The 72,089-nt window shown below is 43.6% G+C and overlaps 1 protein-coding gene and 1 long non-coding RNA gene across 4 annotated transcripts; both read left to right on the top strand.

Annotated features, from left to right (window-relative positions):
* Positions 1–7,617: 7,617 nt before the first annotated feature.
* LOC128327977 (uncharacterized) lies at positions 7,618–27,627 on the top strand. The gene is made up of 4 exons (XR_008308930.1): positions 7,618–7,716; positions 15,880–15,964; positions 23,248–23,369; positions 27,113–27,627. It is a non-coding gene; the product is annotated as an uncharacterized LOC128327977 (long non-coding RNA).
* Positions 27,628–34,606: 6,979 nt separating this feature from the next.
* Positions 34,607–68,692, top strand: SETD7 (SET domain containing 7, histone lysine methyltransferase). Of its 3 annotated transcripts, none has more exons than XM_053257805.1 (8): positions 34,607–34,940; positions 44,039–44,168; positions 45,133–45,334; positions 48,086–48,275; positions 52,125–52,206; positions 53,446–53,563; positions 54,321–54,478; positions 57,591–68,692. In XM_053257805.1, the coding sequence occupies exons 1-8, from the start codon at positions 34,901–34,903 to the stop codon at positions 57,751–57,753; spliced, it is 1,083 nt and encodes a 360-aa protein (XP_053113780.1). In that variant the 5' UTR covers positions 34,607–34,900; the 3' UTR covers positions 57,754–68,692. The 3 variants fall into 3 exon arrangements, with proteins under 3 accessions (XP_053113780.1, XP_053113779.1, XP_053113781.1); XM_053257804.1 differs by having other exon boundaries at positions 56,589–57,693; XM_053257806.1 differs by lacking the exons at positions 53,446–53,563; positions 54,321–54,478; positions 57,591–68,692 and adding an exon at positions 52,294–52,444.
* The last annotated feature ends 3,397 nt before the right edge of the window (positions 68,693–72,089 follow it).

Raw genomic sequence — 72,089 nt, 5'->3', positions numbered from 1 at the left:
CAGGCTCCTGTCTGTTCGTTATACAGTTCTGCTCTGTCCCCTTCTGTTTTATCTGAATCCTTTGCACCCTCGCACTATAAAGGATGGCTTTTGCCAAATGGGATACTGTCCAGCTCCCATCGGCTGTTTCCTAGGAATCATTTTAAAAGCTGCCCTGCAACCTTTTTGATTTTAAGTGCCAGCAGTCTGGTTCCATCTTGGTTCAAGTGCAGCCCATCCCTTTTGTACAGGCCTTGCTTGCCCCAAAATGTATCCTAGTGCCTAACAAATCTAAACCCTTCCTCCCGGCAGCAACATCTCATCCATGCATTGAAACCCCTCAGCTCTGCCTGTCTCACTGTACCTGAGCGTGGAACAGGTAGCATTTCTGAGAATGCTACCTTGGGGGTCCTGGACTTCAATACACTACCTATCAGCCTAAATTTGGCTTCCAGGACCTCCTGACTACATTTCCCCACATCGTTGGTGCCAACGTGCATCACGACAGCTGTCTCCTACCCTGCACTGCCTAAGAGCCTATCTAGATGCTGTGTGATGTCCGCAACCTTTAAACCAAGCAGACAAGTCACCATGCGGTCAACACGTGGGTCACAAACCAATCTCTCTATACCTCTAATGATCAAATCACCCCTACAAGGAGGCCCCCACCCCCCAAGGTGAGGATGAAGAATAATTAAAATGAAAATGTATTTAAATGCTCAAAGTAAAGGAGTGTGGATATATAGCCCTATTCACACATTAAGGCTATTCACACACTCCCTGCTGGGGTCCCTGCTTAGCAAAGTGGGCAAGTCCTGTTTGCTACCACAAGACCAGCTGTCCTCCTGTGTCTGTGTCGAATGGCGGACAGACCACCCAATGGAGTGCTGGCAGCTGGAGCCCCTGGGGACAGGTAAGTCCTGTGCTGATTTCCAGCAGGCAACATGTCATGGAGCGCTTACCCCACAGAGCTCTGCTGCCTTGCACACAGGGGCATAGGCAGGGCCCCAGCTGCCTGCATTCTCTTGCGCAGAATGTCAGCCACTGTACGCTTGCACATATCTGTACACACATGCAGTTATTCACACTTTCCGTTCCATACACATGTAGGAGAACATTTCCTGTCTGGGCTTTTGCATCCGAGTGGGCCTGTCCCCAGGTTCATTTTTAAAACAAGCTCAAGTGCGGTCAGTCACAAGCATGCCCATGTGTACAAACTCCTGCACAGGGCTGTCCTTAGGGCACGGCAAGCAAGGTGACCACCCCGGGCCCCGCTCTTTTAACCCCCATTAGAATTCACTGGAAGGGGGCCCCGCACTGCCTGATGTGCCCGGGGCTCTGCTCCCCACCAGGACTCTCTAAGGACAGCCCCTTGCAGAGTACATGCAGGTACGATGTATTATCAGAACTGGTCTAGGAATGCTGACTCATCTGCCATGCAACGTAACCTGGGCGGCTGGAGCACCTCCCACACTGCTGTGTGTGCGCAAACACTGTCAGTGGAGTTGTGCACCAAGGAAGCTTTGCTCTGGCATAACGTTGTGCAGACACAGTGGCACAACACAACACCCGTTGGAAATATTGGGAGTAAATTTGTGCAACTGTGTTTGCAAAACTATACACAGGAGTGGAGCTGCCATGGTGTGCAACTCCTTAAATGGTGGTATGTATGTACGTATGTATGTATGTATGTATGTATGTATTTCAGGTGGCTGAAAAGCCACCTAATGGTGCAGCAGGGAAATGACTTGATTAGCAAGCCAGCGGTTGCCAGTTTGAATCCCCATCAAGCAGCAGCGATAGAGGAAGATGCTGAAAGGCAGCATCACTTCATACTGTGCAGAAGATGGCAATGGTAAACCCCTCCTGTATTCTACTAGGGGTATGCATGGAACCGGCTGGCCTGGTTCGGTTCAAGTCTGGACCAGACTACAACCTGACCAGATCAGTTCGGTCCGGCCCCCATCGAACCCCTCTGCCCAGTTCAGTTTGGTCCGGGGGGGATTTGCGATTAAAAATTATTATTTTTAAAAATTACCTCTAGCTCCTTGGGGGGGCTTCCTAAAGGCTGCGGGGGGGGGGGGTACGCAAAGGTTCCCCCTCCCCCTGCCGACCTCTTAAGTCACCACTGAGGCCCATAAAATGGTATTGTTTGGCCCGTTCGGGCCTCTGTAATTGCGCACAGTAGCCATTTTGCCTGTGAGGCCTGGTAAGGCCCAGGGCCTCGCAGAGGTCATTTCCACATGTGCGGTGTCCATTTTAAAAAAAATGGGGGGGGGGAATGGCCACCACACATGCACAAATGACCTCTGCGAGGCCCTGGGCCTAGCCAGGCCTCACAGAGGCCATTTGCACATGTGCGGCGGCAGGCAAAATGGCCACCACACGGAATTACAGAGGCCCAATCAGGACAAAAAACACCATTTTACGGGCCACGGCGGTGACTTAAGAGGCTGGCGGGGGGAGGAAACCTTCACACACACACACACACACACACACACACACACACACACACACACACACACGGCTTTTAGGAAGCCTCCTGAAGGGGCTAGAGGTAATTAAAAAAAAGTTTTAAAAAATATTTTTAAAAAATTTTCAGGCTGCTGCGGGGGTTCAGTTCCAGTCCGGATGGAACCGGGGGTGGGGGGAGCGGTGGTTCAACCCTGAACTCCCGAACCCCTGAACCGAACCGCTGAACCCCCGAACCAGTTCGCACATCCCTATATTCTACCAAAGAGAACTACAAGGCTCTGTGGTCGCCAGGAGTCGACACCGACTCGATGGCACACTTTACCTTTACCTGTGTATGTACTGTATGTATGTACTTACATACAATATTTATATCTTACCCCTCCAGTACAATACTGCTTAAGGCAGCTGACAACAGTAAAACAATGAAAGTAATATAGAATTCAACACAATGTAGAATAAAATAAATTAAAACAAACCCAATTAACATTTTAAAAAACCCATCTGGCTGAAGTAAGACATTAAAAAGCCTCTCTAAACCAGTAGGTTTTAAGTTGTTGTTTTGAGTTTTTAAAAAACCCTAACAGAGGGAGCATGGCAAAGCTCTTCTGGGAAGGCATTTCAGAGCTGAGGGGCCACAATCGAAAAGGCCCTGTCTCTTTTCCCTGCCCTTGTCTCTTGTTCCCCCATGCCTCTGTGTGTTTACACACACATAGCAGCATGAGTGGCACTTCATTCATCCATGTTGCATTGTGTGGTATGTAAGCCACTATCAATAATTACCAGGCCCAAATCAGAGAGAATTTTGCAACCTTCCTACCAAATACAAAACTGACCTAGAAGCAAGTGTTGTGGCTTAATAGTCTATGAGACCAGCACATCAGTAATGTGTACCCTTATCCCCTTTGCCTCCGATAAACCATTATTACTTCCGTCTGTTCTGGATTCATTTTCAAGTATCTGATCCACATGCAATCCCTAATCATCATCAGAGCTTGCATAAGAATGGAGGCTTCAGGCCCTGCATAATTTCATGTCTTCATGCATTAATTAATCACAGGGAACTGACTCTGGATATTTTACCTTAATTGGCTAAGCCCCCATATGAACTACATTTCTTTCTTCCCTAATGGGTGAAGAACTAGTTTCTAAATACATATAATTATTGGAACAAGAAAGAGAAACAATGTTCAAACTTCAGAACCATTTCCCTTCTCTAGGGCCCTGTGCCGAAAGGTTCTGTCTGTGTTTCATTCATGGCAGATTTGAAGTCAAAACTGTCACAGGTAACATCCTCTTGGGGCATTTATTTTTAGGTAAGTAAAATTTGTTCCTTCCATTAACAGCTGTTCCTCTTCCTCATAAGAAGCTCTATAAATACTTTCAGTGAGATTCTGTGCTTGTGACATGGATACTTAGATCAGCTTCCTGCTGTTCCTATCTATAGCCATATCCCCATTACTATTTTCAAGGCTAAGTAAATCTGAAATAATCTGCACACCCAGATACTGTACATAATACCAATAGTTTATAATTAAAACAGGAGACTGATTACGGTGTCGACTCTTAGCGACCACATAGATTCTCTCCAGGATGATCTGTCTTCAACTTGGCCTTTAAGATCTCTTGGTGGTGCATTCATTGCTGTCATAATCAAGTCCATCCACCTTGCTGCTGGTCATCCTCTTCCCTTTCCTTCAACTTGTCAAATGCCAAAGATGAAGGAACTGCAAAATTATAATTTTTTTTGCAAAATAACTGTTCTCAATTATTAGCCATCCTAATAGAGATGGGAAAGCGGAGGTCTTCTTAGCAGTCCACAAAAATTGTGAATCAACTAGATACAACATCTGCCATGCTGAAATAAAATACTGATTGAAAATTGTTCTAAGGCTGTAATCCGCATGCACATTTAAATATATTGCAGGCTCCCATAGCAGAAGCAGCCCCCAGATCTCAAACTGCTCTTTAAGTCTCCCTTTCAGAAGTGAATAGTTAATTTTGAATGTCAATAGTAGTTTGAAGCTCCTTGAGGCAGGAAGGAGTACACTACTACTACTATTACTACTACAACAAATATCTTTATACCATTTTCGACAAAAGTTCATAAAGCAGTTTACATAGAGAAATAAACAAATAATGAAATAAGATGGCTCCCTGTCCCCAAAGGGCTCACTATCTAAAAAGAAACATAATGTAGACACCAGCTACAGCCACTAGAGGGATGCTGTGCTGGGGTTAGAGAGCTCTCTCCCTGCTAAATATAAGAGAATCACCACTTGAAAAGGTGACTTTTAGCAGAGGTCAGCTCAATTCTAACACTTTCCCCACCCTGACACCCAGGGTGTTATCTGCTATTTCAATTGCATCTTGCACAGGGGCGTAACTATAATAGGGCAAAGGGAGACAGTTGTCTGGGGGCCCACTGCCTTGGGGGGGGGCAGAGGCAAGTCACATGACTGACTTCCCCAGCCACACACCCGCGCAGGCTTCCTTCCGTTGTGTTCATCCTCCAAAATTGATGTGAGTGTTAAGACCTGGAGCTACCACAAAAGCATGTCTTTCTCTAGTACCATTAAATGACTTGTATCATCCACAATTTACAAAACCTTAAAAAAAAAAATTAGGATGATGTTCTATTGTGGCACATAGGTTTTTTATAGATAGATAGATAGATAGATAGATAGATAGATAGATAGATAGATAGATACACACACATACACATATATTTAAAAAAATTACTATACCTTTTGTTACCACTATTCAGTGTCATTTAAGATTTCTTTACTTCATGAGCTGAGCTTCAGTGAGGGGGGCACATTTTAAAATCTTGTCTCTGGGCCCACTCCAACCTTGTTACACCCCTGATCTTGCAATGAGAGGGGGAAGACCCCAAATCAAAAAGAAAATATTGTAGTGGATGGCCAAAGATCTGTTAGGAAACCAGGTGTTCCCTATTTGAGCAAAAACTTTCCTTTGGTGGTGCTGTGGGAGGAGGCTAACGAGAATAACCATTGCAAAAAGCTCTGCGATCTTCTAAAAATATTCTTCTTACTCTCAAAGAAACTGTGCCTATCGCCTAAAGCTGAGCTGTTACTTAAATTGCGGTGTCTAGTTACTTAAATTATGAAGTAATCTAAGTAAAGAGCTGGTCTTGTAGTAGCAAGCATGACTTGTCCCCTTTGCTAAGCAGGGTCTGCCCTGGTTGCATATGAAAGAGCACTGGAAGAGATTCCCCTTAGTGGGTGGGGCCACTCTCTGAAGAGCATCTAAATTCCAAGTTTCCTCCCTGGCATCTCCAGATAGGGCTGAGAGAGAGTCCGGCCTGCAACCTTGGAGAAGCCGCTGCCAGTCTGTGAAGACAATACTGAGCTAGATAGACCAACGGTCTGACTCAGTACATGGCAGCTTCCCATGTTCCGAAATTGCACTGTGCATTGGCCTCCCCCCAACCCCACAAAGAGAAGCTCAGTCAGGGGCGGAGCCACCATTGGGCCAATGGGTTCAAAGAACCTGGGCTGTGCTCAATCAGGGGCCACGCCTCACAAACCCCGACACTCCCCCCATGTCTGACGTCAGACACGGGGGTGCTGGTTTAGCTCCCGAGCGGGGGCCACGCAGCCCCCGTTCGAGTGTTAAATGGCCACTGCATTCGTGGTGTGGCCAGGAGCGGCTCTTCCCTGCCTTTAAGGGAAGAGCCAGCCTTCATTTCGCTCCCTAAGGGTCCGCGCGGTTAGACTCAATCTGCTGCCACACGGAGCCTTGTGGCTCCATTCGAGAGCCAGACCACGCCCCCTGCATCTGATGTCAGATGCAGGGGCATGGCTAACCCCACATCTGACATCGGACATGGGTGGTGGGATGAGCGGGGCTGCCTCCGCCGCTGTACATGGGCTTCTGGTGGTCACACTCCACCACTGAGCTCAGTTCAAAATATATTGTGCACTACAGCTGAGGCGCCCTATTTTGGGACTCCAGATGATGTTGGACTACAACTCTCATCATCCCCAGTCACAATGGACTTTGGCTACTATGGCTGGGGATGATGGGGGTTGTAGTCATCTGGGGACCCACAGCTGAGAACCCCCTCACTATAGAGTTCAGACTTTCATGCCAACTACTGGCTGTATCAGCTACGTGAGCTGTGCTCTGGCAAAAACACTCAGCAGCATTTCAGATTATTTTGTTACACAGAGAGGCAGATACATGTACAGTAAATTATACCCTTTGAAGCAGCTCTTGGATGAGAGTGCTCAGTGAAGTCAAGGTGTCATCATGGCAATGAAGAAGTAAGCTCAGTTCAAAATGGGAAAGTGTATTTTATGAGAGTTGCCACTAGATGGAGCCGTTATACACAGTTTTTCACTGAAGTTGTAATATTTGCAGGTGCAAGCTTTAAAGACCGAGGCCATACTGTGCAATTCTTACTACAATTTCTGGTCTCAAAACAACTGATGCCTGGACTTCAGTTCTCCGCTGGTGTTCCGCAGAACTGTTTTCTTCCATACACCCATACACAGAACACTTTGGTTCCTACAGCAAGAAATGAGAAGTTGACCCAGTAGCAGTGAGGAGTTCCCGGGTGCAGCAGTATTTGGGTTCTAGCTTCGTTTGGAAGAGAGATCACTCGAAGCTTATGTTATGATACCTTTGTAATAGGTGGCTTATTTACAAATATACAACTTGGGCTTTGGGTGGAGCTGGAACAGAAGAGCAGTTTTACAAGTCAGCAACAGGCTGCATCAGTTACCAAACAAGCAGCCCTGCGCCCCCAAATCTTTCACTTCCCTGCCCAGTTCGTCTGTTTCAGCCTCTCCAAAACTCAGTCTGTGCCTCTCCCACACCGAGCCTGGAACTGCTGTTTCTTTACATTAATCACTCCTACCTGGCTGGTGGAGGAGGGCGGGGAGAAAGGTTTATTCACCTTACGCTCTCATGCAGTCCCTCCCATCAGGTGAAGGATACCTGCCCTCTTACAAGACACTTGATGGCTTCCACCTCTAGGGTGATCTCTCAACTTAGTTCACCTTGAGAAACATCAACTGAACTCCAGCATGATAAGCCAATATGGAAGGCCAAGGCATTCATTATCATCACCTCAAATTCACTACATTCTCCGTCAGAGTGCAGCTGCCTCACCTCCCCATCTTCCCCCCCTAGGTAAATGGAGCCATTTTGGAAGAAAATGGGGCAGTCTAGACACACTGTTTAATTTGACCGGGGAAAGAAGAAAGCCACTCCAAGCCACTGCACACTCCCGCCCAGGTAAGCCTCCCTCAGACCCTTGTGGGCACTTCTCTTAGCAGCAGCAATGACCTGCGTTTCGTTGAGTAGGGGTAGGCACACCATCTTTGGCACACCAGCTGTTGTTGAACTACAACTCCCATCATCCCCAGCCACAATAAGTTGTGACTGGGATGACTGGAGTTGCATATCATAGGTTTCCTAACCCTGACCTGGAGTGTTCTTTGGCAGCCATCTTGCTAGCACCTTCCCGTTTTGTTTACCTATAATGCAATGTGCTCATCCTCCATGGTGGGTCACTAGATGCAGTGATGGGAATCAGTGCTTTGCCTTATTGGTAAACACAAGATGGCGGGCCCCATCTTTGGCCACAATTACATTTGGCCAAGGACTCACATGGACCTGGTGCTGAACTGAGTGCTCCTGTCAGTGGTGGCTGTACAATCAGGGTTGAAGGGAAAGGATTTGGCCCAGCTGCACTGTTGATCCCAACTGCATTGTTGATCCCTCATAGGCATGAAGAGCACCCATTCCCTTACACAGGAAAATGTCAAAGAGGCTATTCTCACAATCGGCTAAAATTGGGCTGGGGGAGCCTAGCCCGATTCTAGCAGAACATGAGAACCACCGGGCTTGCAGGCAAACCCAGGATGCCTCAAAGCACACAACCTGCTTGCGAAGCCCTCCCCTTAGCCCAGGTTAGTGGAGCGAGTGCTCTGCTAACCAGGGTTTCTGTATCATATGTTGCCGCTGTGTGACTCCGTGCTGTGGCAACTCACGAGGAGACCCCCAACTGGTAGGCTAAAAAGCAGCCTTCCGGCTCGGGGGTCTTTCCAGCATGCTCTGCGCACTCGTGCAGAGCATGCTGGAACTTCCGGGGGCCATGTGGCCCCCGAACTCCCAAGCCTCAGCTGGCTCCGTGACGGAGCCGGAAGTTGTGTGGGCAGCCGATCCAGCCTCCCAGGTCTTCCCCTCAGGTCATCTGCAGGGAGAGGGGGCTAAGCCCGGTCTCCCCACAAACCCACTCTTGGCGAGACTCACCGCAAAGAGTGACTTGTGGACAGCACTGGGACGAGGGCTATAATCATTCTCTGATCCTGATGATGCCAGGTATTAATAATCAGGGATGCTCATAACCTGAAAACCTCCAGCCTGAATTCTGTTTCCATTGACATTGATGCAAAACTGGAAACTGCCTTTTATAGAGAGAGACAGAGATATTAATGAAATAATATCACAGTGCAGAAGGCCTCTGTCATGTCCTGCTGGGCTGTGCAGTGCTGGGACAGTCCTAGCAGCAAGGACACATCGAGGGGGTGAGACATTAATCAGAGTCATCAAGCCAAAGCCAGAATCCAGATGGTCAGGTCAATATGAGAGTGAGGTAACTCAGGTCCAAGTCACAGTCCAAGGTCAGATCACATTCACACAGGAGCAAGAAAGCAGGTCAGGTAACAAGCCAAGGTCAAGGCGGGAGATCAGTCCTTTGAGGGAGCAAGGAAACACACATGGGTCAAGCTAAGAGCTAGGCAACAACCTACCCTAGTATCCCAATCTCAGGCTCCTCCCTCTGTTTCCAGAGGCAGCTGTTCTCAAAGAGGCCACGGCTTAAGAACATAAGAACAGCCCTGCTGGATCAGGCCCAAGGCCCATCTAGTCCAGCATCCTGTTTCACACAGTGGCCCACCAGATGCCGCTGGAAGCCCACAGGCAGGAGTTGAGGGCATCCCCTCTCTCCTGCTGTTACTCCTGCAACTGGTGGTACTCAGAGGCATCCCGCCTTTGAGGCTGGAGGTGGCCTATAGCCCTCTGACTAGTAGCCTTTGATAGACGGACCTCTCCTCCATGAAGTTATCCAAACCCCTCTTAAAGCCTTCCAGTTGGCTGTTACCGCACCTCATGGCAGAGAATCCCACAAGTTGATTATGCGTTGTGTGAAAAAAAACACTTCCTTATTTATTAAACCACTGGTGGAGTTAGATGATATGGGCAGAGAGGTGACTCCTGGGCATGGTGGAGGTGGTGGCTTTTCCTGCATGTCTGTCTCTTATGGTACCAGCTCCCCAGAATCCTCTTCCTCACACCTTGATACTGGTGGTTCTGTGTTTGAATCCATTATCAGTTCCTCGGAACTGGGAGCTGCTGGCACCACAAGAGGGTCTGAACCCAGTCTGGATCCTCATCTTCTGAGCTTTCTCTGCTTGTGTCTAATGGGTGGGGCATCAGGCTCAGGTTCATGACAGTAAAAGTGTGCATGAACCGAGATTTGAGCACAGGTTCAATGCCGCGGGGGAGGGGAGTGGCAAGAGGGAGCTTTAAGAAAAAGGAGAGCTCTCTGCTGCCCTGTGCAGCTTCCTGCTGGGGTGATGTGCATCCCAAATACCCGTGCATGGTGCCAGCACACATGGCATCCATGCATGTGTGAGCACCATTTGTGTAGTCAGCAACACCATAGGAACACAGGAACATGGGAAGCTGCCATATATTGAGTCAGACCATAGGTCTAGCTCGCTCAGTATTGTCTACACAGACGGGCAGCGGCTTCTCCAAGATTGCAGGCAGGAATCTCTCTTAGCCCTATCTTGGAGAAGTCGGGGAGGGAACTTGAAACCTTCTGCTCTTCCCAGAGCAGTTTCAGTTTCATCCCCTGAGGGGAATATCTTACAGTGCTCACACATCAAGTCTCCCATTCATATGCAACCAGGGCAGACGCTGCTTAGCTATGGGGACAAGTCATGCTTGCTACCACAAGACCAGCTCTCCTCTCCTAAGAGGTCACCATGCTGACCATACAAATGGTGCCTGCGCATGCGCATATGCTGTGTGTGTGCTGGTGCCCTGCATGGGTACTTGGGACAAGTGCCGCCCCAGCAGGAAGCTGCATGGGGTGGAAGAGAGCAGATAAGGACCTGCTCTCCTCTTTCTTAAAGCTTCCACTGCCCACTCCCCACTCCCCTCCCCATGGCGCCAAACCAGTTCAGACCTTGTCCAAATGCATTCAGCGCTGAACCTGTACTCAAACCTCAGTTTGCGCACATCCTTACCTGACAGTCTTGGATTCCAACTTTTCATGGAATCGCATCCATAGTTCAAAGAGTTCCCCACCACCACCACCACTGAGCACTGCTTTTTAAAGACCCCATTTCATTTGCTGTTGCTTTCTCCCTGGATTTGTTAGGTAATTCAGAACTTTCTTATAACCCTCTTCACTATTTGTTTATTAGTTCCATCAAATAAGTCGATATGTCGGTGATGCAATGCACATATTAACTCCAAATTCTCAACAAAAAGAATTTTTTATTATGCACACAAAGAAAAACTAAAAGTTGGTAAACATTAAAAAAATAAGACTTTTCGGTGTGACACACCATCCTCAGTTAAGTAAAACAAATGAGCACAGATGAAAACCTCAGTTGCCCAGCTGTTAAATTCCTTAGATGTGATAACACACAGTTCCCTGACTGGCAGAGAAATAATGAGTTTGGGGGAGAAGGGGGAAACACCTTATTCTTCTCAGAGGCTAATAAACTTCATAGCATTGGCCAGTGCCACCTGAGCATTAGTGTCAGGTCTCAGTTTCTCCATAGATAATGCTTCCTTGACTTTCCTTCTTTGTAGGAAAGTCAATCCCTAAAATAGATATTTTAGTGGACACCATTTGGCCTTCATGCTTAATCCTCATATGCAATGATCAGGGTTTCATTCTCTCTGCACAATGCCTCATATCAGCTAGATATTCTTTATGTCTTTCAATGACCTGCCAGATTCCCCAGTATAGATTGAAGTGCAACCTAAGCATTGGATTTTATATACTGTACCTTTCTTTCCACAGTTTCCTTCCCCCTGTTCACAAATTGCACAATCTTGTACATCACATCTCCTATCATACAATCTAGAGTTAACTAACAATTGTTTTAATGGTGCCGTGCAAACCACATTCACCTTAATTTACTGTCTTTCCAAGATTCTCTGGGTTTGCTATGTAAATCTATCAGTAATGAATGGTATTTTAAATACCAGGGCACTTTCCAGATTAGACCCTGCAATGGGATCACGACGAATTTCTGAAGGGTGCTGCCGCATTCCTGTGTTGTGACACTGCAGTCCCTACGCTGACAGCAGGGTGCCATTCATATTTCCAATGCCTTGTTTTGAATTTAATCGCTGCGATATAGTGCTATAACATTGTATATCCGGCACCCTGCTGGGTGCTTTGCTATTTATGTTTTGAATGCGATTTGCTTGAACGGAAGCATTTTGCCGCTGTTGAGCAGCTAATTTGGAAAGTGCTCAGCAAACCCTTAATGTATCTAGATCTTTTCTAACTCTTTAAAACAGGCAATTCATACCCATTCTTCCTAATCAGGTTTTCAGCTTTCTCTCTAGATTCCTTTTGATGTTCAGCTGTGGAACCATCCTCTGCCCTCTTTAACATATTTTTCATAGTTTGTATTTTCACTATTTGGGGGTGTACTGATTGATTCTTTAATAACATGTCCTCTTTGGCTGATTTTCTATACCATTTGGTCTCTAAATGATTGTTTCTTAATTTAATTTCCATATCTAGGAAAGAAAGCCAGCCTTCCTCACTTGGTTTTCCCCTCGTGAGTCTTATACTCCCTCCCATATTCTTCAATATATATAAAATCCAATGCTTAGATTGCACTTCATTCTATGTTGGGGGAATCTGGCAGGTCATTAAAATACAGATATAAAGAACATCTAGCAGATATGAGGCATTGTGCAAAGTGAACAAAACCCTGGTCATTGTATATGAGGATTAAGCATGAAGGCCAAAGGCTGTTCACTAAAATATCTATTTTAGGGATTGAAAGGAACCTACAAAGAAGGAAAACCAAGGAAGCATTATTTATAGAGAAAATGAGACCTGACATTACTGCTCGGGAGGTACTGGCCGATACTATGAAGTTTATTCACCTCTGAGAAGAATCAGGTGTTTCCCCCTTCTCTTCCCCCCCTCGCTCAGTCAGGGAATTGTGTGTTATCAGGTCTAAAGAATTTAACAGCTGGGGAATCGAGGTTTTCATCTGTGCTCATTTGTTTTACTTAACTGAGGATCATGTGTCATGCCAAGACGTCTTATATTTTTATGTTTACCAACTTTTAGTTCTTTGTGTGTGCAATAAAAAGGTCTTTTTGTTGAGAGTTCCATCATGCAAAAATGTTGCCACTCCATTAGCTCTTCATTCACTTTCTAGATCACTAATAAATATTTCAAATAAACTCATCCCTTGCTCGGATCAAAAGGGATATATCTTCAGTTTCTGTCATTTTGTGTGAAAAATTGGTTAGTTTGTTTTCTGTTTACTTTTTAATGAATGTGGTGCATTTTCAAGACAAATCAATTTCTCCCATATTCCATGTCTGCTACATTTCCTTCCAAGCTTCTTGTGTGTAACATTGACATCAAAGACTTTTTGAAATGTGATATCTTTATCATTGTTATCCACTTTTTAAAAAATATATGCTCAAACAACTGTAAGGAACTGGGATTCACAGAGTAGCTCAGTGCTAGAGCACACAGAGAGAATCGAAGGTCCAGTTCCGGACAAGTGTTCATTAGTATGTGATATTTTATTCTGAAGGCCAAAAGCAGCTATGGAGGAAAGGTGGTTTGGATTGGGATAATTGTGCAAGTAAAGGGGGATAAGCATTCCCACCCCCACAAGATACCAATTTCACGATGCAGATCTCACATACACCCTGGATCCAAAGCAAAGGTTGAGTGCCTTACTTATTCATTATAAGTGCATTCACTACAAAATAAAATAAAATGTCAGAAATCTTAAACAGGAATCTTAATGTTCTGTACATTCAAATTTAATTCATAAATCAAATCACAATTAATCTTGTAATTATTTAAGGTTGAGAGGCAATTCCATTGAACTTACTGGGACTCTAAGGGCTCTTCCAGTGATATACTCCAATGTCAGTGGAAATTACAATAATACATAAATCAAGAAATTCACACTATGTTAAAGGTTTCATATTAACAACTGAGACTTCATGCCAGGACTTCAACATTAATTGATTTAGCTTTTCTTTTCTTTTTTTTTAAGGGCTTATAAGGAACTGAGATATTGTCCCCATTTTTTACATAGGGAAATTGTAATTGTGAACTCAGGCTGTGCTCACATGAAGATCAGCATCACCTACTTCTGTAGATGATATTTGAGCTGAAGTGGGAATATATCAGTGCCTGGAAGAGCCCAGAATTGACAATGCATACAAGGGGACATTCCTATCCCTCCTAACCAGTGTGCCCTCTAAGGCATGTGCGTGTGCCCACGTGCAGGCGCTCACATGTTTTTTTATATCCGCTCAGTTTATTTTGGATCTCACTCAGGCTGAATCAGGAAAGCCCCGTTCTGAATGCAGATGCGCACACACTGCCTTGATACTGCCCCCCGAAGAAAACTCATTCCACGTACAGTTGAAAAAAATTAGAGAGAACTCTGCTCCTAACCCATCTCTCCCTAATTCATTTCATGCACGCACAACACTTCCAAGTATTGGAATATAGACATTTCCTTGCCTTACTCAAAATATCTCCATCAGTCACCAAAAGATACTGATACTGTTCGCTTCCTCTCCCACAATATAGCTCCCCAGGGCAGACAATTACTTACAATACAACAGAACCCAGGCTCAGCAGTATCCAAGTCTTTTTAAGGACAATTCTGTTTCTTTCCATACTGAGGCACAACTGCAAATTCTGATGCTAAGGGGACGGGTCCTACTTAATTGTTATCAGTCATGGAAGTCTCCAGTGTTATTTAAGTCCCCATGAAAGGAATCACCCAAAGTGAACCATCTATCAGTGTGATGGGAAGGCTGGAGTCTTATTAGCTCTCCAACCAGTAATGAGAGTTAATCTCTTGGAAGTGACTCTCTGTCCATAAACAACAATTACAGCTGGTCACAGTCTTTCCAGGAATGCTTGATGAATGACTCAGTAAACAGACTGAGCCACGGTCCTCACGCTGCCAGATGCCCCTGTTAAGTAGCTGCAGTGTCCGGATTTGGATCTCAAGTTCTCCCAACTGTATCTGAGGTTATTTGGACAAAAGATTCTGGACAATTGGGCTTATAATAAATAAGGACTATGTGAACAACAAGAACTGAATTAGAACTGATCTGTAGCTGCTGTAAGAAGAGCTTAAAGGTAAAGTTGTGCTGTAGAGTCAGTGTCAACTCCTGGCACCCACAGAGCCCTGTGGTTGTCTTTGGTAGAATACAGGAGGGGTTTACCTTTGCCTCCTCCTGCACAGTATGAGATGATTCCTTTCAGCATCGTCCTATATCACTGCTGCCTGATATAGGTGTTTCCCATAGTCTGGGAAACATACCCGCGGGAATTCGAACCGGCAACCTCTTAATTAACTGTAAAAGGAAGATCTCTCAACCTGCTTTTCTCAGCACTTCCTATTTATATTTGGGATCAAAGCCATAGTTCCACATGTTTCATATTAACAACTGAGACTTTGTGCCAGGACTTCAACATTAATTGGTTTCGCTTCTTTTTTTTAAAAAAGGGCTTATAAGGAATTAGACATTGTCTCCATTCTTTAAAGAGGGACATTGTAATTATGAACTCAGGCTGTGCTCACACGAAGACAAGCATCACCTACTTCTGTAGATGATATCCAGTTCCTTGGTTCTGTGCTTGTCCACACACATTCAAAGGACAAGGGCATATAACTGTAGTACATACCACTGTTCCCTGGAACAGGGATTCCCAGATACAACTCTCATCATCTGCAGACTACAACTCCCATCATCCGCAGCTGCAGTGGCCTTGGGCTGGGAATGATGGAAGTTGTCATCATCAACATCTGGCAATCCCCATTACAGGGAACATTGCCCCTTCCCCACGCCTCTACCATAGTTAAAGAGCCCCTGGTGGCGCAGTGGTAAAACTGCCGCCCTGTAACCAGAAGGTTACAAGTTCGATCCTGACCAGGGGCTCAGGGTTGACTCAGCCTTCCATCCTTCCGAGGTCGGTAAAATGAGTACCCAGAATGTTGGGGGCAATATGCTAAATCATTGTAAACCGCTTAGAGAGCTCTGGCTATAGAGCGGTATATAAATGTAAGTGCTATTGCTATTGCTATTGCTAATAGTCATGCTATTCTCTTATGTACACTGCACTCTTCTCTCTAGATTTGTGTGAAGCCAGTAAACAACAGAGACCCATATCAGTGGGCTGTGGTGAGCTCCTAGAATGTTAGCACAGCCTCCTATCCAGGTGGGTACTAAAGCTATACTGGCTGACATATTGTGCAACAGCCCGTCTACCTTGCAATGGAATGTGCACATAGTTGCATAAGAGTGTTCTTGTGCAAATTCAGGAAATTGTGAAAAAGCCATTGCAGGATCAACAACCATTGGAAAGAATGACAATTGATTACACAAATGAATTTGTGCAATTTGTCACATTTGCACAATAGCACGCTTAAACAACTGTGTGCACATTCCATTACAAGGAAGGTAGAATTGGCACAGTATGTTGGCCACTGGTTTTTTTGCTGCAAACAGTGCATTTGTTATCACCCTTTCTTCAGCTATCTTGCATGCACTTTTATCTTCTAATCCACACTGTTGGAAGCTGCCATTTCCACCTTTATAATAATATAGTAGTAGGAGAAGCTTACCTGCACCTCTACCTCTTCCTCTCTACTCCATATTCACCATTATTCTTATTATTGTTGTTGTTGTTAATAATAGCTTTATTTGTTGGCTGCCCCATAACAATTAATTTCTGGGTGGCTCACAAAGTAAAATAATAAAACAATTGAATAAAACAAACAATTAAAACACATGAAAAGGAAAACAAATGTACAATAAAATACAAAAACTTTTTTAAAATTGTCTTTAAAGGCTTGGTGAACAGAAGTCTTCACCTGGTGTCTAAAAGAGCAAAGTGGTGGTGCCAGGAGAGCGTCACTGTCACTGGGGAGGTTATTTCATAAATGGTGTGCCACCACAAAAAAGGCCTTCTCCCTAGTAGTTCCAGCCCTATTTCCTCCATCTAATGTAGATTGTCAGCCTTCTGGACAAAGTTGGCAGCACCACCTCTGAATTCTGTACAGGGCCTAGAATAACGCTGCTAGGGGTGTGCAATTCGGGATTTCGGGTGATTCGGCTCGGACCCGAACCGAATCACCCCTGTTCTGTTTTGTGCCCGAATCTGGGTCACCCGAATCACCCTTGATTCGGTTCGGATTCGGATTTAATCCAAATCCGAATCTGAATCGATTCGGGGGGTAAAAAGGGTCCCAGGGGCAAAATTTTGGGGTGGGGTGGTAGTGCCCAATGGGTAGAATCTACCACCCCAATTTCAGGGGGATTGGGCAAAATCCTGATTTTTGGTGAATTTTTAAAGTTTTAGTGACTTTGGGGCAGTTCAGGGGCATAGCATGGGATCTGGGCAAAAGTAGTGGAGTGGGGTGGTAGTGCCTAATGGGTGCAGGCTACCACCCCAATTTCAGGGGGATTGGGCAAAGGGCTGATTTTTGGTAAATTTCTGAAAATTTCATGTCTTTGGGGCAGATTGGGGCATATTGGGGCAGAAAGTGGGGGCTGGGGCAGAATAGTGGGGTGGGGTGGTAGTGCCTAATGGGTGGAGGCTACCACCCCAATTTCAGGGGGTTTGGACAAAGGGCTGATTTTTTGAGAATTTTTGAAGTTTTAGTGACTTTGGGGCAGTTTGGGGGCAGAAAGTGGATCTGCCCCAAAATAGTGGGGTGGAGTGGTATTGCCTAATGGGTGGAGGCTACCACCCCCATTTCAGGGGGATTGGGCAGAGGGCTGATTTTTTGAGAATTTTTGAAGTTTGGGTATCTTTGGGGCAGATTGGGGGCAGAAAGTGGATCTGCCCCAAAGGAGTGGGGTGGGCTGGTAGATAGTGTCTAATGGGTGGAGGCTACCACCCATCCCCAATTTAAGAGTGATTGGGCAGAGGGGTGAATTTTGGTGAATTTATTTGTATGAGGTTTGTCTTCGTAAGGTGAAGTGTGCTAAATTGATTACTTCCTCATATTATTCATAGTAAAGGAAAGTGTGAAAAAGTGAAAGTGGGGTCATGAGAGTTGTTTAATTGAAAAATATCTCATTTGCTATGATAGAATGAGAATTCACACCTCAGAAAAAACTTCTAAGGTGTGAATTCTCATTCTATCATAGCAAATGAGATTTTTTTCAATTAAACAACTCTCATGACCCCACTTTGACTTTTTCACACTTTCCTTTACTATGAATAATATGAGGAAGTAATCAATTTAGCACACTTCACCTTATGAAGACAAACCTCATACAAATAAATTCACCAAAATTCACCCCTCTGCCCAATCACTCTTAAATTGGGGATGGGTGGTAGCCTCCACCCATTAGGCACTATCTACCAGCCCACCCCACTCCTTTGGGGCAGATCCACTTTCTGCCCCCAATCTGCCCCAAAGACACCCAAACTTCAAAAATTCTCAAAAAATCAGCCCTTTGTTCAAACCCCCTGAAATTGGGGTGGTAGCCTCCACCCATTAGGCACTACCACCCCACCCCACTATTCTGCCCCAGCCCCCACTTTCTGCCCCAATATGCCCCAATCTGCTCCAAAGACATGAAATTTTCAGAAATTTACCAAAAATCAGCCCTTTGCCCAATCCCCCTGAAATTGGGGTGGTAGCCTGCACCCATTAGGCACTACCACCCCACCCCACTACTTTTGCCCAGATCCCATGCTATGCCCCCGAACTGCCCCAAAGTCACTAAAACTTTAAAAAATCGCCAAAAATCAACCGTGAACCGAATCACCCGAATTTTTCGTGCCCGAAATTCGGGTGATTCGGCTCGTGCCCGAAAAATATCGGAGGACATCAGGGGTGATTCGGTTCGGCCCCGAATCACCTGAAATTGTTCGTTTCGGGCACAGATCGTTCTGTGCCCGAAATTTTTTGCACATCCCTAAACGCTGCTGTTGCTTGTAAATAAATATTAAATTATTTTTGTCCAGAACTCATGGTTTAACTCAGTCCTGCTCAACTTTGGCCCCGCCAGCTGTTTTTGTTTGTTTGTTTGTTTGTTTTGTTTACTACAACTCCCATAATCCCCAGCCACAGTAGCCAATAGCCAGGGATTATGGGAGTTGTAGGCCAACATCTGCAGGAGGCCCAAAGTTGAGCAGCCCTTTAACTGGAGAGGAGTGAACTCCCTCTTTATTGCACTAGATCAGAAGCCAGTGAGTGAGCCAATCTTCCTCCACAGACAAGCCAAACAGGCTATCGTCCATTTTGGGAAGAGAAGGCTCCCTCAGAATATATACATTTTAATAATCCAGGCTGCGAGGGGGAATTGATAGAATTCACAGAATGAACGTTGGCAGTTGGGGCTGTTCCCCCTTCCCTAAACAGAAACATACAGTGCTTCTGTTCTTGCACTCTGGGCCTAATCATAGTGGGGAGGAAGCAGAGCTCAGGTAGAGCAGAGCAGAGCAGAGCAGAAAGTCCCTCTCAGGTCCATAGTATCTCCCATTAAAAGTCTGATGAGGTGTAGCTTAGTGGTAGAGCACCTGCTTACAGAGGCGTATCTAGGGAAAATAGCGCCTAGGGCAAGCACTGAAATTGCGCCCCCTGTCCAAACATCTGACACCCATCTTTCAGATAACTTTACCATAATATCAGCTGAAAAATATAAGTCAAGCTCATTAATCTTTTAAAATTTCAAAAACTATTTAGCAGTGGACGTAGCCAGACCAAAAAATGCTGGAAAACTACAAATTTCAGTATGCTGGGGCTCATGAAATACCCAAATACTATCTGGAGGTGTACTTGGAAAATTAAACAGAAGTGCCTGTCTAATTCTCTACTATGCACTGTGGCATCTTTATTATATACATTTTAAAAATAAATGGAGAATTTGACTTTTCCCAGATACTCTGAAAATAATTAAAGGATATGCACAGTAAATTGTGTCATGCTTGGAATATATTATAGTATTTCAGAAAGACAGTTCAAATGAGAGAAAGAGAGCAAGAAACTCCCAGTGGGCCTTAATACTAAGGATTTCACACTGATTCAAAGACAAATTCACCATTAATAACCATATTTTTAAGACACCACATTTAACTCACTTATCATAAGAAGCAAAGTAAGAGCAAATGAATACAATCCTAGCTCATTAGCTTCAGTCAGTATTCACAAGCCCTGATTCTCTGTACATAGTGCCAAACTGAATATGTGTACAGTGACTTATATTAGATTAAATTAATTTGATTTACCTGTAGCCCCTTTGGGGTGCTTCCTATAGGCTGGGGGGGGGTCTGCAAAGGCTACCCCTCCCACTGTTGGCCTCTAGGGCCTCGCAGAGACCATTTGAGCATGTGCAGTGGCCATTTTTAAAAATAATTGGATGTTTTTAATGGCCACTGAAAACAAAATGGCCACCATGCATACTCAAATGGCCTCTGCGAGGCCTGGCATGTCCTAGGGCCTCAGAGAGGCCATTTGAGCATGTGCAGTGGCCATTTTGGTTTTGGTGGCCTTTTTAAAAAAAAAAATTAATTTTAAGAATTTGTGCCCCCCTTCAAGTGGTGCCCAGGGCACGTGCCCTGCCTGCCCTACCCTAGATACGCCCCTGCCTGCTTAGCATGTAGAAGGAGCCAGGTTTAGCCCCTGGCATCTTCAGGTATGGTTGAAAGAAATTCCTGTCTGAAACCCTGAAGAGCTGAAACCATATTGAGCTGAAAGAACCAACAGTCTGACTCAGTATAAAGCAGTGTCCTATTACCTCAGACAGCAAGTCTGGGAAAGACCTCTTACCTGAAACTTTGGAGAACCACTGCCCGTCAGAGCAGACAATACTGAGCTAAATGGATCACGGTCCGTATTTGGATTTTTTTAGAGGCACACTGCCTCCTTCTCTTGTTTACATCAGCCTCTGAACAAGAATGTTGTACAGCTGACCCAGCAGCCCAACAGCAACATTGCATGTCATAACTGACAACATGAGGCAGAACGGCAATGATGTTCATAGCACATAATCGAAACCAGCCTTCCAAAGCAAAGCATCCTAGTCAGCACAAATGCGCGTTTCTTGCCAAATACACAGATGACAACTCTACAAGTGCCCCTTGAAATTGTTGTCCCAGCAGAATGGGAGTGGAGGGCATTGGCTTGCCTTTGGTACCTGAAGTAATCTGTCTCTGTCAACAGCCAAGCAAAGTTGTGCAAGATTTTTTCTAATTGGAAGACTATTATTGAACCTTGGCTTCATTCCCTGGCTGCTGTCAAACATTGTGATATAACCCAAACTCTGCATTACAGCATCCAGAGCTGGCAACAAAACAAAACAAAACCTAAACCTAAACCTCCAGTGGAAAATAGGAACATTATATCTGAGAATCACCAACTCTAAGCTTAAACTTGGATCAAGCTATGTACTGATCAGCAGTTCTTGATGGGCTGCAAGCCAGATTGCACATCAGTACTGAGCTGAAATGAGCTGAAACAGATTTCAAACATACATGACCAGAGCTAAGACAATAACATGTTTATACTGAGGACACAAAGAAATAGCATGGAGACATGGAGGTCATATACACAATCAAAAACTATGTTCTACCAGGGCTTGGGATCTGTGTGTGCTCCCAGTTTTCAGTTGTGTGCAAGCAAGGTAAAAGGAATGTTTCCTCCTACCTTCCTTCCACACAATCACTTCTACCCAGGTTTTCCTCTTACCTTGCTTCCACACAACTGAAAACTGGGAGCACACACAGCTCCCAGACCTGGGTAGGACAGTTTTTGATTGGAGTACTTTATAATCTCACCCTGTGTTACATCCAAGGGGCCCAGTTTATGTCAGTCCTTAGGAGGGGAGCAAGTGGTGAATGTCCTAGCCCAGTTGGTTGCGAAAATGTGTTTGTTCTCCTCATAAGATTATCTGGGCCCTTTTCAATCTGGCTTCCGCCCCAAGTATGGGACTGAGACTGCCTTGGTCGCTCTAGTGGATGACCTATGCTGGGAACTAGGCAGGGGGAGTGCGTCCCTGTTGGTTCTGCTGGACCTCTCGGCGGCCTCCGATACCATCGACCATGGTATCCTTCTGGGCCGCCTCTCGAATATGGGAATCGGAGGTACTGCGTTGCAGTGGTTCTGCTCCTTTCTTGGGGGCAGGGTTCAGAAGATGGTGCTGGGGGACTACTACTCAGCTCCGTGGCCACTGGCCTGTGGGGTCCTGCAGGGTTCGGTCTTGTCCCCCATGCTGTTTAACATCTACATGAAACCGCTGGGAGAGGTCATCCGGGGACTTGGACTGAGTTGTCAGCAATATGCGGATGACACTCAGCTCTATCTCTCCTTGTCATCTGATCCTAGGGAGGTGGTGGATGTCCTGAATCGGGGGCTGGAGGCCATGATGGGTTGGATGTGGGCTAATAAACTGAAATTGAATCCAGACAAGACGGAGGTACTGTTGGTCAGTAGGAGAGCCAATTGGGATGAGGAGATTTTACCAGTTCTGGATGGGGTTGCACTCCCCTTGAAGGAGCAAGTACGCAGCTTGGGGGTACTACTGGACCCGGCTCTGCTTTTGGAAGCTCAGGTGGAGGTGGTGGCCAGGGGTGCCTTCGCACGGCTTCAGCTAGTGCGCCAGCTGCGTCCCTTTCTCGAGAAGGCAGATCTGGCCACGGTTACCCATGCCTTAGTCACGTCACGGCTAGATTACTGTAACACGCTCTACGTGGGGCTGCCCTTGAAGAATATCTGGAAACTGCAGCTAGTGAAAAATGCGGCAGCTAGGGTTTTGTCCAGAGCTGCCTGGTGGGAGCACATCACACCCATCCTGAAAGAGCTGCACTGGCTGCCAATTCGTTTCCAGGTCCAATTCAAGGTGCTGGTTTTGACCTTTAAAGCCCTTAACGGTTTGGGCCCAGGGTATCTGAGGGACCGCCTGCTCCCAAGGGTTGCTGTCCGCTTGACAAGGTCATCTGAGGGGGCTCTGCTCTGGGTGTCTACAATGAAGGAGGCTCGTCTGTCGTGCACTCAGGACAGGGCCTTCTCTGTTGCTGCCCCCAGACTTTGGAATGCTCTCCCAGTGGCCATTCGCTCCTCAGACTCCATCACAGTTTTTAGGAAGCTTCTTAAATCTTGGCTTTTTACCCAGGCTTTTACATGACTGTTTCTACTGCTGCTTCTATGTGTTTTTACTCATTTATAGTTTTTATGCTAGTATTTTATAGTTTTTAAATTAGATTTGTTTTATATTTTAGCTTAATATTTTAATTGTCATTTTTATTGTATGTTTTTAACTTTTGTAAACCACCTTGGGGTTCTTTTTAATGAAAGGCGGTATAGAAATTCAACAATAAATTAAAAAAATAAATAAGTCTGTATATGCACATATGCATCTGTTTTCTAGGTAAAATTTAGAACTGCACAATAGTATATGAGTGTAATTTGTGCATGATGTGGCACATGTCAACTACAATACACACCTGTGCATTTTCCTTTGTCTGTGCACACATACTTTGTTGCTTAGAGTCACATTCCGTGACACTTAGAGGCCTACAGTGAGTGGGAGAAAATCCTCAGAACTGGGAACTGGACACAACGGTGTCATGTTTACTGGTGAAGACTGTGTGAGAAGCAGCAGCAGAGCCGGTGAGAAGCATTTTTTGCAGGGGAGGGGAAATGGGTGTTGTGGGTAATTACTTATATAGCAGAGCTTTTCAGGAGCTTACCCTCCCATTACAACAGAGATTAGCAGAGTCTCAGGGGCAACAGCTTGTAAATGATAAGCATGGAGATTCATGTAAGGTTAAACTAATCTACTTTATTCAGAGGTACATGATGACAGAAAAGATTTATATCTAACAGCTGGCTACATGTTGGTCAGAGAGAGAGACCCATAGAAGTATGGTACTCAGAGAGAGAGCTAGAAGCATTCAGAGGAGGAAGTCATTCCCAGGAAGTTCCTGACTACATTCTATCCATAGAGAGATCATAGAGGCAGAGATAAACAGAAAAGAGAAGGAGACCCTCACTATCTATTTCTATTCCCAATACCCCTAGTGGTCATTAGGGTTACTGGTGCAAAAGGTCAATGCCATCCAAGCTGGATCTCCAACAATGGGTACACTTGATCCAGGTCTGGTTCTAGAGGACTACTTGCTTTCCTTTTCTTATGGTTATCAGTCACTTTTTAAGCCATCTAACATAATACAACTGTTTCACAGCTTGAATTTCTGAACTGCACTTTAGAATTACACTTTTTTGCACATTTTGTGTCTGGCTGCACATTGTGCATATAACAGAGTAACAGCCGTAGACATTTTCCACACACAAAACCTGTAAAGGTGACCTTGAATCACTCAGGGCAGAGGACAGTGAAATAACAGTGTTATAGCCAGTGTGGTGTTGTGGTGAGAGTGCTGGACTAGGACCGGGGAGACCCAAGTTCAAATTCCTATTCAGTCACGAAACTCACTGGGTGACTCTGGGCCAGTCATGTATCTTTCAGTCTAACGTACCTCACTGGGCTCCTTTGAGGAAGAGCGGGATATTAGATAGATAGATAGATAGATAGATAGATAGATAGATAGATAGATAGATAGATAGATCTTGCAGGAATAGGCATGAAGTTGGAAAGAAGGGAAGGAGACAGAGTGGGGAAGGTCTGGTCATGGTGTGGTCTTGCCTTTGGGAGGAAAACAAAGAATTTTTTCACAGGAGCAGCAGTATAGTCAGCCACAGTGCAGCGGGAATATGAGCCCTCATCCAAAGGAATGGAACTGTACCTTTCTGCACAGCAGGAAGTCCTTTCCATCTATGGGAGATACATGAGAGGTGGAGGTACTAGTGACACACTGAACAGGAAGGCCTTATGTCAACTTCTTTTGTCCTCTGTCAGCATGAAGAAAGTCATATTATCATTCAGTGTGGATTGATTTTGGACTAATACAGGGGTTCTGAGAACCCCAGATGGATGTGAATAGTCCATGCCAATGCCCATTGTAACCAGAGCTGTGCAATGCTGCTGCATGAAAACGTTCCAATCTACCTGATCAAGTCTGGAACATCTTTTCCTGAATGGAGCCATGTTTCTCAGCACCAGCCTCCATGTACCTGATGTAATACATCTTTAGAGCAAGCATTTCTTTGATACAAGATGCTTTGCTAATATCCCAGAATTATAATTGAATGGAAGCTCATTGTTAGGAGATGGTCTCCTGATATCTGGAGATTGCTCTTTAAGGCTTCAAAGGACAAAGCGCTCGGAGGTTGGAGAAGATACTAGTGTCTGAATTACATGGAGGCCAGAGTTGCGCCCTTTGTGCCACTTTCTGTGCGAGTCCCCTGCCGCTTGAGGCAGGGTTTGGCTTCAACTAAGGGAAGTGATGAGATGGGCTTGTAGATTTCATGCAGGGTCCTCTAACTTTACTTCACCCCCAAAATTCACCCCTACTTGTGCCTTAGGCACAGCACCAAATGCCACCCCCCTTGGGTGGAGGCTTCTCTTTCCTTTGTTTTAAAATGTAGGGGCTGCAGGAGGGTGTTCTTGCTGGTGCGCCAATACTTCCCTGCCTCACCTGGCCTCAGGGTCGCCCCACCTGATCGGCTGCATGGTAGGAGTGTCTGCTGTTTGCCTCCAGCACACAGATTCCTTTATATTACAAAGACATCATCTGTCTCCTTGCTTCCTTATCAAAGGACACTAAACTCAAGCAGCAATACTGCCAACTTTTCCCGTTATGGAGCATACAACACTCTGAAGCAGCCTTGAAGAAAGGCAGATGATGAGTATATCTCCCCTGAGGAACTGGAGAGCCCTCTGTGGCCTGTGGGTGACAACAGCCATGTATTGTACTGTACAGATTTAGAGATTATAGCTAGGAAGATTAAGCTCTTCTTCAGCTGCATATTGCTCAGTTTTATTTTTGATGGGAACTTGGCCTACCAGGAAAAACGCTACTGAAGGGAAAGTGAAGCAATAGTCTAACTGGCACAGTGAAGGATTTCTATAAACCATGTGTCATATGCTTGGCTGCTGTAAACTGTATAACTGAAACTGCTGGATTAGTCGTCCTTAAAGAAGAGGAAGAAGAAGCTACTTATGACACTGTAGTTTAATTTGTTGTGCATTGTTTGGAAGCTAGATATGTTTGTTTCATGAACATATAGGCCAAGCCTCAATGTTTGTTTCATGACTATATAGGCCAAGCCTCAATGGCCTGTCAAGTAACTAGGGATTTTGCTCTCTTCACCCAATATAGTGCAATGCCTGGAGTTTGAGATTTGGTTGAGGGGAACCCAGGCTCAATTCTCCACTTGGATATAATGCTCTAAGGGCTGCTTCACATATGTACATTTAAATATCCATTTCATATGTACATTTAAGGTGTTCTAGGTATACACGGGGCGGATCCACCATAGTGCAAACGGGTTCAAAGAACCCGGGCCACCATGCTCAGGGGCCATGACTCACACCCCAGCCACGCCCCTTGCGTCTAATGTCAGAGGCAGGGGGCATGGTTTCTCTCCCATTTGTGAGGAAATTCTGGCCAGTGCCGCATTTGCAGCGCGGCTGGGAGTGGCTCTCCCTGCTTTAAAAGGCAGGGAGATGCGTTCCCAGCCAGGCTGGGAAGCCAGCACTGACTAAGCTTCTCAGTATTGTATACACTGACTGACAGAGGCTTCTCAAGGTTTTCAGGCAGCAGTGCAGTTGTAGTTGTAGTAGTAGTAGTAGTCTTTTTCCAGCCCTACCCAGAAATGCCAGGGAGTGAACCTGAGGACTTCTTCATTCAAACAGATGCTCTACCTCTGAGGTACGGCCCCATTCCCAAAGGGGAATATCTCCCATCCAAATGCAAACCTTAGCAAATGGGACAATTCATGCTCACTGCTGTAAGACCAGCTTTCTTCCACAACTCATGTTTGGAAGCCCTGAGCTGGGCCCCTCCAGCTCCACCCCTCCCCATTTTCTTCATTATCTCCCTCACTCCAAGGGGCCACCAGGGAGAGGGGTGAACATGGGCTCCCTCTCCCCTAGCTACACCCCTGATTTTACTTATTTACATTTATAGCTCGCTCTTCTTCCACAGAGCCCAGAATGGTGTGCATGATTATGTTAGTCCTCACAACAACTCTGTGAAGCAGGTTAGAGTGAGAGATCAGTGACTGGCCCGGGGTCACCCAGTGAGTTTTATGACTGAATGGGCTCTCCATCTTAGTTCAGCACTCTAATAACCATTACACCCCACTGGTTGTATTCATTTTCATTCTATTTGAATAAAAATATACTTTTTGTATACTATTCATTCATAGATGATTGAGTCACTTTTCTTCTAATGAGTCATTTGTGGTTATTTTTTCTCTCCATATGTTGCTCCTTGCTGCACTGAAAGAACCATGTGTGAAGTGAAGTAGGTTCCAGAGGTGCCATCTGCTCATTCTTGGTGACTCTTGGAGATATTACAGGATTTTTTGGTGATTTTTTTAGCATTTTATTTTGTATTGCTTTTCCTTTATTTTTTTTAGGTCTTTTTGCAGCCGGGGTTCCCCTAACCCCCTGTTTCCCATAGACTTTAATTCCTTGCCAACTGCAAATTTGCCAACAGCAAAGTTTTGCCAGAACGGAACCCTAGCATTTGGCAAGGGATGATTGTATATTTATAAAGCTCATTTCCCCACTTCTGTTTTGTGATCCCTTTGTGGACAGGGAACCATTTTACTTATTATGTATGTAGTTTCCTATGTAAACCACTTTGAGAACATTTGTTGAAAAGCAGTATATAAATATGTGTAGTAGTTGTTGTATATGTTTAAGATCGGAACATTAAAATGAAACACCTCATTATTTTTATTTCAGAAATCTTCCAGAGAGACAAATTTCACTCTTCCAGAAATGTACTTTGCCCCTTCTGTGCCCCCTCAGTATTCTTTTTCCTGGTGCTGCCATTACTTGAGTAACATGATTCCAGTTTACATCTTCTTTCAGAAGTGTTGACAAGGCTTACATGCCATTGCCACAGCTGCTTCTTTTGTCTGAGCAAACCAGCAACACATCTTCTTGTTGCTTTTTGTTGAGGTTTGTGATTATTTCGCAAAGTGCCAAGGAAGCTACCACTCCAGTTACAGAGTGGGAGTTTAGTTGTTGTAGCTATTTAAGGAACACACATGGAGACCACTGTAGAGTCTAAACTAAATTGATTTGTTGGTGAAGTATATTGGATAGGAAAGACCTAATTCTATCTAAGCCTACATAAAGAATAAGTAGGGAGAGAAAGAGTATTCAAAAGATGTTTCCACCTTCTCTCTAGGAGGAAAGGAAGAGGACTGACTCACTATAGGAAGTACCTGAGGAGTCAAGGTAGGGCTCATTGAGTAGAGGCAAGCAGGGACAGGTAAGGAGACCTTCACTAATGGCCTCTACTCCCAATGGCCCTAGTGGTTATTAGGATAGTTGGGGCAAAAGGTTGATGCACTGGAACTCCATCTCCAACATTTTTTGCCTTTGACAAGAGAGCTGGCCTAACTGAAGTGACATAAAACAGCACCCTTTGCACAGCAGATTCCAGAGAGAAAAGCATCTCTGTCTCCATTCTATGTATCATTTGAAAACATGATCTGGGGTGGGGGTATCATTTTTTAAAAAAATTCAGGTATGACATTGTTGATGACTGACATGGTTTGCCAGCTTCTCAGATCTTGTTGCCTCATATAATCTGTGCTTGACAGGAGCAGGCCTTCCTTGACAAAAAAAACACAAATGAATGTGTCCACTAACACAAGAGAGGGGAGTTTTCAAAGAACTTTGTAAAAACTAAAGAAATGGAGACAACTAAGTGGTTCATAAAATGGTTGGGAGGTCATAAGTTGTTTTCTTTTCTTCTTCTTTTAACCTGGAATATGAACTTCAGTTTCAATGACAATGAGTTTAAATGTCTACTAAATATTCTAGAACCTCAGGTATGCCTTTTCCAAGTAGATTATTCCAGAAGAAACACCCTTCAACACAGCAAAAAAAAAAAAAAGTGCTACGTGAAGAACTTGCACACAAGTTGGAAGCAAGAGCTTACTCACCCTCCACACACTTCCTGCATGTTTGCAGCAGGATCTCACAAGCTGTTCAGGCAGCCAGCCAGCAGGGACCTTGTGTGGTTTTTGCAGTGCTGCCTGTCAGCCAGCACTTGCTTTCTGTGAATAACCCCCCACTTCCCCCCTTTCCCCCTTTCCCCAGAAAAGTACTAATAAAAAGTGGTAGATAGTCGCTCCTTTATCTCTATAGTGGATTGTCTATATAAGCCTTCCAGCTCCAGATGCTTGTGGTCTCTGAGTCATTTTCTTTGGAATTATACCTTTTCTTGAAAAATGACTCTTGAATGATATATAAATCAGGAGCGTCTTTTTCCACAGGCCCCAAGTCAAGATTCTCCTTGCTACTTCCTTTGGTAGTGCTAGATGTCACATCTCAGATACACATGGCTTAGATTTTTTTAAAAGCAAACATCATTGTGATGGTCTATATCTTACAACAAATGGGGGATGAGATGGGATCGGATGGGATGGTGGTTTGCAACAAAACAATAAAAGCAACAGATAAAAAGATTAAAACATTACAACAATCAAAATTTATAACGTTTAAATTATTAAAACACAATTAAAACGATATCTAATTAAAAGCCTGGCAGGGATGAGAGAGCCACCAATTGGTGGCAGGGATGAGAAAGCCACCAATGGCAGGGATGAGAGAGCCACCAATTTCTTTCTGTTTATTAAAGTACTTCCATTGTCCTCACGTTTTTCTGATGTGCAAAAGTCCTCCTAAAGAGGTTATTTAAGTGGATTTGCTTTACTTCTGAATGCTCACACACCATGGGCAGCTTCACATGACTGCCTTAAGGACTTAAGTAGGCACAAAAGGAACTGGAGGTACTGGGGAGCATTTGCCCCCAACAGGCCTAACATCTGAACCTTCCCACTTCCACGTTAGATTTTACTGACTTCCTGTGCCCACATGAATCCAGGAGTTGAAATGGCTTGACAAAGTCAGTTCAATCGAAGGTGGAAGTGGGGAAGAAACTGTAGGTGGATGGGTTCAGACGTTACGCCATCCCAGGTGCACACTCCCTAGCAGCTCCTGTTCTTTTTGTATCTTCTTTGTAGGTACTTGCAGATGGTCAAGAGAAGCTGCTACATATGTATTTTCTACTCTTTTGTCCAAAAGGAGGGTGGTATTCAATGAAGTCATTTCAAGAGATCCCAAAGTACTCATCTCTTTGCTTTCTATGGATAAGAAAACTTTTCCCCCTCTCTCTTTGGTAGACAGAGGCAATCTGGGAAATGATGATGGACAGCATCTCTTTAAAAAGCTCATATGAGCTCAGACTTCTGTTGTGGGATTTCCAGTTATCTAAATCCCTCCAAACACTTTCTTAAATGCAAATAACAACAACTTTATTTGTTAGCCGTCCCATAACTAATTTTTCTCAGGGCGGCTTACAACACACCATTAAAACATGAGATAAAAACACACATTAAATCATAACAGAACAAAATAAAGAGTTGTTTGTTTCTTTACAAAAATACAATACAGAAACAATTAATTTTTTAAAAAGCAGCTAACCCTAACCCTAATTTTAAATTAAAGTTTCTTTGAACATTCTTTTTCTCAGAACTCTCCATAAATATAACTACAGGCCTTCTTCACAGCACTTTTCAATGTTCCATTTTAGTAGAACTGAAAAGTTGCAAATGTAGTAAAGTAATAAAGTATTCAGAAACACAGATTCTAGGCTTCATCTACCAAGCGCTGCTCTTATGCAAACCCTATTGTACACAATGTAACAACTATTCAGAGCTGCATTCAGCGAATGTGACAAAGTGACAAGGTGTGAATGCAAGGTTTTATTTTCTTTAAAAAGAAATAACGTATTCTGTATATAAAATTGGCACTCTGGGGCACGCTCAACTTACTTTTAGGAAACTTTTACCCAGTAAAAGAACCTGATATTTTAAAGACCAAATATTGATCTTAAATGTAACCACAGGGAATATAGATATAATAAGAGACTGAGTAGCAATGGAGGAAAATCCACTCTTATTACATGATGTACATATTAACATTTTATTTTAAAGGGGATTACTAGGTTATCTTGCTATATATGAAAATAAAAACAACATAACGAGACTGTTCTCACGAGCAGCCAAGACTGGGCTAGGGCAGAAAAGCCAGGGCTTGGCTGCCTGCAGGAACCTGCTGGAGCCCACTAGCTCCCGATGGCACCTCAGCAGCACACCCACCTTGGGAGTCTGGTTAAATGTGGTTAAACGAGCGAGCACTCCCTTAACTGCATTTCCTCGATCGTGTGTCAGTGTCAACTGCTTGCAGCTGGTGCTGAAGCACTGATGGGCACCCTCCCATCACTGGGGGGGGGGTCGGTCCCCACAATGCACCACGTACTTGTGCAGTACATTGTGGGATCTCCAGGGGCCTCCGGAGAGCTCAGAGATGCAGGAATCCAATGCTGCTCATCTGGGAGTGTGCTTCATGCTTCCAACAGCAGAACTCAGTCACCTGGGGGGCAGGTGAATAAAACAAGCCTCCCCCCGCCCAGGGGTGTAGCAAGGTTGGAGTGGGCCCAGAGACGAGATTTTAAAATGGGCCCCCACCTCACTGAAGCTCAGCTCATGAAGTAAAGAAATCTTAAACGAGGCTGAATAGTGGTAACAAAAAGCATAGTAACATATATAAATGTATATCTCCTATGTGCCACAATAGAACATCATCCTAAATTATTTTTTTTAAGGTTTTGTAAATTGTGGATGATGCGAGTCATTTAATGGTACTAGAGAAAGACATGCTCTTCTGGTAGTTCCAGATCTTAACATTCACATCAATTTCGGAGGATAAATACAACTGAAGGCTAGCCTGCAGGCAGCATGGCTCTCTTTAATGCCAGAGTGGGGTAGGATGGGAGAAACAGTTGCAATCAGACGGCCAGAGGCGGTTGTGTCTCACTTGGTGCCGTCTGGCACATTAGGATGAATCATTACTGGATACAGATGTTGGTAAGACTTAATTTATTTACAAGGTTATAGGCAACTTGCTGGCGGGACTATTGATGCAGGCCTGCAGCAGGACTTTCTGCTAGTGGAGGCAAGACGGCAAGGAGACAGGTCTGGAAGCTGGGTTGTCCTCAAGGAGACAGTAAGGTAAAGTATGCCATCAAGTTGGTGTCAACCCCTGGTGACCACAGAGCCCTGTGGTTTTCTTTGGTAGAATACAGGAGGGGTTTACCATTGCCTCCTCCCGCTCAGTATGAGAGGATGCCTTTCAGCATCTTCCTATATTGCTGCTGCCTGATATAGGTGTTTCCCATAGTCTGGGAAACATACCAGTGGGGATTTGAACCAGCAACCTTCTGCTTGTTAGTCAGGCATTTCCCTGCTGCACCACTTAAGGTGGTCCAAGGAGACAGTGCACACAGTTAACTCACTGTGCTTGAATACCATACTCATCCTCTGGGATCTAGATGTTTTCCCTCAAGCTAGCAGTGCACCTGCTGTTATGGAGAAATCATTATCTTCCCAGCACTCAAACCACAATTAATCACACTGGGGAAAGGCCATTTTCTCTTAGAACATTGCTAATACAATTGTTGTGTGGACTGTTGCGTGATTTTCAGGAGTATCTGTTGAACGTGGCTGTGATATCAGTGGTCACGTGTGACAGAAGGAACTACCTCCACCTGAATACACTTTTGTTTATTTATTACAGTATGGCATTGGTGACTGTATGCTGCCTTTGCATGTTACTGCAGCACTAAAGCATTCACATCAATGCCGTTATGGACAGCAACTGGTTAATTTATTTAATTCATTATTATGATTACTCTTGATGGTTTTATGGAGTTTTGCCTCACTTTGCAGATGTTCACTTTTCTATCAGTGGGAAACAAAAAAAATAAACACCCCACAGATACTACTACTACAATAATTATACTGCTTTTCCACAGAAAATTTTTCAAAGCGGTTTACATAGCAAAAGGAATAAGGATACAAAAATGGCTCGCTGTCTCAAAGAGGATCACAATCTTGAAAGACACACATGGCATACACCAGCAACAGCCACAGGAAAGACATGGAAATCCAGCTGGATGATACTTTCGTGGCCTATGCAATTAAAAAGAGGACACACTGAGAGCACATCCTTGGTTACATCTTCCACAGACATCCCAATGCCCTCTCACTGCATCCCTTTATCCTGTGTGTAGGGGTGTCTGTCTGAACAGCAGCTCTGCTTGTGACCCAAATAGGGCTGTGTGTAGAGCTGCCGACATTCTTGGTGCATCCCCTTTTAAGAGAATGGGCCACAGAAGTATTGTCTGAACTGGCCCTGTGTTAGGGTTGAATAGCCACACCTGCTTTCCCCTTGCTGAATATAAAGGAGTCACCAATAAGGTGCCTCTTTGACCAGTTAGCAGGGTTTAACATGAAATGGGCATCAGGTGCTTACGACTGGGGTACAAAACACAATGTGTGAGGTATAAGTATGTGGGCTGGGCTGCTAACACCTCAGCATTAAAAATGCCATTATTAGGAAGTTCCATGGAAATCAGTGGGATTCAGTTCTTAAGTAAATATGTAGAGAATCTGATCTTTAGAGTCCTTCTGGGAAAATGGCATGAATTAATAGCAGGGTCTATGAAAACCGTCCATTTCCTTTAAAGGCAGTCTATGGAACCACCTAATGGCACAGTGGGGAAATGACTTGATTAGCAAGCCAGAGGTTGCTGCTTCGAATCCCGCTGGTATGTTTCCCATATCGGGCAGCAGAGATATAGGAAGGATGCTGAAAGACATCATCTCATGCCGTGCAGGAGATAGCAATGGTAAACCCCTCCTGTATTCTACCAAAGCCAACCACAGGGCTCTGTGGTCGCCAAGAGTCAACACTGACTCGGCAGCACACTTTACCTTTATGGAACCTGAACCAGGGTGGAATCCTACATAGTTGTTTCAGTGCCAGATCTGACCCCAAGATGTAAAATAATGCTCAATGAAACTCAAATAAAATAAAATAAAATAAAATAATGCTCAGTAAAACATGTGCAAACTGCATTTTCCTTCCAAGTGAGCAAACCTAACCAGAATGTACCCAATCCAGGTTTGGATGTGAGGCTTTGAGATCAGAGAGTGTGACAGGCAGGTATGTGTCCAGGGGCTTCATATTTTAGAGATTAAAATAAGCTGGCTATCCCATCTCTGGATGATAAAGTGGCAAGTGCACAACGCATTGTATTACTTCATTCTGAGTTAGGAGTTTGGTTAAATTGGCCTAATGCCCTGTTGAATGTATGCCTCCGAACTGCCTCATTCATGCTCAGCTCAGCACAGCAGCGAAGTTTCCAGCAGATTCCCTTTGTGTCGTAGCCATGCGCCTGTGCCTGCGCTTCCCGGCTTTGCTTCCGCCTCCTCCCAAGCGTGCATCGGCTTGCCTCGCGTGGCGCGCGTTGGAGCTCGTGTTCTCGTACACGCCTCTCGCACATACCGCCATGGCGCTGCTGCGCCCTGGCCCCCGGAGGTGCGACCGATCCAGCCCCTAGCGAAGCCCTTTTAAATCCCGATGAACCCCACAGTTAAGCGAGCGCTTCAGAGAGTCCAAAAAGTGCTTCGCTTCCTCCCGCCGCCCCCAGCAGCACCAGAGCGACTTGGAAGTGTTTCGCTTGGGCTGGTGGATCCTCATGCGGCCGCGTCGTGTTTGTAGAACGCGCGCGCGGGCAGTATTGTTGTCTCCTCGAGGTGGTGCCAGCCAGCCTGCCCCTGCTGCACCGGCGGGCTCCTGCTTTTGGTGCTGCTGCTGCGCAGGGAGCTGTCAGTCAGGGATCGGCCCCAGCCCAGGGTGATGTCAGTGGATCAGCTGCTCTATAACAAAGCGGCGAGACGAGTGTGGGGAGAGAAAGCGAGCGGCGACGGACGGAGGCGCTCGCTGCTCAGGCTCGCGTGCACGACGACGGCCCCTTGCCAGCTCGCTCCGCGGACTCACTCTAGAGGGAGACTGTGCGAGCTGCCCGCCCGCCTGCCCCGACTGGACTAGGCGAGTGCCGGGACAGGCAAGAGGGCGGGCGTGCGCGCGCTCCCGGACAGGGCTAGTCAGCCAAGTTGACTCTCTCTGGCCGGCGAGCTGAGCCATGGACAGCGACGAAGAGACGCTAGAAGAGACCGTCGAGGGTAACTGGCTTGCCTGGGCCTGGGCAAGGCGGGGTGGGGGAGGCAGGGGGAGAAGGGACGGGGTGGGCGCGGCGCGGGAGGAAGCGGAGAAGAGGTGCTTTCCAGGGCTGCTTGGCTGGCAGCCCTGCACAGCTCCACGCTGTGGCAGCACAGGGGAGCCCTTCCCCCACCGGGAGTCGTGTGGGGGGAAACATGGTTCCTTCCCGCCTTCTTCTTTCTCCTTTTGTTTCCCTTCAGACTAGAGGAAGGAAAGGAAGTTGGCCCCCCGGGGGGCTCGGGCCTCGGGGCGGACGCCGCGAGGAGGCACGTTGCCCGCTTCTGTGATCCCAACGACTGGAAGTTGGCTCGGGGCGCGCGCATGGCATGGCCTGGGCTGCCGCTTTAGGGAAAGCCAATCAGGTGGAGCCCAGAGTAACCGGCCTCCCAAATAAGCCCGGACAGGAATAGATGCCCCAGCTCGAAGGGGGGTGAGGTTGCCTCCCTCTTGCCTTTGCCAGCAATCTTGCACTCCTCCCCCTAACCCTTTCCTGAGCAGAGGTGTTGGGGGGATGTGGGTGAAGACCGTTTGCCAGAGCGGTTCTCCTTAGCACGTAGCTGAGAAGGAAGTTGTCTTGGGATTGCTGGGATTTGTTATTCCAAGGCAAATGTGTTTGGAATTTGGAGGGCCAAAAGGGATCTTCAGAGTCCTGCCTGGGTCTTTAAAAAGATGTGTCAGTGTCCCCATGCCTGCTCCCTTACCTCTGCCTGCTGTGAGGGACAGAACAATCATGCTGTCAAAACTGTTTTCAACAACCATGAAGGCTGGAAGAACCGTAATGAAAGCTGAGATTTCCATGATGTTATCATTGCTTGATTTATTGATCTGGGGCTTTATGAAATGTGAAGATGCATGATTAATGTTACAAACCTTGGCAGGCTTTAGTGCCCTGGCTTCTTAATTTCCTGCCCTTCCTCTTTTTATTAGTTTGACAGTATTAATGATCCAAAAACAGCTTTCTGTAGTAGCTTTTGGTATCAGTGCAGACTTCTAGTGGAAAATAGTGTGCCACCTTGAAAATGTTAAAGCACATGATTATTACTGTTCATTCTTTCAGTTTTCAGAGGCATGTTTTGATTTTGAATGGTCACCTTTGAATACTACTCTGGAAAGGGGGCTTGTGCATCGATTGGTTTTGGGTTTTTTAAAAATCCCAAATGCACCCAAATAGTTCAAGTGGGACATGTAGAATGGCTGCAGTGTGTTGAATATTGGTATGAGTGGTTTCATTCTGTGGTCTCAATAATTAGCTGTAGACAAGGCAGTTGCAGAGCTGGCACTATATAATCTGGAAAGAATAGCTGCATCTAGCCAAATTTCAGTCCAGTATGAAATATGCCACTTGGCTGTGGATTTCATTCCCAAGGTGACTGCATTAAAATGCTAGTTTGTATTTCAAGGAGTTTGTATTTCAAGGTTGAAAGTGTCGACCCAATGTGCGGCAACTGTGAAAGAGGCAAATTCCATGCTAGGGATAATTAGAAAGGGGATTGAAAATAAAACGGCTAACATTATAATGCCCTTATACAAAACTATGGTGCGACCACAGTACTGCGTACAATTTTGGTCACCACATCTTTAAAAGGACATTGTTGAACTGGAGAAGGTACAGAAGAGGGCAACCAAGATGATCAGGGGCCTAGAGCACCTTTCTTATGAGGCAAGACTACAACACCTGGGGCTTTTTAGTTTAGAAAAAAGACAACTGCAGGGAGACATGATAGAGGTCTATAAAATCATGCATGGTGTGGAGAAAGTGGAGAGAGAGAGATTCTTTTCCCTTTCACACAACACTAGAACCAGGGGTCACTCCATGAAATTGATTGCCAGGAGGTCTAGGACCAACAAACGGAAGTACTGTTTCACACAATGTGTGATCTACTTGTGGAACTCTCTGCCACAGGATGTGGTGACAGCCAACAACCTGGATAGCTTTAAGAGGGGTTTGGATGACTTCATGGAGGAGAGGTCTATCAATGGCTACTAGTTGGAGGGCTGTGGGCCACCTCCAGCATCAAGGGCAGGGGGCCTCTGAGTACCAGTTGCAGGAGAGTAATGGCAGGAGAGAGGGCACACCCTCAACTCCTGCCTGTGGGCTTCCCAGAGGCATCTGGTGGGCCACTGTGCGAATCAGGATGCTGGACTAGATGGGCCTTGGGCCTGATCCAGCAGGGCTGTTCTTATGTTCTTAATTCATCCTTATTTTATTCCTGACCATAGGCAGGTAAGAAACTGCCTATATCGAGTCAGACCCTTGGTCCACCTAGCTCAGTATTGTCTACACTGACTAGCAGTGGCTCTCCAAGGTTTCAGGCAGGTGTCTTTCTCAGCCCTACCTGGAGATGCCAGGGACTGAACCTGATACCTTCCACATGCAAAGTGGATGTTCTACCCCTAAGCTGAGGTCCAAGAGTGAGGGCAATGGGACTTGAATCTACGACTGTGGCCGACTCTCTGCACTTCGCAATCGCACTCTTCCCTCTGAGCAATTCAGTGTGGTGTGTAAGTCTCACTGAGAAGAACAGGGACTTGCCTGGGCACAACTGCAGACAAAATTGCAGCCCTGAGAAGTGTATTGTGAAGTATTTGGGGGTTGTTGTTTTTCCCAGTGTGTAAGGCACCAATGGCATATAAATGTAAAATTAGTCCTATTCCTCTCTAGCATAAATAAAAGCAGGACAAAGCTACTTGAATAACTGCAGATGATCAGAAATAAACAATGGGAAACAAGTTGGTATATAATGGGAAAGTATGCCGCTTATCAAACCATCTTCAACTCACTTAAGCCCAGTTGCTTTTACCAAGATTCCCTACCTGGCCCCACCCGGACTAGACTAGTAAGAAATTTCCTTTTTCTTTTCCTCTCCAGACTTGAGCAGACCTCTATCGTCTCATAAATCTTTCTAGTGTAGTTAATGGCAAATCTTATCCTAAGCACATGTGCTTATGCAGAAAATATTTAGGAATAGGCTGCATATTATAAAAAGTGGTTTTGTAACAAGCATAAATAATTGGTTATGCTAAGAAAAATGCCATTGGTGAATAGAACATTGTAGCACCAATCCCTCTCCCCCATCTTCTCAAACACGGTGTTCTGTTTGTATAAGTTTATGGCTATTATTTGAAGAGCTGAGGTGAAAACAGAAAAGGTGAGGTCTCTTAACTACTTAGATCATCCTTACTTTATGCCACTTGTTTCCTGGGTATATTGGTACTGAAGGGCCTCTCATTGCCTCCAGCCCCCTTTGTCCTGATCCATTCAGATCTTGCTACAGTTTCTTCCTGTCTCACTGCTTTATATGTCAGGAATTATTTTCTAGACTCCGAAGAGAGTAGCAAAATTTGATCATGTTTTGAATGTGCACCTTAACTAAGAGGCTGACTCCATCCCCATTCATAGGAGAGAGAAAAAGATTCAGTTTGATAGTCTGTGGGCAAGTCCGGTAGAGGCTCTGTGGAACAAATGTCAACTTCTGTTCAGCAATGCATTGCAGACTAATGTATAGTTACAAGTAAACTTTGCCTGAATACTGATGGTTGCACAATTTATGTTCTCTTGGATGGCCTGTGCAATTCTCATTCCTTCAAATCAGCCACGTAGCAGTGTTCTACAGTCTCTGGATGTGTGTGTGTGTATATATGTATATTATAAGCCGGTGCTTTGAGGCTGGATCATAAATACGGAAGCCAAATAATTAACTGATTTCAAAATGCTTGAAGCTTGATTGTCAATATTTCTTTAGTATAAGTAAGCAGTAGAACCAGTTTTATTAATAAAGTATTGTTCTAAGTGCAAAATGAAAGCCTATAGTAAACATGCAGAGAGCTAAAATTTCCAAATATTTTGAAGCCGTGGGGCGGGGGGACAACGATGACCATTTTTTCTGAAATAAACAAATTTTAAGGAAAAAATGAAATGTGTGCAGGGTTTATTTTCTAATCAAATTTACCATACTTTACTACTTTAGGCACACAAAATGCATTATATATAATGTAGCAGGTATAACTGTACTGTTTGGAATGTGTATGCCATTTAAAAGTATAAATACCTTAGTTTTATTCAAACTGTAAGTACAGTTATACCCAGTAAAGAGTAGTAATCTGCTGCACCTAAACATCTTTTAGTTTTGCCAGTTGGAAAAATAAGGGAGGTAATAAATATAAAAATGGGAAGAAATGGAAATAATCAACATTGTAGTACAGGAAACAAAAGGAATTCTTAAAAGTAATTTCCTCTCTGTCCTGGATAATGCTAACCTTATCTAGAAGCAGAAAAAAACCCTAAAAAAACCTGCAACATCTATCTGAGGTGACAATGAATATATACATAACCACAAAAGCAGTTCCTCTTAAACTACTTCCAGTAATCCCTTGTTGCAGGCATAATGTCTACCTTTAGGATCAAGATTGAGGCCTGTCAGTAGATTTGGATTTTGAGTAAAACTTAATAATAATAAAAATAATAATAATAATAATAATGATGATGATGATGCAAAAATATTATGGGACTTCCGACTACAAACAGACAAACATCTGCCACACAATACACAAGATATAACTGTAGTCGAGAAGAAAGAAAAACAAGTTAAAATAATCGACATAGCAATACCAGGGGATAGCAGAATAGAAGAAAAAGGAATAGAAAAAATCACAAAATACAAAGATCTACTAATTGAAATTGAAAGGCTGTGGCAGAAAAAGACCCAAGTAATCCCAGTGGTAATTGGCACCCTAGGTGCAATTCCAAAAGCACTTGAAGAGCACCTCAACACCATAGGGCCCACAGAAATCACCATCAGCCAATTACAAAAAGCAACTTTACTGGGAACAGCCTATATTTTGCGACGATATCTATAATAACCAACAGTATTGATGATAAAATTCAGCCATCCCAGGTCCTTGGGGAGGACTCGATGTCTATATAAAACAAACCAGTCAATAACACCTGTCTGAGTGTGTAAACAAGAAATAAACAACTTTTAAATAGTGTATGATCATTACATAAGCAAGTGGCATAGTAACTCAAAATTAGCTACACGGAACTCATATCATGTTGTTTAAACAAGAAATATAGCACTGAAACATATTACTGTCTCAAGTATCTTTCTCCATCAGAACCAAAGGTCAAAGCTTCCAATTCTAGACTTTAATTTTATTTCTTGGGCTTCTGACTACTGAAGATTTGTGTAGACTGAAACATGCTTTCCTACTCTTTCACATGTTATTTTGTTTTCTGATTTAGTGAGTATATATCCAAACATAGACCAATTTCTTTCACATACTACAGAAAACTGAGAATCTGAAGTAGGCCTTGAGAGTTTTGCATGTTTACAAGAGACAGGAATTGTAGTTGCCTAATGCAGCTGTCTTGCTTTAGAAAGCATTCTGAATAGGAGCAGCTAAAACAATATAGAACATAAGAACAGCCCTGCTGGATCAGGCTCAAGGCCCATCTAGTCCAGCATCCTGTTTTGCACAGTGGCCCACCAGATGCCGCTGGAAGCCACAGGCAGGAGTTGAGGGCGTGCCCTCTCTCCTGCCATTACTCCCCTGCATAGCATTGCATCATACAATATTTAAAGTATTTAAAGTAAAATATACAATATTTAAAGTATTATGTTTTAAAAATAATTTCTTTCCTAATTCTAAAATAATAAATAGGAATTTTTCTTCAAAATTTTCAAAAATTTAAATGTTTTCTACTGAAGAAACTGACAAAAGGGCTTCAGCAGGAGAAGGGGGAAAACTTCTTTCTCCCTCTGTTTTTCTGATGTTTTTCTAGGCCTACATATTTCATAATTAAAACACATTTGTTCACTCTACTTGGGGAAGGGAAAAGTCATAGCTCAGTGGCAGAACACTTGTTGACAGCCATGAGTTCCATCCTAGCATCTCCCAAGTAGAGCTGTGAAGGGTCTCTTGAAAAACTAGAGAGTGATTTCCAGTCAGCATAGCCAGTACTAAAGTATGAGGATAGACCCATGGTCTGATTTGGTATGAATGTACTGATGAAAATGTTTGGGGTGCTGTGAGCTGTGATTGGAACTTGGGACTGTAGAGTTCAAGAAAATGAAGCTACAATGGTAAGTGTACTACTGTGGGAAGAACTATAGCCAAGTCTATCAGTTCTGCAGTATACCTGGCTATAGTGCTTCCCACTGACATGACAATTTATTGTATGATGCAATGCATGAGATTACATCAGAACATAGGAGAGCTGGTCTTGTGGCAGCAAGCATGAATTGTCACCTTTCCTAATGGTCTGCCCTGGTTTGCATTTGAATTGGAGACATCATGTGAGCACTGTAAGACATTCCCTTTAGGGGATTGGGCCACTCTGGGAAGAGCATCTGCATGCTTGCATGCCAAAGGTTCAAAGTGCCCTCCCTGGCTAGGGATGTGCACAGAACTGTTCAGCGCTTCATTCTAGGAGTGCTGACCCAGTTCCGCGGACCAGCGTTTGAGCCAGTTCATAGGTGGAGGGGTAGATGGTGGAGGGGTAGATAACTTTAAGGGTGGGGGAGGGTGCTCTTACCCCTCCCACTGCGTTTGCCCTGCTGGCGCTGTGTATTCAAATGGTCTGGCAGGGCGGCAGCATACCTCCCTGCTGCCCTGTTGCTTCCTTGGACCAGAAGTGACCAGAAGTTCCCAGTGTGCATGTGCAGGCTGTATGTACCTGAACGCATGCTGCACGCACACATGTGTGTGAACTTCCAGGCTGAGGAAGCAACGGGGCGGCAGGGAGAAATATTCTCCCTATTCCCCTCCCCTCATTTGTGTGCAGAACGAGCTTTGTTCTGGGCGGGAGCATCAAGGCAGTGGGTGTGCACATGCATTCAGATGGGGCCTTCCTGATTCAACCTGAATCTAAAATTAACTGAGCAGACATCAGAAAATGTGTGAGCGCACGCACATGCACCTGCCTTAGAGGGAACAGAGGCAGGTAGGTACCCTGCCACCCCGCCGGACCCTTTGAATGCACAGCACTGGTGGGAGAAATGTGGCGGGAGGGGGAAGAGCACCCTCCCCACCCTTAAAGTTACCCACCCCCCACTTTCGGACTGGCAAGTGCTGGTTCTGCGCACATCCCTATCCCTGGCGTCTCCAGATAGGGCTGAGAGACACCTGCCTGTAACCTTGGAGAAGCCACTGTCAGTCTGTGTAGACAATACTGAGCTAGATAGACCAATGGTCTGATAAGCTTCCTATGCATCTGCCTTTGTAAGACAGCTTCCTATGATCCCTATATAAGGACTTTTGAACTTACGGGTGTGATGCATATGTTGCAGTCACATATGGGTAAAGGTTTCCCAGTAGGTATAACCACATTATATTTACATTACGAGGCTATTCTCATGACCAGGTGAAACCGGGCCAAGGGAGCCTAGCCTGTTTTTGCCTGGTCATGTGCTGCAGCGGGAGCCGAGCAGTTCCTGGCAGCAAGCCTCCCTGAATGCCCCTCCCCTTAAACGAGGTTAGCAGAGCAAGTGAAAATGCTCCGCTAACCCCGTTTATTGGGTCGTGTGTCACTGAGACCACCAACCGGGAGGCTACAACAAGCCTCCCAGCATCAGAGGACTCCCCAGTATGCTCCATGCACTCGTGTGGGGCATTCTGGGACTTCCAGGGGCCAAGAGGCCCCTGATCCCCACCCCAACTGGCTCCATGATGGAAATGGTAATCATGTGGGTGGCCGATCCAGCTGCCCAGAGTGAGCTGACTGCTCGTGTGCGGGGATTGCGGGCCAAGCCCACTCTCCCCGCAAACCGCCTCGTAGCTCTCCACGCTGATGGTGTGGAGAGCCTTAATGTTCTATATTAAACTCCATCCATGTTGTTGTTTTGGTGTGCCACTTTAATATTGTCTGAAGCTCCAGGCGTATTAGATGGCTATAGAATGGGTATAGAGTTCCTTTAACTCTTGTCCTTCACTTTGTCACACACCCAAGTTGTTTATGAATAGAGGCTTCCCCCCGCCACCATCTCTGGTATATGCAGGTATGAGGTAATAGATCTGTTTTTTTACTATAGATTTTCAGGAACCTACTGTAGGAGTCTTTGCTCATTTGCTATAGAATCTAATAATCTTCTTTTCCTTTATCGTCATCATCAAAGTTCAAGTCACATCTTTACTCACTTCAGACACCAACATTAGTCTTGGCTTAAGATAAGGGACTTTTTGTGCAGCCAGAAATCATAAGTTTGGATCTGTAGTCTGCATAGCTAGGGATAAGGGGAACCTCAAGCTACATTGCTTGACAACATGCATAGACATTTCTGTTGGTGTATCTGGCTGGAACGATACTCCAGCAATGCCTACACAGCATCATTCTTTGGGACACTGAACTAGGTGTGTAGATATAATTAAGCTGGGCTGGGGAGCAAATGTCCCTAAGCTGCTGGTCTCCAGAGACCCCACCCCCCACCCCACTGCCCACCCTCACCTCCTCTCTGTATTCGCCTCTTAGGGCACCCAGACAGCAGACATCCAGTGTTGCCAAGCCACACTCTCTAATAATGTGGCATCAGCTCGCACACATAACCAGATCATGACATGGCCCAGCCTGGCAAAGGTGGCAGGATGGGTGGCCGGGTGAGTGAGAAGTGAGCAGCATGTGAGCAGCAAGCAATGGGTGAGTGGCAATGGTGGAAATGGAAGCCACCACAAATCTCATCCCAGGGCCATCCTCCACATTGCCACACCACTGGAGCTACTACAGAACTGGGCACACTCCATCCCATGGACATATTCACTATAGTGCAACAAGTTCTAGGCACTTTTCAGATTTGTACTGTGCCGGGGATGGTAAAGAAGAGTATGTTGTTTGTTGTATTTTTACCTCTTTTGTCCAGAGGATGTGAGAGGGGGACAAAGGTCCATGTTGGAGTTGGAGCCAGTTCAGAAGCGAGGAGAAAACTGGAGTTTGCTCTGCAGCAGAAAAAGCCTGTACCTGCTCCATAAGTTATGTACAGCTAAAGCTGTATGTCCCCTTACTATATTTGACTTTCATTCATCTCACTTGTTCTTTTCCCATTTTTCCCCCCCTTCGTTTTTTTTTTAGGAGCGCTTGATGATGATGGGCTGCCACATGGATTCTGTACTGTCACATACTCCTCCACTGACAGATTTGAGGGAAATTTTGTGCATGGAGAAAAGAATGGCCGTGGCAAGTTTTTCTTTTTTGATGGAAGGTAGACATATTATCACTTGCCTCTTACTTGTGGCAATTACTTGTGCATGCTCTGTAGTACTTGGTAACCAACTCTCTTGATGCCTATTTCTCTTGCTATGTGAAACAAAATAAATGCGAAGTTGTTGGGTTTTTCAATATAGCAAACATAGATTCTTGATCACTATTGCGGCTTAATGTTGCTCCCAATCTTCTGTAAGTGGTTGGTCTGCTTGACCAACTGCTTGACCATGCTGATGAGTTTCTCATTTGAAGCAACCAGTCTTTTGAAGATGAAATAATAGAAGTGCTAAAGATGAAGCGCATAATCAGCAATTTCGTTCTAGAAGAATAATAGCCTTATTGAGACACTGTTTTATGTGAATGTAGGTGACTGTACACATGTACTTGTTTTGGTGTGATATGTGTGTGTGTGTGTGTGTGTGTATTCCCCAAAGTGAACTTAAAAGTAAAGGTAAAGTGTGCCGTCAAATCGATTTCGACTCCTGGCGCCCACAGAGCCCTGTGGTTTTCTTTGGTAGAATACAGGAAGGGTTTACCATTGCCTCCTCCCATGCAGTATGATATGATGCCTTTCAGCATCTTCCTATATCGCTGCTGCCCGATACAATACCAGCAGGGATTCGAACCGGCAACCTTCTGCTTGTTAGTCAAGCATTTCCCCGCTGCGCCACTTAAAGTGATGACATAAAGTGAACTTGGGCCCTCTCAAATGCAGGGTACATACAGGAAGTATGCTACTATATGTGTATTGAATAGTGGCTATTATGAACTCCACTACTTACCTATAGTGGCTGTTTCCTTTCTTTCAAACAGAGGCAACCATCTGGCATCAGTGTTCTAGGTGCACATCACAGCACAAGTGAGATTCCACACTGGGTTGAGGGAAGCAAAATATATCAGCTCGAGATCTTTATAATATAGATCAGATAATAATGATGGTCCTCTTTTTCCCCATTTACCAGCACGCTAGAAGGCTATTATGTCGATGATGCTCTGCAAGGCCAGGGAGTGTACACTTACGAGGATGGAGGGGCTCTTCATGGCACTTATGTGGATGGGGAGCTGAATGGGCCAGCCCAGGAATATGATGCTGATGGACAACTGATATTCAAAGGACAGTACAAAGATAATATTCGGCATGGAATTTGTTGGATATACTACCCAGTAAGTCTGTTTGACTTCCCAAATAGAGAACAAATGCCTGTTCAGCATTTAAATACTGGGCATTTACACACCACTATTTGGGGCTTGCCAGGAGCCTAACCCAGTAGGGTAGGGCTGTGATGGGACAAACGAGCAGAGCAGCTGTGGGTTAGCAGAAACCGCAGCCAGATGATCAGCAGTTGGGCACCAGCCAAGCCTGGGACAAGTCCTCCAGACACACACACCCTCCAACAATAACAGCATACCCTGCACCACCCATGCCTGCGGGAGGGGTCACGCCCCTAGTGCTGCCAAGCTGAGCAGGCTCGGTCACTGTTGGCGCTCCTTGGGACACCGTAGCCCAGTCCTGAGCTGTGCTGATTGGTTCAGCCCCAGGAGACAGCACTTAGTTGCATTCCCAGTGCCTGCCCAAGGTCATGCACATTCCCCTGAACTTAGGTTGACTCCAGCCCCCAGGGCAGGAATGGCTGTGAGGGAGGGCTGCACCATCCCAACCCCCCTAGTTCAGTAACAGCACACACAGCACCATCGGGTGGGATGAGGCAAATCAGAGCCTCCTATGGCACCCTGGGACATGCCTGTCAGCCTTTCTTCCATGAAAATGGTCTGACTAGCAGGTGAATGGGTGGGCATGCGCCCACTCCCCTCAGCAGCCCTACAGGATACTACACATGCATCACCTACCATGGCCTCAAAGGCATGAATGGCTCTGAGAAGCTGTCCCTTTGCAGCACGTCCCTTCACCCACGCCAGCCCTGCACACTGGTGGATGCCCTGCTCAGCAGCCGCCATGGCCAACAGGGATGAATAGTTGTTCCCATCATCCTCCCACCCTACTCCCGTTTTGACCTTGTAGTCTTTCCCCAAAGCACTGTGTCAATGTTTTGTGAGGAGATGCAAGCCTCTCAGCATCTTATCTAAGAAGAGAAACATTTGCCCATCTGCTGGAACCCCTCTCCCCACTCTGGGATGGTGCCCTTCCCCCACCAGTCTAAGGCACTGACTCTGCACAGTGCCCAGGCAGTGGAGTGGCTGAACATCCAGGAGTTCAGGCCCTCTCCGTGACCGTGCCCATGCCACCCCAGTGGCACACCGTTCCCGCCCTCCACCCAAACACTGGACCCAGGGGCAGTGCCACCACGGCCCCTGGCCATGGAACACGCACACCCCTGTTCAGTCTGCTTAGCAGACTTGGGGCCATGATCTGGAGGAAGCACCCGCACCTATCCTGCACAGGAGGGGTGACTGCACTCACTGCTGTGCCAGTACACCCAGTCAGTCTCCCATGTGTCACATTGCCATGGTCCTCAGCCCTGCCTTGCCCACAGCCCTGGGCACCCTTGCTAGTGCCATCCCCAAATGCCTGTGTGGAGTTGGGAGGACATGGGACAGCAACTACGCAAGCCTGGCCAACCACTGAAGGAGCAAGGGAGGCAGCAGCATGCAGAGGTTGGTGTGCTGGTTAACCAGTGATGTGTCTGCTGGGGGGACAACTGTGGTGCCCTCCCCTGGCCCCACAGCCGGGTTATATAACTTCTTCTAATTTGGTTGCAAAATAACAGGATGGATACGCCTTGCCCTAGATGCTGCTATATGCAAAGCATCATGCGTGACATTGCAGCCTGGCGTGTATTTTAGACTTGCATTTAATTTATGAAGGGTTTTTCTTGGGAATTACTTTTTCCTAGGATAAAATTTTTTCTTTTCCACCAATACTTCTTGAATATTCACCAAACATTACTCTTTAATAGTTCTAAATTAAAGACTGTATAGCAGAGTAGCTTCTTGTTTTCATAAATGAATAGCTCTATTCAGGACACTCAAGCTAGTGACACTTTGCCTAAATAAATACTGAATAGGTTCTGTAGTGAACGTGTACATGCTTCAGACATCAGTCTGTTGTAACAAAATGTTCTGACCTTTGAAACTAGAAAAACAGAGTATGCTGTTAAACTTCTATACTTTTTGCTGTCCTCCCAGAAAAATAGGGGTAAAATTGACTTTTGTGTTAAACAAAGGAAAGAGAATGATATAAATGCTAGCATTGGTGTAGGCACACTGAGGGAAATTCCTCAAGTAGTCCCACTGAAATTTTAAAAAAGACTGCTTTGAGGAATTTCCCTCAGTATTTTGTATATCCCTTAGGGAATTAAACATATTGCTTACCAGCTGAGAAATACAAAAAATCTTGGAAAACTATCTATATGTTGGAAAACTATAAACTAAATAAAGGTAATGCACAGACCCCTGATGGCTTCATAATCTTGGAGATGGAGATTAGTAATAAGTCTCTAAATTAGGCTGAGAAACATAATAATAGCCTGTATTGTTTTCATTTTCAGTACATAAATAAAGCCTAGGACAGACCTTTCCTGTCCATACTGATCCCCCCCTCCTTTGGGGTAAAAATTGCAAGAAGATTGTGTTCAGTTAGTTACTATGTGTTCCTTGGTTTACAGTATTGAGCAGAAATCAATATGGAGGGCTTTAAAAAAAAAGAAGCAGCAGCAGCTGAGGGTGATGGTAGAGAAAAGAATTCAACTGACAGAGAATGTCTGCTGTACCAGGCTCTGGAAACAAGACTCAAGGGAATGACAGTTTAATTAGCACCTAACTAAAATATTATATAGATACTTTGATTATTGCAATTCTTACACTTATAATTCTGGGTTTCTATCATTTAAAAACAGCAAACATTTTCCCTAAAATAAATGCATTAATTATTGTACTGATTCTTTGTTTCTTTTTCAGGATGGTGGGCATCTGGTTGGGGAAGTTAATGAAGAAGGAGAAATGAGTGGAGAGAAGATAGCCTATGTATATCCTGATGGGAAGACAGCATATTATGGGCAGTTCATAGATGGTGAAATGTTAGAAACAAAGTTGGCAACCCTTATATCCATAGAAGATGGAAAGCCACAATTTGAAGTGGTACCAGGCAGTAAGTCCTCATTAACACAAAAAGTATCATATTACAGGGCATGCATGTGCATGTGTGCATGTGCATGCGTACACACTCTCATTCACACTCATACACTTGAAGAAGATAACGTTCAGCAAGCAGAACATTTTCCCTTTGCTTTTTAAACACTGTTTCAACTTTTCAATCTGAACATGAAATTTGCAAGATAACTAAAAAAATGACAGTCACAATAAATGCTGACAAATGGATCGATGAAGTTTTTATAGCACTCTTGAGCTGGAATAAATTATGACTATTGTTAAAGAGTGGTTATGCAGTACTGCTTAATTTTACATTTTGTACTTGGATAAAAAGATAACCTAGTTGCAAAGCACACACACCTTGTGTCGGTTGAGATTGACACATCACATTTTAGTTGCTTCTTTCCTTGGCAAAGTACAGAGAACTTGGACCTGATTCTCTTATTCAGAAAGGTTTTTTTTAAAGTAAAGTTATTATCTGACATCCTGACTAAGGTGCTGCTCCATTGTATTTGGCATGACTGCTAGAGCGTTAATATTTCAGGGTGCCCTCCAATGCTCCATAAGTGTCCTCTAAAAGCTGAAACACATCCCTGCCTTAAGGGATGTTTTTCCACTTTTACAGAGCAGTTCTAGAGCACAGGAAAGCACTCCAAACTATTAGTGCTTTTGCTGAATTGCACTCATAATTCCGAACACAGGAGAGTTGTGCATGGACTCTCACTGCATCCCTTCAGCTGCTTGAAATATGCATGCTTCATGAATCAGGATGTCAGTTGTTGTTTTCATATAACTAACAAATTACAAGATCCTTGATATCCAGCATTAAGAAAGTAAAAAGACACATCTTTGGAGGAATGTGCTTTATGATGCCAAAAAAACAATACATGGTTCCCAAATCTGTTGTGCCTTCGTCTTTTCTTTTAACTTTATATATAGAAATCAAATAAATACATACATACATACATACATACATACATACATGCATACATACATACAGTTGGTGAATTTTGTAGAGCTGACTGTTAGAAGCCAGAGGAGTTATTCTGATGATCAGTGGAAAGCGGGCTAAGGGTGCTTAGCCCGCTTTCCACCGATCATGAGACTCACCAGGCTTGCAGCCAAGCCCAGTTGAGTCAAAGCTGATCACCCGCTTTTGTAGCCCTCCCCTAAGCCCAGGTTAGCAGAGTGAGCGCTCCGCTAACCCGGGCTTCCCGATTGTGAGTAGCTGTGGTGCGGCTCCGTGGCTACTTATGAGTAGACCCCTGGAGGGGAGGCGAAAAGTCACCTCCCAGCTGCAGCGGTCTCTCCAGTATGCCCTAAGCGCTCTCCCCGCTTAGCTTCACAAACTGGGTCTCACTGATCGTGAGACCCGGCTCAGAATTTCCAAGCAATCCTGGTCAAACCCCTGCAGTTAATCTACATTTGGCCAGGATAGATAACCAGGAGCAGACTGTGATTGTGTGAATGCAGCTACTGAATTAGACTGTGGGCTAGAAGACAATACTGACATAATACAGACTCAACTAACTGGTAGCAGCTTTCCAGGGTTTCAGATCTTTCCCAACCCTACCTGGAGGTGCCAAGAATTAAACCTAGAACCGTTTTTATGCAAAGTATTTGCTCTACGCTGAGCTACAGCCCTTCCATTGGGTGTCATTGTGTATTCATACCTACATATGCATTAGGCTTGTGCCCGAAACGTTTCGGATGCCATTGTAAAGGCCTCTGAAACGTTTCGGCGCTGGGGCGGGATTCGGTGCTTCGGCACCAGCAGGAGTAGTACTTTAAGGGCGAGGGAGGGTGTACTCACCCCCCGCCACGTTTTCTCCGCCAGCGCTCTGCAAATTTCAAGCCCCTCGGGGCGGCAGCATTCCTCCCTGCTGCCCCGTTCCCCCTGTCGGCCAGAAGTGGCCGGAAGTTGTGAGCGTGAGTGCGTGCGCATGCATGCACGGCAGATGGGCGCACGCGTGCTTGCAACTTCTGGCCACTTCCGGCCGATGGGGGGAACGGGGCGGCAGGGAGGAACTCTGCCACCCCGAGGGGCTTGAAATTTGCAGAGTGCCGGCGGGGGAAACATGGCGGGGGGTGGGGGGTGAGTACACCCTCCCCCGCCCTTAAAGTACTACCCCCGCCGGTGCCGAAGACCATTCGGGCACATCCCTAATATGTATATCCAGTTACAAAATGTAAAATGAAAAGCAGCCCTCAGAGCCATCTTACTTTGGTCATCTTTTTGCTAACTATACTAGTCTAAGGATATAATGCATATTGAAATATAGGGATGTGTCATGACTTCTGCTGGTGTTGTGCCTGGAAAAATTGGGATCTTATGGCGAACAAGACTGTACAGGAGCATTTTTCAAACCTTTTGAACTCTGACCACCTTTTTATATTTGCTCTGCTTTCTGGGCTCCCCCTAACCTTCTGTCAAGGCTGCTGCTTGCTTAGTTCTATTTTATTATCTCCTACCTTATTCCTGTCCTGCACACCTAGAAGGTCTCTGTTGTGTGGGAGACTGAAGGGAGGAAGAGAGAGCATAATCCTGGAAAAGAGCAATTCCCTGCACTTCTTATGTTGTGTTGAAATGGCCATGAATTGCTCCCAAAATTTCAGTATCTTAGTGCTTGCACTTGTGCTCTTTGGGTTGCTTTGCCATCAGAGAACCATGCATAGGACATACAGTAAGAGAAACTTCAGAGACATGAAGAAATTTTACCTCCTTGCTTCAAATCCGTAGATGTATGATTGCAGAGTGATATATATGCTTTTGTTGTTGTTCTAACTGTTCTACTACAACAACACTTTTAGATACAACTGATACTTTGAAAGTAGACCCTGAACAAGGCTGATGTCATTCAAGATACAAATCGATTGTAAGCATTTGGTTACCAAGGAACATATTTCTCAATCTTAAAATATCTAGCTTTGTCGCCTGCCTGTTCTGCTTATAATCTTAACTCTTCTTGAAGAAAAGCATATAAGTTTATTTTAAAACAACAGCAGCAGCAACAATGGGCAGGATCTAGACTAAATTAGTCGTGACTAAGTCCCATTAAAAGTAAATGCGACAATTAGTCATGACTGACTTGTCTTATTGATTTCAGTGGCCCTTAGAAATGACTCACTAGTCATTTTACAGTTACAAGGAATTACAATTACAATTACAAGGAATGTAATTTTCATACAAACTCCTTTTTATATTTTTTAAGAATTACAGGAAAGTCACTTAATGGGTTTGTTTGTGTCTTTCAGATAAATGTTGCTTTGACTTGATGTCTATTGCTAGACTGAGCCACTAAAATGAGACTCCAGAAATGATTAGCATCTTTGGGGCTTCCAAACTTAAACAGCTGTTTGCAGTTCTCTGTGCATTTACTTCTGAGTAAGCCCCACTGAACACAGTGGGACTTTCTGCCAAAAAAGTAGGGATAGGATCATGCTGCTTGTTCCACTGAGCTCAGTGATATTTAAGCACTTGTAATTGTCAACTGGAGTGAGGTTCTGAATGGTAGAAGATGGCTAAGAGAAACAGTAATGAGTATACAAGGTTTTTACGCAAAGTGGACTTGCTTTTAAAATGATATTTAAGTCAGGAAGCCAAACTTGATCTCATCTTTGCAACAGATGAGTGGTGCCTGGTCACTCTTTACAGTTAGGAATTGAAATGAAAAGTGGAGGATAATTGGATGCAAAACACTGTTTTATTAGCTACTGGAACATTCCCTCCCTGTCTTGCTTTTAAAAAGCTGAATTTCCTTCTGGTTGTATTGAATGCATAACACTTAAATAAGAGACACCTCCATTTTAATGTTATCTATTAATTCCTGTGCTGATTTGTTTTTAGGCCCAGTGCACAGTTTTGATAAATCTACTTCATCCTGCATTTCTACAAATGCACTTCTTCCTGATCCTTATGAATCAGAGAGGTAGAATAACCTTTTTCTATATGCATATTTCCCCCCCTGCTTAAACTTGTTCAAGAAACTATTTGGTTGTTCTGCTTTGCATTTTAGGACACTGTACAGCAATCCTTCGAATGGTGAACAGGACTGCTCATGTGTAAATGGCTTGTCAAATCAACCCTTTAACTTGATGGATGTCTTGCATGGGCTTAATTGAATTGAAATCTTTTCCTTAAAACACATGAATTGTCATGAAAAAGCTAACTAGTAGACTGATCCTTTTAACGTGAGTTTAAGTACATGAGTGATAAATCCCAGCGCAACAGAACTAAATGACGGGTCTCTCGGTGGCTTTAAATAAGAAGTTTAATACTTTGGTTGTTCAGGAGATTATCTTCAACATGCAGAGTGGAGGGAGGGCTGAGAACTGAGGGCACCTTGTTGGATAAATTGTTGACATTACTGCTCCTTTATCTAAGAGTCTTTGTTACATTTGACACCTGCACTGGCATGTCATCCCTGGGCCAATTTTATTTCCCTTTCTGGCTTGCATAGTCCCTTTTGACTAATTACAGTAGTTGATAATAAAGCATGCTTTGGTTTTTTTCTGTAAGAAAATATGATGCCCCAAAGAAAGTGGAGAATTAAATGTCATGTTTCTATACGGAGCAATAATTGAATGGTATGTAACTGTGCTGCATCTCAATTTGAAGCCAGTTTATCTTACTTTGACACTTTTTGAAGATGTTTATACTTGCTGTGACATTTAATTCCCATTTCTTTCTCTCTGTTGTTCTGGGTAAGTTCTAATTTTATATATAAGATACCATACAGTATTGAAGAAAAAGAAACTTGCTGACTAACATTGATATTTGGGTAGCCTGTTGAATAATTCTGGGACATGGTTTAAAAACTGAACAATTTTTAAATTATTAAATTGATTGGAATAGTTGAGTAAGAGGGTGGATCACCTGCTGCAAGTGGTAAATGTTGTTACTTCTGTTGAAACAGTAAAAAGGTTTTTCTGCTATTGTGACTCAACAGTGTGTGTGTGTGTGTGTGTGTGTGTGTGTGTGTGTGTGTGTGTGTGTTTGTATGTATATATATGTGTGTATTGTATGTATATATGTGTATGTATATCTCCTATATAGTCCTGAAATGTTTGTTGCCTGTAGATTTTCAAATGTGCACAGATGTATTCTGTGGTGAAAACTTTTACAGAGTTGTAAGTGTGACATTATATTTGGTCTCTCCTTTTGCCAGGGTGTATGTAGATGTGTCTCTTATTTCCAGTGCTGGAGAAGGCTTATTTTCTAAAATAGCTGCTGAAACTGGCACAGTTATGTCCTTTTATAATGGAGTACGGATTACGCACCAGGAGGTAAAGTGGAGCGTGATTATTGTCGATACTTCTGAAACACTTCATTTTAGAAGCTTTCTTGTTGCTTATTAACAATCCCATTCTACTTAGGCATGGTTCAGATTTAACTGTATTTGCAAGGCATTAGATATCAATGTGTGAATGTTGTGATGTGTGGCCATTCTGAGTGTTTGGGGTATACAAAGGTCCTAAGTGCCATGTACATAATCCTGGGGTAATGAAAATGTCTATGCCCCTAGACAGCCTATGGCTTGGAAAGAAAAATATCTCTCCCCCCACCTCAAATTCATCACAGGTATCCCTCTGACAATGATGGACATTTGTGTCATTTTTAGCCTGGATTGTTCCGTTCCTTTGACTTTCCAGTTTCTATATATAGGAACTTAGTGGGTCTTGCGGGGCGGTGGCGGGGGGACCCATTAAGAATTGATTTGGCTACCCCAGTGATACAAGTGCCGCAAGGAACCTATAAAACTGATTTTGTGTGTATAAGAGATGGAGCAGGAAGGGGAGGGATGAGGGAGGGTGAGTTATAGCCAGGAATTTCTTTCTTTCTTTTCTTTCGAGTGTCACTGTCTCTTTTGGATTTGACTACTGATATACTTGAAAGAAAGGCTTGGTGCGACGGGGCTACTGTTGTCCTCCCACAAGCGTGTAATACAAGAAAGGTCTCTAGTAAAAGAGAGGGTGGTGGTTTTTATTTTGTCTTAAATATGACAAAACACCAAGCAGACTCTGTATCTGTTTTGCAAACCAGGTGGACCTCAGGGACTGGGCTTTGAATGGAAATACGATATCTCTTGATGATGAAACAGTTCTAGATGTCCCCGAACCCTATAACCATGCAGCCAAATACTGTGCCTCACTGGGGCACAAGGCAAACCATTCCTTCACACCCAACTGTATGTATGACTCGTAAGTATTGTAATTGGATTTGAAACCAAATGCTGTTTTTGAAGTGTCCAGATCCTGACCCATAGTGCACTGTTTTTATGCAATATCTTGTGACAACAAAACAGAGGCAGTGATCATTTGGGGCACAGAACTGAATCAGCAGCATGGAGGAGTCGCTGCAGTGTGCAACTGGAAGCAAAGAGAACATCTCTGGAAAACAACACTGCTTGTCTCCACTCTGGACACCCTCGTGCTCAAAAGTGGGAACCCCAGCATCTGCCCCAAAATATTCTGCTGTCCCAAATGGCTGCCTTTATGATCCGACAAGCGTGTCTCAGGGCCTTTAATAATATTGCAGAGGATGCAGTCAGTCAGAAGTTGTGCCCGAGAATCTTCTGTGATGTTGCAAGAAATCGTTTGGGATCATACTGCTTCACTGATGATCTGAAATGCATTGCTGCCCGAGCCAGTTCCTTGGGTTGCATGGGCAGTTCCTGGGGGAGCCAGCCATTCAGCCTGGGTGGGCGGCCCACAATTGTCCCTGTTCACTGTGTGGCTTCACATAGCCTGGAACTGTGTGTGTCCAGGCACACATTTAACTGGAGGAGCTGTATGGTTATGCCTTTGTTAGGGAAGCTTTTACACCACTGTGGCTAGAAGAATGTGAGTGCTGGAATGGGACTAGGGCTAGAGGCTCTTCATTTCTACCCATATTGCTAACAGGACAGTGGTGGGCAAGAACATAGCAGTGGTGTAGTAGGAGTCCACAGAATCTAACCCTCTAGAGGATTATTGGGTAAACGTTATGGTGGAGAATAAGAGGGAAAGGAGGTGTGGAGAAAGCTTTGGAGCCGCATGCCATATGGTGTATCGACACTAATAGTGCTTTGCTTACAGTGCAAGCCACCAACTAGTTATGTTTCAAAGGAGCACTTAAGTAATTGCTTTAAAGTTTAGTCATTTTGCCTGTGCTCTTCCAGAAATCCCATTCAGTCCCCAGTGTTGAACTATGCTTATGAAAAGCATGTAGTAGATAAGTGATTTTCTGCACTATGTGGAATTTCCAGAGCTCGTCTGTTAGGCAGACACTTATCGCAAATTCCCAGACCCACACAACCAATTTTCTAAATATTGCTTTTAGTGCCTCTTAAAAGAATATTGAGGATAGCCCAGCATTGCAAAAGTATTTTAAGGGAACATAATGCAACACTTGAGACCATACTTCAGGTGAACTCTGCTGAACTCAAAGGAGTGAGTTGTCCTTGACTGGGATTCAAAAACCTGCACCCCTTGTGTGAGCCCAAGAGAGTTTTGAGGATATATTTCTAGAGTGGCAGCCTCCAAGAGTAAATCAGGTCTCGTTGAGCCTGTCTAAAGTAGTTTTTTGGGCTCCAGCCTTTGTATTTACAAAAGATCTTTTGCACTTATGCACAACAGAGTTCTGTAGCACTGTAGACTCCCCCGCCTTTTTTTTTTTTTTTTTTTGCATAAGTGTTCATGGACTAAAACAGACTAATAGACTATCCTCATTTCCAGCTGTAACCAAGACACATAAAGTAGATACCAGCAATAGCCACTGGAGGGATGCTGTGCCGGGTTAGATAGGTGCAGTTGTTCTCCCCCTATAAGAACACCACCACTTTAAAAGATGCCTCTTTGCTCAGTTAGCAGGAGTCCCTCCCTGTCTCTGTTCCCCCAAGGATTATTTTAGATTATCTCCTTGGAATCAGGGACCTGACTCTCTTGCCTATGTAACTCTGTAAAGTTCCATGTACATCAATGGCATAGTTTAAATAATGATAATACCTCTCTAGAATGCAAAACCTTGTGTGGTTCCAGAAAAACCATATTTGGGAAATCCCATCATGTTCAGATGAACCAGGAAGTTAATTTGCTTAGGGCTGGATTGATCTTAAACAGACATGAAGAAATGTGAGGCTTGGTAAAACAAGGCTACCATGAAATGTTGTTTTGATTTCTAAAAAGAGAGAGAGCCAAACAAACATTTACTTAAATGCATGGGACAGATGTTAAACACTCCCCCCCCCCCCTAAAAATCAGTAAACTGTTTTGGGTTTTCTTGGATATGTTTTTTCAAAACAATAAGAATACGTGCCTCTTTGCTTTCCAGATTTGTTCATCCTCGCTTTGGGTTGATTAAATGTATTCGCACTATTAGGGCTGTGGAGAAAGATGAAGAATTAACTGTGGCATATGGATATGACCACAATCCTGTTGGACAAAATGGGCCAGAAGCACCAGAGTGGTACCAGGTGGAATTGAAGGCCTTCCAGGCTGCTCAGAAAAAGTGAAATGCATATTACTTGCCCTGTTCAGCAAACTGGATCTATGCACTACCTTCATACGGGAAATAGGACAGGAGTTGTTAATGGTGGTGTTCCACGGCCCATCACTCTGCGTCAGAGAGGGTTTTCTTGCATACTAACAAGTTTTAATCAATACTTTAGAGCATTTTTTTAAAAAGATTAACTAGTGCTGTGAAAACCTATTTAATATGCTATACAAGATAGTATGACTATTTGACAACCTTCATCTAATTCTGTATTACACACAAGTTGCCAAAATTTAGAAGAAGGGTATAAAAAGACTGTTTTTATACAACCTAGTTATGGTTACTGTGTGACTGCATTTTATATACATTTTGTTTTGTGAGAGTAACAGAACTGTGCTGTTTTTACTCTTCTTGAAAAGTAGCATTGTGTTTGCTTTTAAAATCTTTAATCAGAGTATGCTTTAGAACAGTTTCTGTCTAGGTGCATAGGAGGCTGGCTTTTGTAACTCCTCTCTCTAAACATTGCCATTTTCCTAAAGGTGTTTGTCTTTTATCAGACTGCACAAAGATTTAAGCAGCAATGCTATGCACAGGTTTCTGTGGCTTGGTGGAAAAATTAATTTTAGAAATGTGCCTAAGAAAACAAGAGCTGGGGTATTTTAATTAAGATAATCACTCTTGGATATTTCAGGGTGGGTGGGGTTGTTTTCTTTGAACAAGAGAGCAATCTATCAAGTGATGCTGCTTACTATAATGAGTGTGGAAGCAAGTAGTTCAAGGTTGTACTAAGTAGAGTCTTGTTTGTTAAACTCTCTTCATTTCATTTTCCTGAATGGTTAGGTCGTCTCCAGGAATTCTGAGAGAAAAGTTAACATATCAGAAACAGGTTTGTTTTGATGGAGAGCGACAGAGTAATAACAACTGGAGGATGCCGCACAATGGAGCCTTGTTTACTGTACAGGATTTAGTATATAAATTAAAAACAGGAATATTGAAAGGTTAAAGGCAAACCCATGAATTGCTACTGTAAAACAAATCATGTTATGTATATTTCAAGTAACTTTTATGGGAATTCTAAACCTGCATTTTATAGCTCTTAACTAATATTTCTCTATGATAAGTAAAGCAATTCATCATTACAGAAATTGAACTTTTCAAAGTTCTGCAGTTGAGCTGTAATATTAGCATTTGCTTTTTAAATAGTTTCCCAAATATTTGCAGTGCATTAACAGATTACTTGCTTTAGAGTGTTTGTACTAGCAGAAGTGTAAGCTCATGCCACTAGTGAGAAAGTTTGGTTCTTTATTTATGCTATGGAGACATCCCTTTCGGGGAGGGGCTGTCACTTTCAGGGGCAGAGCACATACTCTACTTGCTGAAATCCCAGTGTCAATCCCTGTCATCTCAGGTAGGGCTGGAAAACATCCCTGTCTGAACCCTTGGCAATCTACTGCCCATCAGTGCAAACTGTATTAAAGTAGAGGAACCAGTGGTCTGACTCTGCATAAGGGAGCTGTTGTACATGCAGGTCAATATAACTCACTTCTGCTGGGCTTTTAAAAATTAACCAGCATTCAAGCAGGTCGTGCAGGGCTTAAAGGCAGGGAGGGTCTGATACTGCTCGGAAATGTTAAGGAGGGACTGAGAGAAATGTATCCAGGTGGGGTCATCCTGAGGTTAGCTTTCAAGGTTCCTCCCAAAGATATTTTAGACTTTATTGTGGTGGGAAGTTAAAATGCAATAGCTTCACTATTTTTCAGGTTCCAGGTTAGCTTTTTTTAAATTTTAGAATATGCATAAGGAATTAACTAAAAGCAAAAAAAGAAAAAAGAAAAAGGTGGCCCTTTGGTGTCAAAGAATCATCGTCATTGTAATTCTTTTACATTGATATTTATAAAGCCGTATTTATTGTCAGCTTTATTTCAAAGAAGAAGATGGATGTTGCTGTTTAGGGTTGTACAGTGGATGAACTTTTTATTTTATTTTATTTTATTTTATTTTATTTTTAAGTCTGGCCAGGATTTTAATTGCAAAAGGTTGGTGAATGGGGGCTTTGTCAGTACTCCCAACTTCGCTCTTTGGCAACTCAAGCCATGTCTCTTCAGGCTTGTTCAAATATGGCAAGTAGCCCACGCAGATGAGATTTCATTAACTCAGCTGGGTTTGTGAAGGCTGAACTGACCCTCACTTGTGGAAGTGAGATGGCAAAGACTGAAATGATGATGTTAAAGCAGATCTGTACAAAAAAGGGAGGAAAAGTGACGCGGAACTTATTTTTTACATACATTTAAGCGCACTACCAACTTGCTATTCATTCACACACAAAAATGTCTGCAGATGAATACTACTGAATTTGATGGACCAGGTATTGGTTCAATGAAATTATTCAGTAGCAATTCTGCATCTAATGTCCTTTCTGCTTGCTTTCATGGAGTTCAGTTTGAGAAAGTACTTTGGCATCTCTGCAGTTCTAAGCACATTTTCTAGGGTTCAAGTTCTGGATTTAATGTGGGATTTATTTCTGAATGAACATGCTTAGGATCACACTGCATATCTAATATTTGAACAGGTATACTCCCTGAGCTTACTGACATTATTGTTAATGCAGAAATAAGATTTGTTTCTCCTGATGACTATGTTGTTTTCTTACTCTTTGCTATCATATGTTTTGTTCTAGTAGTGAAGGATAAATCCATCACTAACACATGCTTCTGTCATGAAAAGCAACTTCTGGACAACAAACAAACCCCAGTAGTTGCAGAGAGCTGCAACTACTGGACTCTACAGTATACTTTGTTCTCTGTCAACACTTGAATGTGCCCCAAGCTCATCGATTCTTATTTTCTTTCACTTTCTAGTCTTTTCTCACTTCCTTTCTTGCGCAGCTTTTCAGAGACTTGTAGCTGTTTCTAGGCAGTGCTAACACTCACCTGGTAAAATATAGTTCCTTCATAGAAGATGTGGAATTGGGGTTGCAAAATGTTATAGAATATATATTTTTCTCTTTGTTGTCCAACTAAGAAGGATCATTCTGTACCCAAGAGCTCAAAAGAGTTAAGGCATATGTGGATCTAAGTTGATATTAATTGCAGCCTGTAATTCCGTAGCTCAAACCCATATTCTATGGATGCTGCTCAACTTCTTTATAAAAACTTTCAGGAAAGGGATCTCTGCAAGTGATTATGGCAGCTTGTTCCATTGCCTTTTTTAGAATTAGGAAGTATTTAGTTGGAATATAACTGGAGGACATGCTGAGGAGTAAGGATGTTTTTTAAATCTCCTTACTTACTTGCAGCTTCTTCTCCCCACTTCCCTTCTGGACTGGGGTTGGGGGAGGGACTCTGGTTATGGCCCCTGTGCTCTTCTCCCTTGTGCAGGCTGCTAGCTATCTAGGGCTCAGCTCACTCTAATTGTGTTATGATATCTTGCACCTAGGCTGATTGGTGTGGGTGAGAGCCACACTGGTTGGGCTTTTGAACTCCTAGCCCTTATTAGGGTGGGCAGCACCGGGGGACAACTCAGAAGGGAGCTGGAATAAATGCTGTAGGGTAAGGGGTTTGTTTCATCTGGCTTCTACTCCCCGCTTTCCTTCTGGACTTCTACTCCCCACTTTCCCTCTGGCGGGAGGGGGGACTCTGGCTATGGCTCCTGTGCTCTTCTCCGTTTTCAAGGCTGCTAGCTATCTGGGACTCAGCTCATTCTAACTGTGCTTATCTTGCACCTCGGCTGGGCTCCCTGATTGGTGTGGGTGAGAGCCACATTGGTTGGACTTTGAACTCCTGGCACTTATTAGGGCGGGTAGCACTAGGAGTGTGGCAGCCGAAGCTGGGCAGCCTTTTGGAGTGGGACTGAGGGCTGGGGCCAATTTATTGTCTTGGACTACTTCCCTATAGTACCAGGCTTTCTGTTGTTGCCTGGCTACTTATAGCTATGTGTCAGCGATTCTGGTAAGGGAGATGTTGTTCCGAAGGATCACAGCCATTCCACCACCACCCTTCCACCTTGGTACAGGTGGTGGAGTAGGGGGCGCTTTGCGGGTTCTGGAGTGGCTATTACTGTAGTGGTGGGCAATAGAAGATTTGGTGTTGGCAGGTCAGCAGGCCATTACAGGGGAGGGGAGACCAGAAATTTAATAGCTGTTTCCACTTCTGGCGGTCCTGTCATCTCTCAGGCCTCAGTGAGTCATTCCAACCACCCTCAGAACCTGACCTGCTCCTTTGCAGTGCCAGGTCTGTTCAAATTTAATCTTAGATGAGAGAGCCGACTTGGCTTGTATAACTGAGACCTGGTTGGGGAGGCTAGTGGCCTGGTATAGGCTTATCTTCTCCCTACTGGGTACTCTGTGGTGGAACAGATTAGTGAAGGGGGAGTGGCTGTGATCTATCAGAATAACATTTCCCTTACCAGAATCCCTGTGAGAGAACTGGACCATATAGAGTGTGTGTATCTAGGCCTGGGGACGTGGGATAGATTGGGGATTCTGTTGGTATACCAAGCACCCCGTTGCCCAATGGAGTCCCTAACTGAACTGATGGAGCTGGTTGCGGAGTTGGTGTTGGAGTCAACCAGGCTTTTGGTGTTGGGCAACTTCAATGTTCACTTCATGGCTGGCTTGTCTGGTTCAGCTCAGGAGTTCATAGCGGCCATGACAACTATGGGCCTATCCCAATTGATCATGGGGCTAACACACACTGAGGGTAACAACCTCAGTTTGGTCTTTTGCGCAGATCAAGGTGGTGGTCCATGGGTGGAAACTCCTAGAATATCTCCATTGTCATGGATGGACCACCATCTGGTTATGGTTGGTTTTGTGGCCACAATCCACCTCTTCAGGGATGCAGGGCCTATTAGGATGGCCCACCCAAGAAGGCTATTGGATTTCAAGAGGCCTTGGAGGGTTTTATAGTTGGTTCTGCCCGTGATTCCCTGGTGGAGACCTGGGAGTTTATCGTGGCAGTAGACACTGTCGCCCCTAAGTGTCTTCTCCTTTGAAATTGGCCCCATGGTACACTGAACAGCTGCAGGAGTTGAAATGGCAGTGGAGAAGACTAGAGCATACGTGGAGGAAGTCTTGACCTGAATCCATCAAGACACAACATAAAGCCCATTTGAAGGCGTATTCTGTGGCAATTCGTGCAGCAAAGAAGCAATTCTATTTTGCATGTATTGCATCCACAATCCAGTAAAATCATTGAGAGTTGTAAGGGGATTGATTCAGGTTCCCTCCTCTGAACTTAGATCTGGATTTTTCATCATCTTGCTGTGATGCTTTTAACAACTTTTTTACAGATAAAATCTCTCATATTTGAGGCAGCTTGGACTCCATGGTTATGGCAGGGTCAACTGTAGAGGTGTCCAGTAACTCCTCTGGTCCAATTAGAATGGATCAGTTTCAATTTGTGAGTCCTGAGGATGTGGACAAGCCTCTTGGTAGTGTTCTGCCTACCATTGTCCTTTGGACCCATGCCCAACATGGCTTATAACATCTAGCAGGGAGACTGTTCCCTGGCCTAGTTGACATCATAAATGTTTTGTTGAGGGAGAGCAAGATGCCTCCATGTTTGAAGGAGGCAATTGTGAGGCCTTTACTAAAGAAGCCTGTCCTGGAGGATGGTTATAGGCCAGTCTCCAACCTTCCTTGGGTGGGCAAGGTAATTCAGAGGGTGGTTGCTGATTAACTCCAGGCAATTTTGGAAGATATTATCTTGATCCATTTCAAACTGGCTTTAGAGAGGACTATGGGGTGGAAACAGCCTTGGTCGGCCTGATGGATGATCTCTACCAAAGAACGAATGGAGGGAGTGTGGCCCTGTTGGTTCTTTTGGTTATCTCTGTGGCTTTTGATACCATAGACCATAGTATCCTTCAGGATCGTTTGGGGGATTCGGGATTATATGGTACTGCTTTGCAGTGGCTCTGTTCCTATCTCTCTGGTAGATTCCAGATGGTGTTGCTTGGAGATATAGCTGCTCTCTAAAACAAGAGCTGTTGCATGGTGTCCCTCAGGGCTCCATCCTATCTCTGATGCTTTTTAATATCTACATGAAACCACTGGGTAAGATCATCAGGAGGTTTGGAGCAGGGTGTTATCAGTACACTGATGACACCCAAATCTATTTCTCCATGATTTCATCATCAGGAAATGGCATAACAAAATGGCATTTTAAAAAGTATCTAAAGATTTATCGTTTTACCCAAGCCTTTTAGCTTTTTAACTGTGTAACTTTTTAAATTTTGGATTATTTATTGATTTGTTTTAAGCTGTTTTTAATATTTAATTAAGTTTTGTTTTTATTTGTTGTGAACCACCCTGAGACCTTGGGTTAGGGCGGTAGAAAAATGCACTGAATAAATAAATAAATAACCCCACTCCATGCCTGCCTACGGGCAGTAATGGACTGGATGAGGAATAATAAATTGAAACTAAATCCAAGCACGATGGAGGTACTCATGGTAAAGGGTCATACTTCGAGGGACATGATAGATTTTCCTGTTCTGGATGGGGTTGCACTCCCCCTAAAGGATCAGGTGTGTATCTTGGGAGTGTTTCTGGACCCAGACTTTACTCTGGTTTCTCAGGTTGAGGCTATGGCCAGGAGTGTCTTCTATAAACATTGGTTGACTCAGGCACAGGCCTTCTCTGTAGTCACTCCTCTGTAGTCGCTCCCTACAGACTTTCGCGGTTTAACATCTTACCGGCCTTTAAAAGAGTCCTTAAGACACTTTTTTTAAGCCAGGCTTTTAGTAATCTTTGAATGTTTTAAATTGTCTTAAGATTTTGTCTTACTTGTTTTTGTTGTATTTGTTTTTGTGAATCACCTAGAGCCTTTGGAGTCAGGAAGTAAATTAAATTAATTATTGATTGATTGATTGATTGATTGATTAATAATTTTTACTGATTGCTGGCCTAGATCTGCTTTGCTGCAACTGGAGGCCACATTCTTCTACTGTATAAAGAATTGTTTTTCTTCTTTATGGCAGTCTTTTAGATACTAAAAGGAATAGTCATATTTCCTTTCCACCACTACCAGCTTTTCCTAAAGCAGTTCAAGTCAATACCACATTGTAGACCTCTTAAGCCTACCATGCATGCAGTTTGCCTCTGCTCTCAGTTTTCCGCAAAGCAACAGATGTACTAATGCTTCCTCTCTCTTCCCTACCAATCCAGCACAATTTGAATATAGTAGTGATATCTCCCTTTTAAAATACAGCATAAACGAGGTAAATTATTTGACAAGCATTTGGGGATAAGGCTGTAGCTCAGTGGTGGAACATCTGCTTTACATACAGTCTCTGACATCTCCATGCAGAACTGTGAAAGACACCTGCCTGAAACCTTGGAGAGCTTCTGCAAGCCCATGTAGTCGATACTGAACTAGATGGGCCAATGGTCTTACTCAGTATAAGGCAACTTCCTATGCTCCTTCTAAAGTATTTCATGTTACATTTTTAAGCCCAAAGAGCAGGACAAAAAAGGACACTTGCTTACTGGTCCTGTAAAGGCAAAGTGTGCCATTGAGTCGGTGTGAACTCCTGGTGACCACAGAGCCCTGTGGTTGTCTTTGGTAGAATACAGGAGGGGTTTACCATTGCCATCTCCTGCACAGTATGAGATGATGCCTTTCAGCATCTTCCTAAATTGCTGTTGCCCGATATAGGTGTTTCCCGTAGTCTGGGATTCGAACTGGCATCCTCTGGCTTGCTAGTCAAGTACTTGGATATTATTTGGATTCTGACAGTTTTGTGTTGCGGTTGGCATGAACACTGTTAAAACAGGAAATGCACAGAGATTAATTGAAAGTTGCGTACTGGCATTCCTATGGTTCCTAATAAAAATTGCTTTGTTGAATGTGACCAGTATCCATCCTGTCCAGCACAATAGTTTTCCACAGTGCCCTACTGGATATCTCCGGAAATTTGGCATGAAGAGCTTTCCTCTGTTTGCCCCCAGTATGTGTTATCTGGAGGTATTGGTGATGTACTTCTTTGAACATTTAATTAGAACTGCTAATGGCTATTAATAGAGCTGTCTTCCATGAGAAGGCTTACAACTCTGGACCTTTTCTGCCCTTTAACATCAGTTCAAAGCAAGGAGAATGAGTGGCCTAGGACTATGAGAAAACTAGCATTGATCAAGCGTTGATGTAGGGAACTCTGTGAGTGTCTACAACGGAAGGGGTTTCATATTCATATTTCATTCATTTCATGCAATGAGAGCTGTTTTATAAAAACCAGCTCTCCCTGATATGCAACCAAATCTTGCTATAGAGCAGTTTATGGGAAGTATAAAATAACACTTGTCAACCTGGGATTATGAAAAGGAGATTCTTGCACATAAGCCATATTTTGACTTTCATTGGCCTTTACTTTGAAAAATGGTGGCGGCAGCAGTGTGTGTGCATGAGAGAGAGTGAGAGAGAGAGAGAGATTTCCAGTAAGTAGTTGACATCCTAACAAAGTATGCACATAAGGAGGGATTGCAGGAATACACCAGGAGCCCTTGTGTAACACCCTCAGTCCCTCTCATGTGTGCTATTGCACAAGACTAAGAGTCCTTAGAGTTTGGAGTGCTCCCCACATTCCGGAAGTCTTTGGAATGATAAGATCAGAAACATGTTGCTGACCTTCATAACCCTAACTAGAGTATGTTCAGCTATGCCATGGATAGAAACCTGGTTAGTTATGGTACAGCAAGCATCCAACGCAAATTTTCTTTGGATGCTTGCTATAGCCTAACCAACCAGGTAAGGTAGCCTATGGGCCATCTTTAACCCCCAGACTTTGCCCCATCCAGCCCGGAGCTGTAACCATGTGATGATAACTATATGAAGGGTTGATTTTTCTAAAGAAAGGGAGGCTGTGTGTGGAAAAGCCTTGGCATGCTAAATGTAGCCTACAAGTCTTATTTTGCTTACTAGGAATCTGCTGCAGTCAGTGCTTAGAAAGAGGTTGATATGTTGTTTCACCATTGGCTGGATTGTGGTACTAAATGCCTATTTGCAAACTTATTTTTGAATCTAAAATGTCTTTAAAACATCTTTAGTGGAGCATTTTGAACAGAGGGTCAACTTAACTGAAATAGATTCAGTTGTGTAATTATACTCTGCAACCCAGCAAAATGGCCCTGACCCTATTACTGTTGTTTAAGAATGATAATTTACTATCTGAAGAATATAATAGAATGAGTTGGATGCAAAATGCTTGCATCAGTCAAAGGTTTTGTGCAATGTTTCTTTTACTGTTGCTCTTTCTGCAGCAAGATAGCCTCTCACTTCTTTTTGTATTTCTATTGAAAACCAACATGAATATAAAATAAAGTACGTCATTTAGAGGCAAGGGAAACTCTTATATTATTACCTTTTGGAAGCAATGAAATATCCAAGCCATAAAATCATGGGCAAGTGGGATTTTTCTTTGCAAAGTGTGTGTGTGTGTGTGTGTGTGTGTGTGTGTGTGTGTGTGTGAGAATAGATGATAGTTGTGTGAAAGTTTTATTTTTATGGTAGAATACCTATATATAATTATATATGATTATATTTAGGCTTTAAATATAAATGTTTTTTTAAAAAGTAATGTAGAAGTCCAAACAGATGAAACACCTTAAAATATAGAAACTAGACAGATGTTGCCTTACAACAAAGAAAACATCAGACTGAGAGGGATTGTATATATATATAGATTTTTGCTTTTTTATTGTGAGATGTTCACTTTAAGTGCAGGCACATTTTGACACTTTCTGAACTCCTTTTCCTAATACATAATATTTGTTAAATGCCAACTATAAGCTTAATCATTGGAGTGCTAACTGGTAAGACCTGCAGGTTCTTAGATCTGCTTTTGGAAGACTGTAGGTTGATTTAATCAATATCACACATGGAGCCATTTTGGAAAATATAACTTCCAGTATGATGGCCACATAAACATGGCATTTTTGTAACTAAACTTCTTATATTGTACATGAGAATGCTTATGGTGTTCATAAGGCCAACAGATCCATTTATGAACATTAAAATGTTTAATTCATAAGTATATATTTAAAATACATCTTTTAGTGACTTACCAGTGCCTAATGTGCTAATTGGTGTCATAATCCTCTGAATTTGAGGGAAATAACACTGAAGTCATCAGCATGTTTTCAGCTGGTCTTTAAATCAACTTTGAGAGTAACAATGGGCCATCAAACGGAACCAAGATTAAACCTTGACTTTGTGTGATGCTTTAGAGCCTCAAGAGCATATGCTTCCCCTTCTGCTTTGTTCACAAGCCTGGGAAGAATTCTACTTCAGACTTTGAGTAGAAACAGTAACCAGATGGCTCAAAATAAACCACAGTAAATCCAAGGTTTGAAATCCAGTTCTGATCACAATTTATTTCAAGACCCTTAGATAGTATAAGCCATATTGATTGGATGTCACAACTGATCCTAGCTTCTGATCTAACCACAATTGAAGCAGAATTCTTTTGAGGCTCATGCATGAAGGAAAGGAGAGAGAGGGAAGTGTTCCAAGACTTGGAGACATTGTATGAAGACAAGGTTTAATCTTGTCTCCACATGATGTCTGAACTTCATGCTGAGATCCAAATCATAGTAATTTTGTGCTGTGGTGCCCTACAAATAACATGCATTTTCTGATGCCACGTTAGTGTTATGTTAGCTTAGACACCATCTCTGATATTCAAAAATATTGATGTGCTCTCTATAGACTTGAGGAGCCAGCGTGGTGTAGTGCTTAGAGTGCTGGACTAGGACCGGGGAGACCCGAGTTCAAATCCCCATTCAGCCATGAAACTAGCTGGGTGACTCTGGGCCAGTCACTTCTCTCTCAGCCTAGCCTACTTCACAGGGTTGTTGTGAAAAGAGAAACTCAAGTATGTAGTACACCGTTCTGGGCTCCTTGGAGGAAGAGCGGGATATAAATGTAATAATAATAATAATAATAATAAATAGACTTTAGGTTATCTGTTGCTACAGAGATACTCAGTTGTGCCAGCTCTTTCTGTTCATTGTAGGAGCTTGCAGCCATGAAGTGCCTCTGGAACTCTGGTTAGGATCAGTGGTCTCTCTAGTTTTTTTCATCTCTGTGCGGAATGAGTTTTTTTCTGGGCGGCAGTATCAAGGCACTGTGTGCGCACATGCATTCAGAGTGGGGCCTTCCTGATTCAGCCTAAAATGAACTGAGTGGACACCAAAAAACTTGTGAGCATGCACACGTGCACACACCTTAGAGGGAACAGTGGTTAGGATACAACCCATTGATCTGTAGAATCAGCCTTATACAACATCTACAGTGGAGTGGAGGAAAGAACATTCTTCAAAGAAAATGAAGTAGTGTAAAATATACATTGTAGTACATCTATACAGCTTGAAGAAACAAGAAAAAAAGGAAGTGGACAAAAGAGTAAGTTAACAATCCATCTATTTTGTCAAACTTACCACAAATCAGTCAAATCTACACATAATGTAAGAAAATGTATTTTATTTTTCTGGGACTGTTCAGTGTAACCTTACAGTCCATTAATGTTACAGTTTTCAGTGTAGAGAAGAGGGTCTGACGGTGTGCAGTTGAGCGGCAAAACAGCAAGCTTAGGTCAGAAATAGGTTATGGCAAAGTAATAGCAATGGAAGCAAAATACTATGCAAAATGTTTGGTTGGGCTTTACAAGAAGTTCAAGAGAAGTTACCCTAAGAAAAACCAGTGTAATTCAGCTCTACACAGGGTAATAATGCTGAGTTAATAAATTAAATGGGTTATGAGATGAATGAACAGGGCATACTGAATACTCAGACTGAGGGAACCTGACTGAAATGTAGGAAACATGGAGCATAGAAATTATTATTATTATTTCTTGTTTACACAGTCAGACAGATTATTATTATTATTATTATTATTATTATTATAATATAATTTTATTTTACATTTATATCCCACTCTTCCTCCAAGGAGCCCAGAGCAGTGTACTACATACTTAAGTTCTCCTCACAACAACCCTGGGTTCTCCTCACAACAACCCTTAGGCTGAGAGAGAAGTGACTGGCCCAGAGTCACTGGATTTTCTCTTGAATAGGTACATCACCCATAGATGAACGTGCAATACTATATAGCGAGTCACTGCAGCCAGGTGTCAAGTACACCCAATGTGCTATTCCAAAGAGTTTCCAGGTTGTTATGAGGAATGTCACAATCAAAAATCACGATTGCTTTTTAGAATCTTTGATGTAATTGCATTATATTTGTTCAGGTGGTAACTATTAAGGATGCTTTGCATTCCAGTAACAAAAATGCAGACTCCTCTGACAGGAGCAATTTATATGTGCTATGAAGAAAATAGCAGAAAAATTCTCCTGAAAGATATACAGTAATATTCCACCCCCTCCCTCCCCCAATATATTATAATATGTACAGTGGATTCCAATGTAGCTGTGCTATCAATCTACAATTTTCTTAGTCACATTAATTGTGACTTATGTTGTTCCAAACGAAAAACAAAATATATTTGAACATGCTGTCTGCTGACCCATGGGGTGGAACAAGTTTAAAACTGGAAGGATTTTATGCTTTCACAAAATCTGATGATGTTCAGTGTTCATTGGAAAAGGGGAATAACTTCATAGAAAACATGGGTAAACATTAATCAAAGTCATGCACACCACTTTCATACCTACAAAGTTCAATTTGCAGTGACACATTTTCCATTCTTCAGCACTTTGTTGCACTTCAGTACAGTTTTACAACTGTCCTTGACCATGTGGACAATAGCTCCCTCTCTCTCCCTCCCCCCCTCTCCCCCCCCACACACACACACGGATACACAACAAATCCACCCAAAGTGTGCTATCGACAAGTGTTGCACTAAAGCAACATGCACGGAGTTGTCTACCAAGGTGGCCATACTTGAGGACAGGCTGATAAATTCCTGCCTTACTGAAAGCTGTGACCACTTCAGTTGCCATGATTAACCATCTAAATACCATTCCCATTCTTTGGGAGAGGGGGCATACAGTCATGACAACCAAAGCTGTCACAGTTTTTAGAAATATGGGATGCATCTTTCAAACTACTGAAGTGTTTGTTTTTGCAAGAAAGAATGCACAAAAAACCTGATTATTTCAAAGCAGAATTCTGTTGACTTTGTCTTGAGTGTATTTATTACAAGAATTTCTGCTGTTACTGCACGTATCCTAATGTAGAAAATTTCATTTGTTTACCATTTTAATACCTTGTTGCAAACAGTTATTCCACAGCTGAAAATACTTTTTCCATTTTCCATTATTTTAGAAAGTTTATTTAATTTTTATATTGCCTGTCAGAAGACATCCTAAGGTGGTTTGCAAAAGTTAAAATACAGTAAAATGCCATAAAAAACACATTTAAAACCTTAAAATCAGTTAAACAATAAAAACCATAAAATCCTCCCCCCTAACCCAAAGAAAAACCCATTAAAAAGACAAACAAAAGTAGGGAAGATGAGAGACCCAGCAGCCCCTAAGGGGTGAAGGCCTGAACAAATAAAAATGTCTTTAGTTTTTTACAAGTTGAAGCATATTATTTGCATAGAGTCAATACATTAGAGTGCAATAATTATGTAAAAATAAATCTGCTTCCATTTAATACAAAATATATATTTAATGTTCGCAAAAGGATTCCTTGACTTAAAAAGTACAGAAACAATGCCATCAACATTCTTGTATATGATCTAGACAGAGAGGCTAATATATAAAACAACAAAAATTGTATGTTTTTATATAGCTGCCATATTAAAATGTGTTGATTTTTCCAAGATGGCTCCATTCCATGCAGGGGTGTATCTAGGGTGGGGCAGGCAGGGCATGTGCCCTGGGCGCCACTTGAAGGGGGGGCGCCATTTTTTAAAATTATTTTTTTTTTTAAAAAAAAAGGCCAATGAAAACAAAATGGCTACTGCATATGCTCAAATGGCCTCTGTGAGGCCCTAGGCCATGCCAGGTCTTGCAGAGGCCATTTGAGCATGCATGGTGGCCATTTTGTTTCCAGATGCCATTTTTTTGAAAATTTTTATTTTAAAAAATGGCCACTGCACATGCTCAAATGGTCCCTGCGAGGTCCTAGAGGCCAGCGGGGGAGGGGGAACCTTTGCAGACCCCCCCATGGCCTTTAGGAAGCTCCCCAAAGAGGCTACAGGTTAAAAAAATTAAAAATTAAATATAATATAAGTCATTGTACACATATTCAGATTGTCACTATGTACAGAGAATCAGGGCTTGTGAATACTGAGCTGAAGCTTATGAGCTAGGATTGTATTCATTTGCTCTTTCTTTGCTTCTTATGATAAGTTAGTTAAATGTGATGTCAATAATATTAAAGGTGAGTTTGTTTTTGAATCAGTGTGAAATCCTTAGTATTAAGGCCCACTGGGAGTTTCTTGCTCTCTTTCTCTCATTTGAACTGACTTTCTGAAATACTAGAATATATTCCAAGCAGTGACACAGTTTACTCTGCATATCCTTTATTTTCAGAGTATCTGGGAAAAGTCAAATTCTCCATTTATTTTTAAAACTTATGTAATAGTGATGCAACAATGCATAGTAGAGAATTAGACAGGCACTTCTGTTTAGTTTTCCAAGTACACCTCCACATACTATTTGGGGATTTCATGAGCCCCAGCATACTGAAATTTGTAGTTTTCCAGCATTTTTTGGTTTGGCTACGTCCACTGCTAAATAGTTTTTGCAATATTAAAATATTAACGAGCTTGACTTGTATTTTTGAGCTGATATTATGGTAAAGTTATCTGAAAGTTGGGTGTCAGATGTTTGGACAGGGGGCGCAGTTTCAGTGCTTGCCCTAGACGCTATTTTCCCTAGATACGCCTCTGATTCCATGTGTGAAATGGATGTTCAACTTGCATCTACAATCCTTCTTATAACAATTTGCAGTTTTCTTTAAAGTGATTTTGGTTAGAACTCCACTTCTCTCTTTTAACGGAGATAGACTAGTCTTTCTTCTTGTATTCTCTGGGAAATGTTCATATTGTAATTATATATTGTTTTGAACTAGCTGCTTATGAACAAGCTTCATGCAAGAAGCAGTGCTCCTGTTTGGGCTGTGTATTTATATATCCAATTGTTTCTACTTGGCCTGGGCATTTTCCAGACTAGCTGCTCATTAGCAGCAAAATGCCTCTGTTCAGGCAAGTTGCATTTGGGCCATAAACAGCAGGGGGAGCAGTCTCACAGCAACTAAAAACCTGAGAAAACAGCAATTTTTTCATGCCGGATATGTGACGTCCTTGCTCTGTATCACAGCGATTAAATTCGCAACAAGGCATTGGAAATGTGAACAGCACCCTGCTGTGCACGTA

Source organism: Hemicordylus capensis, chromosome 5 (genome assembly GCF_027244095.1).
Source record: "Hemicordylus capensis ecotype Gifberg chromosome 5, rHemCap1.1.pri, whole genome shotgun sequence".
NCBI classification, from domain to species: domain Eukaryota; kingdom Metazoa; phylum Chordata; class Lepidosauria; order Squamata; family Cordylidae; genus Hemicordylus; species Hemicordylus capensis.
The sequence above is the reverse complement of the archived record's forward strand: the minus strand, read 5'-3'. Positions and strand labels throughout refer to the sequence as shown.

Coding starts and splice junctions, on each gene's coding strand:
- SETD7 (XM_053257804.1), top strand. CDS start 34,901: ATGGACAGCGACGAAGAGACGCTAGAAGAGACCGTCGAGG. Junction 34,941..44,038: donor GCTAGAAGAGACCGTCGAGG/GTAACTGGCTTG, acceptor TTTTTTTTTTAG/GAGCGCTTGATGATGATGGG. Junction 44,169..45,132: donor TTTTTCTTTTTTGATGGAAG/GTAGACATATTA, acceptor CCCATTTACCAG/CACGCTAGAAGGCTATTATG.